Source organism: Dipteris shenzhenensis, chromosome 3, assembly GCF_047967505.1.
Source record: "Dipteris shenzhenensis isolate YYH24624 ecotype China chromosome 3, Dip_SZ_1.0, whole genome shotgun sequence".
In the NCBI taxonomy this organism is placed as follows: Eukaryota; Viridiplantae; Streptophyta; class Polypodiopsida; order Gleicheniales; family Dipteridaceae; genus Dipteris; species Dipteris shenzhenensis.
The window spans coordinates 28,252,459-28,324,547 of NC_141598.1; the positions used below are offsets into that span (position 1 = coordinate 28,252,459).

Below are 72,089 nucleotides of genomic sequence, written 5' to 3' on the forward strand. Positions count from 1 at the left end.
ATTGATAGCATCCAGGGATGTGAATCGTGATCGCATGGTAGCAAGACGCTCAACGCTCTGCAGAGCATTGATGAAGACAAAAGGGCGATGGAAACGGTTTGAAATTCAAAGGAGTTTCTTGGCATAAGAAATTAGAATCCATATTTTAAATTATGACACGTGGCTTAACGAGAACCCAGATTTTCATTTCATCCCACAATGCTACCTGCCTAAATATCATCACCTCAAAGAAATGTTATTATATTTCAATTCTAACCAATTCTAGCCAATGATGTCCACATGAACATTCCGTTTGAAGAACACTTCAAAGCAGACATATTGCGTCAACTCCAAATAAAAAGGAGGCAAATTCTTTAGAACATAGATACATTGTACAGCTTGATACTACATCGGCTTCAAAAGGATATAACAATTTAAAAGAAAACCCTGCAAGTGCAAAAAAATATTATTACTTGAAGCGCAACAATCTGATATAAATCATAAACAGATTCGTTTCACTTTGCATTTACTTAAATCCATTTCTCACTCTGTACATCGTCTTTGTAATTTATTTGTATCCTTAACGTTGAATGTCTACGTATCCTTACTTAAATCCATTTCTCACTCTGTACATCGTCTTTCTAATTTATTTGTATCCTTAACGTTGAATGTCTACGTATCAACTTGCATGTAACAATAATTGTGGCCAGTTTGCGTTGTACTGAAATTGAAAGTGCCAATAGCGTCCCCATAAGGGGTGACCAATGAGATGCAGCTCGGGCTTGATTTCACAAGTTTTTCGTCCTTATTAGGGTTTTAGGCAAGCGTCTCGATGGAAAACAGGCTTTGTACTTTTGGAAGGTACCTTTGACGTTTGGGGGGCGTAGAAGAAGTTTGTAGAAGTCGAGAGACAAGATGGCAATGAATTGGGATATTTCCCTTGTGAATTCTTTCGTGTGTGTGTTTTTTGCTGTAGGACAAGCATTCTCGTCTGTCTGGATGGAGAAGATCGTCCCTCCCGTTGGAGTTGCATCTGTAATTACACACAGCTCTCAAACTCAGTCAAAGCAAGGAACTTTAGCTGTTGGAAGACACCGTCAGCACATCGTCATGAGTATGCTCTTGCCTCTATCCTTGTACTTCAAGTTTTCATAATTTACCCAGGGCACCTGCCCGTTCCGTCACATTTTAGGACCTATTCAGGAGTCCATCATGCTCTTGAAAACGTTAACCCTCCTCACCAAGCTTCCCCACAGTCTCTCAAGCAGCAAGTCTTCTAATCTTGGACATCAAGTGATCAATGTCTCGTCTTCTTCTTGAGGCATTGAACCAGTTTATAGGTGTATTGGCGATGGGGGGAAGTAGAAACTCTTTGGGAGGTAGAAATTCCTTTGAAGGCAGAAGCTCAGTCATCCACATCTCCTCCTCTTATTCCTCTTTCTTGATACCCTTTGGAATTAAAGATGGCAATGCCCATGCAGATGGAAGCCACACACATGGAGATGCAGCAAGGCAGAAAAGCCAAAGATAGGGAACAATAAGAGTGTTTGGCAGTAGGAGCCCTACAATAGCGGACCCACCTTGTGCTTCGCACCATCTTGGGCCTCGTCTCAGGAGCAGGTTGGGGGAGGGCCTGATTAGATGTCCTGCTGGTAGAGTACCGCCTGCCAGCACTTGTTCTTCCTGCTTTCGCCTGGTTGGTTAGCCAGCTGGCCATACTTATGCCGAATAAACTACCCCCATGGCCTGCTACTTTAATGTCTGCTTCTCTTCACTGTGCAACAAATAGGCCCTTTGTCTCTTAAATGTAGGCTCACACGTGGAAATTCAAGTCAGCACTGCATCATGTAGGTGAAGCTGATAGTGTTCTTGGTTGTAGCGTTAGTATAGGAGGCCAACAAGCCTGTTCACCCTGCAGCTCTCACAGGAACTACTTGTTTGGTATACCCGAATCAACTTATCTGGTTTGACTGCATAACAGAAAGCGGCCTATCTTAATGCTTCATTTGTGCATGCACCATGAGTAACATGCAATAGTTGTCACAGATGGTAAACATAAAATGTTATCTATCAGATAAGCTGTGTTTGTGATGTGACAAAGGGCATCTGGTAAGAATAGATTGGTCAGTACCAATATTGGGTGTTGGGTTCTTTGGGCCTGGGTTTCGCAAGAGTGATTTTCACAATTTTAGCTCTAGTTTCTCATGTCTGAACTCAACTCATGCAACTAAATTAACACTTTTTCAGTTTTCCTCATCATGCAAGCAGTGTTTTTCTTGCTGAGCTTGTCTGGTCATGCTTTTGTTTCTGGCTACTTGAACTGTGCTGTCTGTTTTCACTTGAAATTAATGGAGACACTAGCTAGCCCTGTCTGTGAGAGTTTTGCATTCAGGGAAGTGAGGGAAAGGTTGAAGGTTCAAACAAAAAGTGACAGGTCTGGTCACTTTTGAGAGAGTGGTACCATCAGACAGCCTACGATGAAGTTGGATGTAGAACCTTTAACGTAGTATGTCCTCCCAATATATCTATTTGGTAGGCCTGCAAGCCACACATATCTTGTTGAGATTTGCTTAATATGAACAGAATCGAGATCAACTTAAAAATTGCCAAGTATACCACTTCCATTGCAAAGGCAAGTTATGCAGAAATTGTACAGGGTCTACAGGTGTATTCACTATCTAGTCATAGCGTTTTTTCTTTCCCTACTCTGGAGTTGAGTACACTGTGTGCTTCCTACGTCTAGTTTCTGACACACCTGTCATTTGTATCACATTCTGGGCGTAAGCCTGCCCAAGGGGTATTGAGACCTATCATGAATCAGGAGGGATTTGCTTACGATAATGTGCAGACTTTTTTCTCTCGTATTATTAGCCTATGGTTTGAATTATGCACCAGGAAATAATTTTATAGTTTTCAGTATCCTTTAGCGATGGTGTTTTTGAGGAAGTGTCTTTTTTCAGCATTTTACCCGCTTCCCTGGTCATATTGTGCAATTATTATATCTTTCACTGAGCGGATATATGCACATGAGGCTTTGTTTTTGTTTTTTGTGGCTGCCTGAACTATAGTCTGTTCTCATTTGTACATAATGCAAGCACCAGCTAGCCCCCTGTCTGTCAAAGCTTTACTTTCAGGGAAGTGCGAGAAGGTTGAAGGTGCAAAAGAAAAGTGACAGGTTTGGTCACCTCACCATGACCTTTTAAGTCATCAGTCATGGACTAAACCCTTGGACATCTAGGAATGAACAAAGCAGATCTCTCTTAGCTCAGTCAATGTTATTTGCTGTAGGATTATTCACTGTGTCTCAGAGATTGCTGCGAAATGTTTGAGATCATATCTAGTCCAAATAGAGTTATTCGAAAGGCCCCTAAACCATCCACAATTCATCAAGATTAGAGAATTGGGATCAAACTGGAAGTCCAAAAGTTGTTAAATGTTGTATATCACTACTATTGCAATGGAATCTGTGTACAAACCCTGGAAACAGATGCAGCAGAGGTTTAAAATTGTATTCAAAAGTCTCTATATCATGCCCCCTGCCCCCCTTCCCCAAAGGGGAAAAAAAGGTACTAGATATTGTGTAGAGGCACTTACAACGCCTGGCACACATCTCGTTTATGTGAAACTCAGCCAAGAAGTGTATACAAGAGCTACCATGGATCAAGGAAGCCCTGTTTGTTGTTGTGGTTTCCTCCTTTGTATTTTTCAGCAGGGATTGAATCACTGCTAGGGCTGCTGGTATGTATGTGATTGTAAAAAGTGCATATTCAAGTAGACAGTTTGGTATGCAACGATCGTTGAAAATTTGAGTTATGGCCCACATTTGGCAACTAGCGCAGGAGCTGCTGACTTACATGACCTATAGCAATTGTCATTTGTCTCTCAATCTCCCTCTGCTTGCAGAATGCTATGAACTTCTTACCAACATATTTTCCAGCTTTGTCAGTGCAAAGAGTCTTCAATTGGTGCCTGCTCTTCCGATACACCTTTGCCTGACTTTTCTCTTAGAAAGTACACCCACACCTTTCAGCTATAGTCATCTGTGAATACAGACAGCCACCATAGGTTCTTGTGGACATGTGCCCGCAAAGTCAGATTGAACCAGCCCTAAGGGTGCGGTGCTTCTCTTCTAGCTTTGTGGAAAGTGCTCCCGATGCTGCTTGCCCTCAAGGCAAGCTGTGTAGAGAGAAGAACGTGCCACAATGTGCTTGCTGAAACCTGATTACGAGCAAAGAATACATTTAACTGCCACAGACTAGCGTCCGTGATCCCTCGAGCCACTATGTCATTGCTCTGGCGATTTCTGACTCGAACCTGCTTATCATCAAAATCCACCTTCATGTTTTTTCTCGATCATGGCAGAAATTGAAGTAGATTCTTTCAAGAGTTGGCATGTAACAAAACATCAGATAAAGTTTTACACACCATCATGGTAGAGAAAGGAATAAAACCTCTCTCTTTTATTGATGGTAACAACCAACTCATTGAGGTATAAGTTTGAGTCACTGGAACCACTCCTTTTGTCAAGTTATACGGTGAGTAGTCCTGCTGTTGATGTACGATGGATCCTCCAAGGTAGATACAAAGTGCCAACCTCTGCGAAGCTCGTCTTTCAAGATGTTGATTTGACTCTTCCTTTGGTTTGTCGGAGTAGACTCAAACTTCTTTGCATTGTCTATTTGCTTCTGAAGTCCTTGACATAATGCCCAAGCTTATGATACCGCTTACTATTGGGAATCCACCTCATTGTCGACTGCAGCCAACTCTCTTCGACCTTTGTGATATGAGCTGACCTTGGATCTCTGCTAATATGACATAGAGAGAGACTATGAGGATGAATATTGACTATACGAGTCAGACTTTGGGTCTTGTATTGGTCTCGGAGGATATCCCATGCTTTTGCCTTTGCAGTTGTAGCCGTCTAGATAAGTGGTATCCCGCTGATCGCTTCTATCACCCTGATTAATAACTAATGATGTGCATCCTTCTACTCCTCGTCTGACATCTCACTATCATCATCTTCATAGTTGAGGATCTTCTTCTTTGGAGTAGTAGAAGTAGAGGCAAGAGCCTTCTCCTTGGCAATCGCCACCTTCCATAGTAGTTTCTTGGGTATAAACTGTATCTTGAACTTCCATAAAGGATAGTTCGTTTCATCAAGTTTTCTTGCTTCTCTGAAGTTCAAATCTTGAAGAGACAGTGCCATACCTACTTTGCATGGATCTTCAAGATAGAAGAATAGAGAAGAGAGGAGTTGGCTTTCAGAACTTGACTAGTTCATGGTGTGTGAGCTTTCTATCCTTCACAGTTCAATGTGTAAACAACGATCCAATGTAGGACTCCCACAAATTGTAGGAAACATTGCACCACGAGGCCTCTTGCTTTGTGTACCTCAAGGAGAGGTCTTAGATTAGGCTAAGGTAGGCAAGAACACAATGGTCATATGTTACAAAATTTACGGTTGGGAATTTGACAGCCATAACATCGTGGAGTATGGTGAGATCATTTTTGCCATACCTTCTTCCAATTGGGCATTGTGAGCTTTAGTTTCTTAATCTAATACCACATCTACTCCATATTCATCTATGATGGTAATGGTCTCTTCTTGGTCATTGTCCCATTCATCGCCCATCATGAAAATTTTTGCCCACAAGCCTTTAGACTCTTCATCCTAATTGGGTGGCGTTGGTTGTACAATTTTGGTACTTACCTTTGGCAGTAATGGGCTTTGAGTTTCACAATTATCAATTGTAGCAAGAGCTTGTATCCAATTTTTTAGATCATTGAATGCTATAGGTTGTGTAGGGTTTTGCAAGAGAGGTTTGCTAGAGGTAGTAGTGAAGATATGTGATACAAGTTTTGGGGATCCATTAGTTGGCCATTGAAGCTCCTCAAGGCCTGACAGACTCAAGGAGGGATATGACTCAAACCTATCCGTAGCAGTCGTCCTTGATTTAGTTTTACCCAACATCTTGTGTGAGAGATCGGTGTGAGTTTGAGAAGCGTACAGTTACAGGCAATTCTCTTCACAAAACACATATCCACTTGCTTGGCAATTCATTTAATTCATATGTTCATTTTTTGAAATTTCAAGCTCTTTAAATTAGGATGTTTGCCAAAAGAATGCATATGTTTTCCAATTGTTCAGTTAGTTGGCTAGGGTCTAGTATTTGAGGGTGGACCCCCATATGAAGGGGATAGAGGCATTAGTGTCCCAAAAGCTAAGACGTATCTTGTATGAGAAAACTCACTGCGAGAACTCAAGTCCCCATGTTGCCAACTAGTTCCAACGAAGCCACCTTCTCCATGCCATTTTGGGCACAAATTCCCACGTTTGAAGTAGGCTCCTCCTTCACCTGTAAAGAAACTTTTTCCTTTCATCCTTATTAATTTTCCCTCGTCAAATTGGTCACCTTTTCCTAAACCTTTAGTCCATTTTTGAACCCTACACTCTCCTTGTATTTGTACAACCTCATGGAATAGTTATCTTTGAATGCCCTTTGTAATGAGATCTCTTACAGATCCTCACTCATATACACTTGACTTCTCCCTTCAATGGAATATGTCTCGAGGTCTTATGCTTTTGCAAACATATTGGCTATTCTAGAGCTAACAAAATGCAAGAAAGGCGACTAGTACCTCAATATATGAAAGAGAAAGTAATCGAGAACATTTTGGCACTATTGTTAGGGAGAGTGTGACGAAGTAATGAGTGAAATGCAAGTGAAGAATTTATATTGCATGGAACTACTAGGAGTGCAATACTTTTTCCCATCTAACAAATCAAGGTAGTGCCAAATTCATGTTTCAAAGCTCATTTTCTAAAAAAATTGAGAGAGTATGAAAAGTTCAAAAACCTTATAAAAGTCAACAAAATTGACCTTGAATGTTTCGCTAACTTATGCCTACACTCTTCAGTGGTCACGTTGTTAAAATTTCTACTGTGAAAACTTGATATTTTTGCATCAAAGTGCCATGTAGTATTGTATGGATTGTGGTGATATGCAAGATAACAAACTAGAGTAAAATCAAAATCTAGAATTCCTATATGAAGCTTGGTTAGGTGAGTCTATTAAAAGTTATCAAGGGACCAAGTAGGCAGTTTGGTGCAAGTGCCATGCCTCCTTGGGAGATTCATCCCTTTGGCAAAAGTTGGGTTCACGAGATGAACTTGGGGTTTTTTGTGAAAGTGAGTGCATAGAATACTTGTCCAATGCTCATGTGTGGGTCAAATCCAAGAACACAAGAAATGTCAAACCCACATCCATGTCTATATATGGAAGCCATTGATCCCTCTTATGTATTTTACGCAGGCTAAAAGGGCAAAAAGGACTTGAAGGAGTATCTAAAGACTTGTTTGCGAGAAGAAGACTATAGTATAGTAAGATCTCTCCCTAGCCTTTTTTAAATGGATTATGAAGGGAAAATAGTGAAATGAGAGAAAGTTTCAGCGTTCAAATCATCTTTCGAAAAACCACTTTCCACCCAAGGTTTAATCTAAGGCCTATAAGTGCACAAAGGTACAAGGCAATGCAAGTGTGCATGCTTACACAATTTTTGGACAAAAAGTTTCCCAAATACTAGAGCTCAAGTCATGGACTTTTGAGCTAGAGTCCTTGACCTAATTTTCACCTAACCTTAAAATCCTACAGCTATGCATGCCTATGTTCTAATGTCATGCATTTATGCACCTAACACAAAATCAAAAGGTAGTATTGCAGAGCTCAAGTACTTGAATTTGAGCTTGAGTACCATTTGTAGTATTGAGCAGAATGAGCTAAGTGACATAAAAGGTTTTTGAGTGTTTAAGGCAGAGTGAGTGTGTAGAAAAACAAACCCCAACATCGGCAAGGGTACCAATCTTAAAAGCAATAAACTTAGATTGAGCCTTGATACTATTTACCAATAAGGTAAGAGCAAGGCAAAAAGGGACAATCTATGGCACAACTTCTACGATTGTCACTCCTAGACCTTTCAACTCGATTGCCTTCCAAGGCTTTGAAAAGCTAAGTAAAAGCAATACGAGAATTCATAACTCAATGAACATGATACAAAATGAGGAATCCATGACATTTTAGAATGGAGAGGATGCGAAAAGGAAAAGCAAAATGAATAATTTGGAAATAGATTTCATTGCTTTTATTTATAGAAGAGGGAGTATCCTTGATGTTCATAACAAATGTTGTACTCCTAGCTATTTGGTATCCATCTCTTTTTTCTCTTCACATAGACATGTCTTTTCGCTCACCCATAGGCTATTTGATGAGTCTCATGGCTTGGGATCCTTGACATACTGTATTGTGGGGTCTGTAATCCCTAGTAATGCTTAGTCATCCTCTATTAACAATAGTTTAGTAGCATAACAGGACATAAAAGTGACCTTTTGAGGTTTTGGAAAAAAAAGCACAACTTGTTGTAGATGTGTTTTTTGGTGATTTTCTCTCTTGAGCTTAAGGTAGACTCATACGACTATTTTCTAGAAATATAAGGAGCATCAAAAACTATAACAGATGATTTTAATGAGAGAATATTTTTTACAAAGTGTTAATAAGCATATCAAACACGCAAGAGTGAGAAAACTTTGTTAAAAAATCATTTTGTCAAGATTGATTTAGAAACTAACAGTAGTGGGTAGCCTAGCGGGTCGCATTGGATAGATAAGCATCTTTACACACTACACATGTCACATGCACCCTTGAGCTTGGGTGCAATGTCACACACTTGCTACATCGACAAGTGTGTAATAGCTCCCAAATAGGAGATTTTGTCGTATGTTGGGATTCCTTTGTGAGCCCTTGACCAGGGACAGTTAGACACAAGCTACATAAGTCAGTCTCTCAGTCTTAGGTTAAGTCAGACAGTCAGTCTTGTTCACTAGTACCAACTGTAGAACAATAGGTACTCAGTGTTTTCATCTTAGGTTAGGTTAGGTCTCAGTCATAGCCTAGGATAGGAGCCCTAGAGGTTCTCCCAAAGGCTGACCTAATGGACCAGAGGTAAGCAAGCAAGGCAGCCTGCAAAGGCTTTCCACAAAGCTCATTGGAAAATGAGCCAGGGAAGGGCTTTTTATACATTGTCAGTCTCAGTGCTAAGGTCTTAGTATTAGTCGGCGTCGCCTCTTAAGTCTTTGGGTCTGTAATACATATGCATAGGGTACTATTCAAAAGCTCATTTTTGTGCTCTCTCAAAGAGTGTTATTTGTATTTTTCAGTTCTCTAACTATAAAGCCAATTCTCCCCTGATTGGAAGAGGGGGCCCTTAGTGGATACAGGGACCCAATCGATTGTCGACTCGATTCTCTCTCTACCCTTATCTCTTTTCTCTCTCTTTGGTGCATAATGCTAATTCCTCGCTAAAGGTTTAAAGAAGGTCTTGCTGGGATTACACGGTCAGATTATCATTGCATATATTATATTAGTATTAAAGCTTCGGTTTGTATCCAGCTTGACTACCGCGAGTGCATGGTTGTGTTGAGATCCGAAAAGGACACACAATCAAGCGCCATGGAAGGCTCGGGAAAAGATGTCAACTTTGAAGACTATGAAGAGGAGAAAGACTACCAGAAAGATACGCTTCCATCAAGTGCTCAAGAAATGATGGCGAATCTATTGGAGTAGAATCGGGTCCTCTTATAGCAACTCGAAGAACATTCATCCCAGCTAGAAAAAAACAGAAGACGGTTGGATCAGACAAAATGACATCTTGAAGAAAAATAAGTAGAAAAGTCGTTGGAAGAAAGAGGAGCTGCGGATTTTGAAAAACTTCTCTTATTCATGCGTGAGGAGCGCAAGAATGAGGAGGCATTGCGACGCAAAGCTCACACAGATAGAGAGGCAACAAAATCTAGATCGAGAGGTGATGCTTCTCCAACACAAATAAATGTTAGTCACTATGCATGTAAGTTTGAGCGCAGCAGCAGTCACTGCCATAGCTTCATCATCAAGAAAGGTAACACCACTCACCGGGTCACACCAAGTTTTGTTAAGTATGATGGTAAGTGTGACCATTCAACTACTCTTCAGTTTATTCATTAGTTCGTTGCTCATTTTACGTTAGTGCGGATTCAAGATGAGAAAGATGAAGTCCACCTAGCAGCCTTCATCTTACCGATAAGGCAGTTACCTGGTGGCAACATTGGGCTAGTAAGCATACTGACCCAACAACTTTTAAGATGATTTTCGTTTGGTTAATGTTTGTTACCGATCTCAAAGCTTGTTCTCTACTGCCATAGTATATGCTTAACTTGGAGGATGAGTTTTCTTGTCTCTCCCAAAATGGTTCTTTTGTATTGTCTTACAGTAACAAAGTCATTAGACTAGCACAACGGTTGGGCGTGTTCCTGCGATAGCGTCAACCTCGTTAAGTAAAAGTCCAGAAACCTTAAGGAATCGAATGCATAAGGGACATTCGTGTTCAAGCACCTCCTCGACAGAAAATGGTGCTCTCCATGGGATTGAATAGACTAGATTGCCTTTATATCCAACAAAACATGAAAGAAGCAATTCATTCAGAGATTGGACATCAACATTCATTTTTTCATCCGAAACTTTGACTCGTCGGAGCGGGTGTTGACTCGCCTAGAATCAAGAAATGATGTTGAACGGGGGAAAGCCCAAGTAGGTCCAGAAGGATTCCAAAGCCCCTCAGTAGTCAATCAACACAGCGGGTAAGGATCAGAAGGAGAACCAATACCAAAGAAAGATAGCTAGGCTTTTGGTCAGAAGGAGTCCTGGCTCTAGTTGAGAAGGTTAAAGCGGGCATTACGAGAGGTTATCTGCAGCTCGATGAACAGAAGTTGTACTACCAAGAACATTGTTTCTTTCATTGCCACCACATCGTTGGGCACGGCAAGAAGGATTGTCCTAAGTGGCTTGCTCAAAAGGCTACAAAACCATCTACTTCGTCTGTTGCCGATATATTGGTTCTTCTAGCCCCATCTCTAGCCTCAGCTACAAATGCTATCTTTCCTGATTTGAACGCCATTCCCTTGGTCATCTTTTAAGATAAGAAGGAGAGCGACCTCTCAAATCAAAAGAAGGCTCTGATTTAAGCATATGGCACAACTAATATGCATAAGTTCATTGTCTTGTTTGATATGAAGAGTTCAGAAGATGCCATCTCCGCTCAACTTGCCAAAACAATGGGGTGCACTTTCGTGACTCATGAGCTTGCAATAGACGGGTTCACATTCGGCTTGCGCACATACATTACACATAAGGCCATGCATTTTACTTTTATAGTTCAGGTCCTTTTTACGCGGGATTTTATACTGACACCTTTGATGAGGTGCAACATGATCCTTGGGATTCAGTGGATTCGTGAGCATGTATTGACGCCCGATTGGCGGTAGGACACCTTCACGATTGTGGAAGGTGTACCTGAGCTCACAGTGATACGCTGTGATCGGAGCATACCAAGGATTTTGTTAATATCTCATATCCTAGCAGATTATGCCGTCCGCAAGGGTGCAATGTGTGCACTTGTTTATGCCCAGTGCTAGATGACTTTAGTTCAAGCCACTCCTTCCATGGGGCAAGCAATGGTGGATCTACTTTAGGAGTTTCACGACATTATGCTTCGAGATGATCTGCCACCTCAACTACCTCCACACAGACCAAAAGACCATTCCATCGATTTGATTCCGGACTCCACATCTCCAAGTAAGTTTCCTTACCAACTTTCCAAGTCTATGGAGGGGGAGCTAGAGCAGTAGTTGTCTCAGTTATTGCGCGTAGGGTTTATTAGACCGTCATCTTTACCATTCACAGCATGTATTTTGTTTGTGGCAAAGAAGGATAAGTTCGCACGGTTATGTGTAGACTACAGAGCACTCAATAAGCTTATAATAAGTAACAAGTTCCCAATGTCCGGCATCGAGTATATCTTGGAAAGACTCAATGGTGCAAAGTTTTTTTCAAAAAATCGATCTCAAGAGTGGCTATCCCCAAGTCCATATTTTTGAAGCTGACATCCCAAAGATGACTTTCCGCATAGAGTGAGCTCATCATGAGTTCATCGTCATGCAATTTGGTCTGAAGAATGCACCACCCATGTTTAACAAGATGATGTCTCGGGTACTACTTTGAGGCAATGAACCTACGGCCAAGTTAACAAGGAGGGAATGTCACATGGACCCGTGCACTTGGGTGCAATATGACACACTGACTACATCGACAAGTGCATAATAGCTCCCTAATAGGAGATTTTGTCGTATGATTTGTGAGCCTTGTCCAGGGACCACAGTCAGGCACAAGCTACATATAAGTCAGTCTCTCAGCCTTAGGTCAAGTCAGATAGTCAGTCTTGTTCAGTAGTATCCACTGGAGAACAATAGGTAGTTAGTGTTTCCATCTTAGGTTAGGTTAGGTTAGGCCTAGGTCATAGCCTAGGATAGGAGCCCCAGAGGGGTCCCCAAATGCTAACCAAATGGACCAGAGGTAAAGGACAAGAGGTAAGCAGGCAAGGTAGACTGCAAAGGCTGCCACAAAGCTCCTTGGCAAATGACCCAGGGAATGGATTTTTATTGGCTAAGGGGACAACAACCACTCAGTTGTAGCTGATTGCTCAGTCGGCCCAGCCAGACTGGTAGGCTGGCTCCTCAGCCCCTATAAATAGGGCTCTTGCTGCAGTCTCTTTTCTCATTTAGCAATGTAGCCTTCAGTCCTTTGATAGCCTTTCTCCAGCCACTTGTGTGTAGTCCCAATCACTTTCCAAGTTAGCCCTGATTAGCCTCAGTCTTTGGCCCTCAGTTTAGCCTATCTAGAAGGTGTATACGCAGCACCACAATTGAGGATTTGGACCAAGCGACAGACGGAGAAAGGTTAGGGTATTGTTTCATCATCTCTTTATAGTTCTATTTACAAATTTTCACAACTCACATCTTAGCTCTATATTTTAGTCATATCTCAACACTATTTTAGAATCTATTACTCTTAGCTTCCACTTTCTTACTCAAGCAGTTACCCTGGATGCCGGTAAACAGCACATGCCTCTTCCTTGGCTTACATAAGTGTCCTATATTGTCAGTGCGGACATCATTAAGGTCTTGGTATTAGTCGGCGTTGCCTCTCAGCTCTTTGGGTTTGCAATAGGTGTGCACAATGTACTCTTCAAAAGCATGTTTCCATTTTTTCTCAAAGAGTGTTATTTGTATCTTTCAGTTCTCCAAGTAAAAAACCAATTCTCCTCTGATTGTGGAAGGGAGCTCTCAGTGGGTACAAGGACCCAATAAGTTTTTGACTCCATCCTCTGTCTATCCTTATCTTTTTTCTTATAATGCTAATTCCTCGCTAAAGGTTTAAAGAAGGTCTTGCTGTGATTACAAGATCAGATTATCATTGCATGTTACAACACATAATAGCCACGAAGTATCATACCTTAAGTATAACAATATCATATCATAAGGGAAAGTCACCACATCAAAATAAAGGCTAAAACTAAAAGAGATTAAGTGCTTCTCATCTCAAGTACCAAAACAGGTTCTACATTAAATCTCGCTTTAATAGTTTTGAATTATCCCGTATATAAGTGGTCTGCATATAACTTTTCTTAATTGGTGTCATTCATCCATTATTGGAGGCACTCTATAAGTATAATTTAAACGTTTGAAGGCTCTTATGATATCATTTAGCCCCTGTATCTCAAATTTAGTATGAGTTACAACATACTGAACAATCAAAATACAGTTTGAATTTGTTGTTCTACATGATATTAGGTCCCCTAAAAACTCACCTACTTTCCATAATGTCCTATTAAAGCCATATAAAAAATATGGTTGATTTTGAAACTTTTTAAACATGTCAAAGAATTTATAAAAGATCAGATTTGGCCTCACTATCAGCATTCATTAAAATTACACTTGAGGCCATAGATCATAATGGTGTGATTATCTAGCTCCAAAGCAATCTAAACATATGTGTTTTAGTTATCCTTAGACTCTACACAAACTTTAAAAAAACTCATTCTAATTAAGCAATATGTCCATTTTAACTAAAACCTAAGAAAACAACTTTAAATTTTGGTGTACCTTACAACTTTAGGTAGAAATGAAAGTAATAGGTGCATTTTCCAATCCATAATGATTCCAAGTTTTTTTCAGCATATAATCTATTATGGCAAATAATCAAAACCCCAAAATACCTTATTAATTTTTTAAATAATTCTAAGAAGTGGGTAACTTAAAAGGACATAAAAGAGTCCTAGGACATTTTTATGTCCTTCTACCAAACTAGTGTTTATGGAAAAAATAGTGGATCTACTTGACACACGGAGGTACTCTAGCCATCAAATTCGACTACTAAATCCTGAAGATCGAGGTCTTGTGCACCCTCCAAGATCTAGCTTGATCTCTCCAATGGGTTCTAACTATTGTTGTTGACGAGGGAGTGCTAGGGTTGGCCTAGCCATTCTGTTAAAGTATCCTGGTAAACATGCTTGATCTCTCCAATGGGTTCTAACTATTGTTGTTGACGAGGGAGTGCTAGGGTTGGCCTAGCCATTCTGTTAAAGTATCCTGGTAAACATGTTAAGTGCTAGTTGACATCAAAGACGATATGAATAATTGATCATGCATCATTGTATTGCCTATCTTGTAGAAAGTGAAGCGAGACCATCGAGACCTAGCCTTCAGCACAAACATCCTCTAGGCACTATTTAGTAGAATAAGATCACCCATCTCATGCAATCTCTAAATAGATAGTTTAGGCATATGTTGGAATCAATATAGATATTCTAATGACAATACAATTTTGCTAGGCTATTGAAGAACTATGGGTCACCTTGAATCTTTCAATCCTTGAATAATTCGATGAATTGGGTGGTTGTCAAGGTCATGGTTCTAATTGAAACAAGGACACAATTTGATGAATTGGGCGGTGCTTAGGGTCACAATTAAAAAAGGATTCCCAATATGATTATCTCTTGTAAGGTTCAAACCTTGATGATCGTGTAAAAGCTGCCAGCAAGATCTTTTGGAAGGATGATCAGGGTCCCTAACTACATAGCTAAATTCATCATTTGCACACATACTATTATAGGGAAATTTCTTCACTGAATTCAGTTGTCGTCATTTTGTGAATTGGCCGCCTCTTTCTCCTTTGAGACTTCGATAAAATTTTAATTTCCATTCATCGTGTGCAATAGTGGATGCCTCAAGATGGCCCTTGATTACTTTCTAGGATTCCTCTTGTTGCTTCACCTCCTTATTAAGAAAATAAATGCTTTGATGTTTTATTTCACCATTGTCATTATGGCTTGGCAATAATACTTTTGGAGCAAGATGATGAGGTCCTCTATTGATTTGTTTTTTCCCTCAGGCTCTTGTAATCCCTTTTGCATTTTTACACCTCCTACTATAATCTAGTTGCTTGGCTCTCAAATAATCATCGCTTAGACATTTGGTCATGGTAAGCTTCATAGAGTAGATTGTCATATTATTGGAGGTCATCCTCTACTCAGGTTGCTTGTTGGTCTAATTCTTCTTCTACCTATTCTTGATATTAGGAGGCCTTTCGATCTTGCTTCAAGGATTCCTCTCAAAATACCAATTCTTCTTGGATGATTGCTCTTGCTACTTGTTGAGGTTGTTGGATACTTCCTAGCATCCTTTAGGCGTTCCATCGAAATGGTATTATTGAAACTTTGTCACCAAGGTAGTGGCTTTGGTGTGAGCATCTCAGTCTTGAGGATCTCTATCCTCCATGTCTCTTGAGAGTATGCTTTGGTAGTGCCCTTTGCTAACATGAGAATGTCCTTTTCTCTCATGCATGAGATTTCCTTGGTTGTTCAGGCAGAGGCTGAGGATGAACAACCAAGGGGGAAATAAGTTCTTGGCATGATCACTGTGTACAACATGAAATACAAGAGGTTCATTAATGGAAGAGGGTTTTTCAATTTGGAGGACTTATGGGCAATTTACATACAAAAGTATAATTTAAATATTGTATGTACATGTATAGATAGAAATTTTAAAATCAAAATTGCAACATGTATACATACATAAGAGGGAAATACAATTATACCAAAAAATGCAAAATCTTAAATATAGGGTATTTTAACTGTCTGTTTGCTCAGAGATATTACATGTTTTTTAACAGAGTGACAACCCTAGGGAGAAGCCATTGGAGATGAAGGCCGATGATCAAATAGGGAAAGATGGAGCTCTTGATGTGATAATGGAATTGCCCACAATCTTCTATAGCTCTCTTTCTTCATCTACAAGTGTCACAGGCCCTTTTGAAGGCTACTTCGCCCCTTTCGTCTGATGCATGAATTTCACTTGTTTGTTGAGGAAACTGCAAAGGCAAATGCAAAGGCAGAGGCTGGGATTGAGATAGAACAAGAGGAATAGAAGTCACTAGAGATAAAGTTTGAGAGGTTTAAATAGGGAAAGATGGAGGCTCCTATTTTGGTAATGGAGGGGGAGAAGGTGGTTGATTATCATCACCAAGCCTACCAATTGTGGCAATGCACTATCTCTGGGGGGTCACTTAATACAAAATGTAAGATAATAGGTTTGTTACCGAAAGGGGAGTTTTTAACTTGGGGGACTTACGACCATTTATGGACAGGAAGGGGTTCAAAAATTACATATCTAACATAATGTGGTGTGTATACGTAGGGTATAGAGGGGGCTTTTAAATTCTAAATAACAACTTGTATATGCACGAAAAAGGGATAAAAAATTATACAAAAAAATGTAACCCTTTAAATTCAAGGTATTTTAAATATACGCTAGCTCACATGAGCTTTTGAGGATTCACGTCTCTTCAGCCTTTCATCTTCCCTTGAGCAAGTTTGACTGGTTCTTTATCATCTTCTACCTAGATTATCTCAGGTTCCTTCCTCCTTTGGCTCTTGCTAGCTTCTGTAGTCTACTGATTGGTTTCTATAGCCACCATTGTTGAGATTAAAAATACCTTAGTTTCTTTAAGTGTGGTCATTTTCTTCTCCAAGACCTGTGATAGATTAGTGCATCCATAATCTATGACTCAATTAAAAATGCTGCATGGATGGAGTTTGCGCTGACATAGATGAGGCCTTGTCGAGATCCAATAACTAATGGCTGATGAATTAGATGAGCTCACATGTAAATGGGTTAGGGATGGTATTGGCATTTAGCTTTTATGTTTTCCATCATTATTGTATGTCCCCCAACTCCTCCAATTCTTCCATTAGTTGCAAATGCTCATTGACAAGTTGCATTACTTGCACATTGTATATGTATAGAACATGAAACTAGAAGATAGAGCGGCATCATGTATTGCAAAGCAGATTAAATGTGAAGCTATGCAAAGACACATAAATCTCATGAGAATTAGAAAATATTTCGAGTAAAGTATCCATGGGGGGCTCAAAGGCATGAAGACATTTGTCCTATCATGGTGGCAAGGATCGATTAAACATGCAATGGAATTATTGGAAAGACTTGTGCGAGTGCACTACTAATTTGGAAGCTGAGCCTACTTTGAGAAACTTGAGAGAACGTGTTTGAAAAGCACTGGATATTCATATTTAGAAACCCTTCCATAGAGGATGGGGATGTGCAACTATATGAAGTTGCATTGAAAGAGTTCATCAAAGCCATGGTGGATGGTGGGGGTGAATCACACATTACTCATAATATGGTAAGTTTGGTCTCCACAAATTTTTATTTTAATTGCAATTAAATTAATTTCTTTGGTATTTACGTCAAAAACCTTTCCTATGAATGCATCACATTATTTATGCTCACACTCCGTGGTACCTTCAACAATATGGTTCATTGGAACGTTTGGACTGCGAAAAGTCGCATTACAGAGCTCAAGGTGCATATGGAGGTAGGGTTAATGGAAGTAGCGCTCTTAGCAAAATGTTGGAGTGGTTTTATCGTGGAATAATTGGGTCCTTGAATGTGAGAGAGAAAGCATTGCAAACAGAGTTAGCCTAAGAGTTTGTCGAATTCAAATAAGTATAAGAAGGCGTTCATGGAAAATTTTGAAGCATCCCAAAAGCACAAAGGGTGGTTAGCAACTAGAAGCCAGTTAGGAAAGCATTGGGTCGTTGAAAAAGATGTACATTGATGTCATTAGTTTGGACCATCTTATAGATATCAATATTCCTGGTGGCTGTTTTCTTTTTACAGCTTTGGGAGTGTTTATATTTGGGGGTCACATTTAGCCAAAGTTTTCAATGTCACCTATAAAAGTGACTTCAAAATGTGAAAGCCCCTTCATTATCATAGTGTACTTTCTCCTTCACCAAAACTTACCTCTCTTGCTTGGAATCCTAAACTCTCATCTCTCTTGTGCAACCTTAGATCCAATCCTTTGTCTGAATCTCCTCCACTCTCTTCTACACGATGAGAACAAAGAAAATTGTCTTCATAGTGGACAACAAGATAGGGAGAAAGATACAACAACCAGCATACGAGAGAGTTTGCGAGGAGCATCAAAAACACTTTGAGGAAAGGTGGGAAGACAACACCAACAGAGATACGGATTCTAAAGCCGACGGGGAACATAAAAAAGAACAAAAAGTTGAAGATACATAGCAAGAGCAAGAAGAGAGAAAAGACGAAGAAGACGAACATGAACATGAAAGATTGAGAAATATTTGTAGATTGTCTTAATGAGTCCGATTATGGACTGACGCCCATGTTTTGAGGCATCTTAGGTCCTATTTTCAGTAGTGGTCATTACCGTGGGGCCATGATTTTTGGGACATATCTTATGCAGATCACTCTGGTTGCAGTTTGAGCCATGTGCACTCATTTGTGGTTTGCGTTGAGTTACAATGGATGCTTTATTAGACATTTGGATGCATTGGGGTCCTTTTTGGATGTGTTGATAGGCCCAGATTGTCTTGTGATGTACGCTTTACATATGGATGCTATTTTATGTTGAGGGATAGCTTTGACACATTGTAGTTGATCATCAAGGATGATTTTTTCATGTTATTTTCATTAAGAAGTAAAACTTTTATATTGGTGTCGAAAGTTTATATGCTCTAATAAAAATAAATGTTTGAAATATTCGCCAGGATTTGAAACTTTTATGTGAAAAAAAGTTAAAGTTTTGCTAGGATTTACATTTTTAACTTCAAAATTCAAAAAAAAAAAAGAAAATGTACTACATTCTATCAATATTGTGAAACTAAAAAAACTCTCTTGGTAAACTTTCACCAAGATTTATATTAAAATATAAATATACCTTTGATAAAAACATCCATGTAGTTGATGGAGTGATTGTGCTATGCTTTCTTGGATGAGACATTTATGATGCTTATGCCCATGGATAATGTTTATGCTTGAGACATTTGGCTTTTATTGGCATTGGTTTTATTATTGTTTTATCATTGTAGGTTGACATTTTTCTTTTGGGCCATATTTGCTTATATGGATGCATAGTATATGCACATGAGTCAGATGCATTTTGATGATTTTCTTTGAGTTTTTATGTGATACTACCTTCCATTGTGGCATACATATTTAAGTGCACCTGGTATATGGTGTGATTTCTTTCTTGCAGGCACTAGCTTTTAGGATTTAGCTTTATTTGCATCATGACGTCCTCTTCCATGTGTCTAAAGGAGTTTTTCAGCATTAAAAAGTTTGATGGGATAACTTTTCTCTGTGGAAAGAATAGATAAGGGATGTTCTTATTCAAAAGAAGCAAATTAAACCCTTGGAATGAATTGCAGAGCTAAGTCTGCAGCTATGTCTGAGAATGATTGGAATGAGTTGGATGCATTAGCAAAGTCTATTGTTAGACTTCATCTTATAGAGTCATTTTATTTCACAGTAGTAAATGAGCAGACTATGGAAGATTTATCAAAGAAATTAAATATCACATATGAGAAGGAATTCAAGTTTATTTTCAGTCAGATTTAGGTTCAGAAGATAAATTTTGATGCGGAGACTAAGGCAATATTCCTCTTGTGTTCATTTCCATCCTCATGGGATACCTTTCGTATAGTTGTTAGTAACTCTACACTTAGTGGAGTATTGAAGTTTGATGATATTGTGGGTAGCTTGTTGGCCGAGGAGATTAGATGGAAGTCTATGGATGGAAACAAGAAGGATGTAGCCTTAAATGTGCAAAGGGAAAGATCATAGTTCATGGGAAAGTCCCAAGAAACAAAAAAGTCTCGTAGAAAATCTGAGACACAGAACATTAAGTGTTACCATTGTGGCAAGAAGGGCCATATGAAAAAGGATTACTACAAGCTCAAAATGATAAGAAAAATAATACAAATTGGGGTGCAAATAATAAGAAAGAGAGTCCAAGGGAGAACAAAGGAAAATTGAAGATCGAGGAGATCAATGCAGCCATCACTGATAATAGTGACAATGATATTCCCTTCATGTCTAGTCTACCTGCACAGGTTCTTACCATTTCACATGATGCATATTCCCAGAATTGGATTTTGGATTCTGGTTTTTCATTCCATGGTACACCTCATAGGGAATGGTTCTCCACTAATGATAGTGGAAAGACAGGTTGTGTGCATCTTGGAAATAACTATGCATATGACATAGTGGGAGCATGTGACATAAAGTTTTCTTTTACAAATGGGTTTGTTTTTAAAAAATGTGACATGTGCCTAAGCTGACCAAGAGTCTCATTTTAGCGAGTTAGCTAGCTGATGCTAGTTTTCAGACCACCGTTGGCTTTAAGAGTGAAAAATTTAGAAGGCTCTATGGTTTTGGCAAGGGGTGCCAAGACTTGTGGGACATTGTATCCGCCGTTACATGTATCAGGGGTGTTTGATCATCTTGTTGCAATAACCGAGTAGCTAAGTACTTCTTTTTGGCATTGTCAGTTGGGCACATGAGCTAGAATGGAATGAAACTCTTATGTTGTTTGGGTTATGTACCGCATTTGAGTTTTTTTTATTTTGAATTTTGTGAGCACTGTCTCTATGGGAAGAAAACTAAATCAGCTCATAAAATAAGGGAAAAGAAAGAATTTGAAAGGCTTGATTTGGTGCATTTAGACATACGTGGTCCCATGCCTACATGGTCATTAGGTGGGGCTGAATACTATGTGATATTCATTGATGATGCAACTAGGAAAGTGTGGGCTTATGCTATAGCTCGGAAGAGCGACATATTTCAGGTATTTTAAAAATGGTTGGCTTTGGTTGAAAATCAGTTAGATAGAACACTTAAATGCCTATGAACTGACAATGGTGGAGAGTATCTCTCTCCTGACTTGTAGCATTTTTGTGATACACGTGAGATCAAGAGGGAGCTCACATACCCTCGTACTCTAGAGCAAAACCCAGTTGTTTTTGCAGAACATATGAACCACACCATTCAGGAAAGGTTGCAATTCATGCTTTCCAATACAAGTCTTTCTGGTGGTTTTTAAGTTGAGGCAATGAAGATTGCAGTGCATGTGATCAATAGACCTAGCAAGAGTTTGGATGGTGGTATTTCTAAAGAGAAATGGAGTCGAAAGAAGCCCTCTTACTCTCATTTTCATATATTGGGTGTGAGGCATATGCACATGTGCCAAAAGAGCTTTGAAAGAAGTTAGATCCTAAGTCTAGGAAATGCATCTTTCTAGGTTATGGTAAAAGTAAAGAGATGGGCTATTGTCTCTTGGATCCAAAAGCAAAAAAGATCGCACGAAGCCATGATGTTTTCTTCAATGAGAAGAAGATGCATAAAACACCCATGAGGATGTGGAAATGAGGAGAATCACTTTCCAAGATATGAATCCACCCGCATATGTTGATAGACAACAAGTTATCCATGCACTGAATGTGCAAGAAATGGTTCCACTAGGTACTCCCATAGGTACACAATCAAGGGAAGATGATGGATCATCTATTGGTGGAAATGATGAGCCAAATGTGGCTAATGTGCAAGCGGGACAGCAAGCTGAAATGGTCTTGAGAAGATCAACTAGAGTGTCTAGACCACCTAAGAGATTTGTTCTAAGGGCAGACTATGTGATGCTTTACTGACCGTGGGGAGCCTTCTTGCTACAGAGAGGCTATGATGCATGAGGATCAATGCAAGTGGGAGTATGCTATGAAATTAGATATGAGTTCTCTCATGAATAATAAGACTTGGGACTTGATTTCTTTACCACATGGAAAGAAAGCATTGCCATGTAAATGGGTCTACAAGATGAAGGTCACACGTGATAATGTGCCTAAGTAGGAACTAAGTACAAGGCCCATTTGGTGTCTAAAGGGTTCAAGCAAGAGAAGTAGTATGTCCATTAGTTGTTCTTATTTAAAGGCACATTGGCCTTTAGGTGGGAGGTTGTGGGGGTTAAAGGCCACTGTTCCTTAACTCTAGTTATGTACAATACTCAAATACACAAACACACACACACATATATATAAATGACACAGAAGATTAGGGTGTTCTGCATCCACCAAAACTTACGTGGGTCTCTTTTGTCTCTCCCTCTCTCTTCAATTTATTCCATTATGCTTCCATTGAGTGCACTCCTAGGCTCCACATAGATAGATTATCCCCCTTCCAATACATCATTGAGTCCCCCTCCATCCCACTTACATACCATGAGGTGAACTTGGTCATCTGTCGTGAGAATCTCCTATAGTTACATACTTTCAGGATGTGGTTGGCATCCAATACTTTGTGAAGCTCATTTTCTATAGAGGCCATTGTTTGCATATTTTAGTAGAGGGCTTCTTTGATTCACCAGGATACACATGTATCCACCTCCCCAACTCCCTGAGGATATCTATCAAACAGTTTGCATCTCTTCTCATCGGATTCTCATTGAGAGTGGACGAGCAAAGGGCATTCCTAGAGAGGGGCATATCTACACCCTGTATGACCATCAGAAGATCGATTAAAATGATCACTTTGCCTTTAGATTCCTTGCGTACTATGAGATTAGAGGTCGCTACTACTACCTCTTTAGGGATGATGGTTTCGGACCCGTATCTAGTCTCTTGTCCTACCCAAATCAGAGATGCTTGGTGGGTTTCATCTAGGAGGCCATTCAACATAGGAAGTATCTACTCAGGACACGTAAGTGAGACAAGATGCATGGCTAGACCCCACCCAAAGCATGATCACTACATTTTTCCAGTCAAACAAAACCTGCCACTAGGGGTCTGAGAGAAGACATCCCGAGGACCATTGCGAAAGATGCATTAGACTCACCATCGAGTCGATGCATAGATCAAACTAAGGGGCCTTCCCTCTATGATCACCAAACCAGAGATACGATCGACAGGAGTGATAGTGGAACTTGTCCATCATAGGTCCATTTCCAGGAGACCACAACGGACCTATGATGTGACAGAGCCATCTAAATATCCATTTGTGGAAGAGACATCCAAGGATCTTTCGAGGTCCACCAACAATAGCCATTCAATGAGTATTCAAACCTGGTCAAGTGAAGAGAGTTGGAGAAAATAAGGGATGAAATTTAGATATACCTCCATAGCACCATCATGCTAGGGCATAATTTTGTCCAGGCCTTGCGGGGCCATCGTTGTGGAATTTAATGGAATCAAGAATGTTGTCATTATTATGGGATTCAAGTCCCTTTTTAGCCTCCTAATGGTGGGTTGTCTTTCTCCCTTTATCTTGTATGCCCCTTTTCACTTTTTCTCTTGGATATTCTCTCTTTCTTTGCTTGCTCAAGATTCTTTCCTTTCCTTTTGTTCTTTTCTGAGATTTTCTTGCTCTTCTTGTTTCTCCTTGCTTTTATGTGGCTTGTTGTTTGCACACATAACAATGCCTTTCCTCCTTGTGATCAACCATAATTCTCAAACTTTGGATATTAGATACTAAACTGGAATGTGTGAGGTTTCCATGTTGCAACTGCAATGTTACTTTGGTCTACAAGGTGGCGACATTGTCTTGTAGGAGGAGTTGGGACTAGAGGATGTTGGGATCATTCATTGATCCCTTGAGCTAGAGATGTAGAACTTAGATTCAATTAGGAGCCTAAATCTTGTTCAGTGTTCTCAATTGTTGTTATTGCAAAGGATCCTACACCCTTTCCTAAAGCACGTGATATGGTGAGTGTGAACATCTTGCTTGAAAGACTCCCACTTAATAGTACTTTACATGTAGCTTTCTTGAATGTTGAAAATGTAGAGAAACTGTTGGAATTGACAAGAAATTATAATTGCTACACTAGTGTTGCTTTGAGCTTCCATCCTCTCCTTCTGGGTCTGCAATGTTTTGGATAGATCAAAAGTTTGCTGGATATGTGTGGATGCTGTACTGTACAAGCTCGCAGGGCTCTCTCAAAGGAATTGTCTAAATAAGGAGGTGTATCGGGGTACTTGAGATGCTGAAATTTGGATTGTCCTTACATGGAACAAACAAGGTTATGCAATGAGACACACTGGAAGGGAAAACTCAGGATGACATGTCCATTAGGTCTAATTGATAGAGAATGTGGTACCTTGGTTTGCATTCATTGTGGTAAGATACCAGCCTGTGTTGCTCAATGTAATTGTTACATTTTCTATTGTGTCTACATGATCAAAAACACACTACAAGGTGTGTTGTGCATGTAGGAGTTCATGATCATCCATTTGATGAGGGTTGTAGTCGAGGAAAAAAAAAACAATTGGAAGATATGATATTAGAACTTGCTAAGAAGAACCTTTCTGCATCTTGCAAAAATATCAAGGTTGTTGTTACCAAAGGCATTGCCATGGAAATGTTGATTGCTAGAAAAGAGGAGGCCGCAAAAGATTTGGAGGATATTGGTCTCCAAGAGGTTCTTCAAAGTATTACACCATTGTCACAAAGAAGGAGGGTTCAAAGAGCTATGCCATCAAGCAAACATCAAATAAAAGGCTCGGATGGTGGACTTGATGCATTGTTGGATTTGAAAAGACATTGCTGGTATCCATTTCTTCAAAGGATCATTTTTCCTGGGAAGCTCTTAGATGATTAGAAACCTCATGTCTTCAAGACTTCCTTTATAGGTCCTAGTTTAGGCTAAGACTTGGTAAAACAAATGAGACCAGGGGGTATCCTGGGTCAGCAATGGTTGCGCTTTGATCATTTCCATCTGGTAAAAGGATGGTCGACCATGGGTCCCATGTGTATGAACCATTCATTATGATTCATGGGTGCCCATGTGTATGACCCATTCATTAGAGATCTACTTATGATTGCCACATGTAAATTCAAGATTGAAGACAATGGGGCATAGATAAAGTTTTGGTAGCTCCTTAATGACCAATTGATAAAGAATGGGTTTCCTCTGCCAAAATTTAGAGGCTTCATGGTAGATGGGGTAGGCAAATTGGCTCCAGTTAGAACTATATACAATGGTGGGCCTGAAAATGTAATGAAAGGTAAAGAAAGGACATGTGGATTCCATTGGGAAATTAGCATGGTAGAGCATACAAGGAGATGCCTTAGGCCCCCATTTCAAGAAGAGAACAAGCAACTATGTAGGAATTGGAGGAAGGCAACATCCAATGCTAGTGCAGAGATCTATAAGGAGGCATTGAAAAGCTGGTGGACACACATGCATGTGAAAGATGGTGAGTTGCCTGACCTAGAGAATTGGTTGTCATGGTGGGATATAAGGGTCTCCCAATGGGGGGGTGCAATTTTTGGAAGATCTTAATGATAGTGGGTTTGTCCCTCCTGCTGTTAATTGATCAGAGACCAAGCATTTTGGTATGAGGGCTGCTCATGGGTATGTCAAATACATAAGCTTGTACGAGGCCAATGCTTCAGACTTGGCAATGTCTATACTGCAAAGTGTACACTACAATGCCTACATGTTTGGCAAACATTCAGGAACAAGACCTAGCCTGGATAAACTGAGGGAGAGGATGATAAGTGGAAATTCTAGCAATGTCTCAACAAAAAGACTTGTTGATGTAGCCCATAGTATAATAGAAGAAGTTGGCCTTTAAACACCAGAAATGCAAAGCTGTCAATGGAGAAAATCCAGATTAGAAGGAGAAGAGGTTTTGCCCCTCCTATTGCAATGATGGAGAATGATAGTCATAGGCCAGAGTATATCTATGTTATAAGCAAGCAATCGATTGGTGGGAGGAGGCTAGCCGCTTTTAGTGTTCAAGGATATGTATGCAAGGAGACCATTGTGCATGATGTTAATTGGGCTATCAGAAGAACATAGCCACTTAGTGTGGTATCATGCTTTAGATTCATTCTTGAGATAAAGGCTAGATATGGGAGCAATCCTTATTGAGACAAAGGCTAGATATGGGAGCAATCATAAATGAATTAGGTCAAAGTGCAACTAAGGGTGTGGGCTACTCCTTTATTCAAGGGAGAAGACAATATCCTAATGGTATTAAAGAACGGTTTGTGTGGTTTTTTGATACCTCAGTAGCCCATACATGGAGTGTTGATCTCTCTATTTTGGGTATGCTTGGTCATTCACCTGGGGTATGGAACGTTTCCATTGGGACTTCCATAAAGAGCATGAAATGAAGCAATTGCAACAAGAAGTATTTATGCTCGAGAAGGATGGAATTTTGCATGTACAGGGAGCACAAGTGCCAAGGAGTGCAGCAACAATTAGTAATGTTTGTGCAGGTTAAAGGGATAATACAATAGTGAAGTGGAGATCCAAGCTGAGTAAAGATTTTCAAGAGAGGATTGACAAGTCTCAGTGTTTGCATGCTGAGGCAGTGCAAGAGAAAATAATTTGTACAAATGAAATGCATCACTTCCATGTGCGGACAGAGAGTTCCATTGCAAAGGGCTTGATGCACACAGTGATGATAATATCAGAGTTTCCATGATGCTCTGGGAAGGACTTCATGCAATGAGATGCAAAGAAAGGTATGGATATTCCTTGCAAACACATCTACTTTGTCTTCATTGGTGTTTTGGGATTGAGTGACAAAGTGCATGAGTTCATGCACCAGGATGCTCTTAAAAAGGTTGAATTGTTCCAAGCCTTGGCTTCTCATTGAAACTAGCCAAGTATTGCTAGTGGACTTGGTTAAATTTTGAGATTGCATACGATAGCTTTTGGCCAGGATTATGTATATGGAATAACTATGAAAATGTTTCAAGATGTTTTTGGAGAAGCTTCATGGAAAGATAATACTACAGTTTTGATTAATCTGCAAAGTAATTTTGTGAAGTTATCATGGAATCAAATTCTCCATTGATAAATAATGAGAGTCTATGCTTCAATTTGATCATACATGGATGCAATTTGTTTTGGACTTTGAATCTTCGAGATACTATTCTTTTTTTGATATGGAGAAACCAGAATTGCTAGCATTTCTATCCTTGACTTCTTTGACATTACAAATATCAACGGGCTATATTTTTAGTAGATTCAATTGTACTCAATTGATTTGTGTATATACATTCAATTGCAATCAATTGATTTGTGTATTTTTAGTAGATTCAATTGAATCAATTGATTTGTGTATATACAATCCCATTAATCTGGTTTCTTGTTTGAGTTAGCTAAATATCTATGGTGCATTATTGTTCTTTTTCTATGGGAGCAATGATTTATGAAGAAGTAATAGGTAGGACATTGATCATTAAAGCGCTCCCTTAATCTTTACAAACAATTCTTTGTACTTAAGAGGGTGATTTTTGAAGATGGTAGAACAACTATAGTCACCCAAGAAAGCTGTTGAAAAAGAAGATAGACATGAATAATTAAACTAGCTCAAGCATCCTACACAGCATAGAAACTCCATTGTTGTTTTCATGCAAGAGAAAATGGTTTTACATCGACTAAAAAAGTCAAAAATTCTTACTATGGGTGCAATGTCAATCAATGAAGTAGAGTGTGAAAACCAAGGAAAGCTCTCATGCAAATTGCAAGTTCACTCAAATGCAATCACTCGAATTGTGGTAATCCTGTAGAAAAGGATAAGCCTTGGAAACCAACCTTAGGACAATTGAGATGCTTGTTCATTTGTATATCATTGATGCATATAACTTGAATCCAACAGCGGAGAGTCAAAACATGGTTGAAAGAATTGAGAAAGTATTTTCAAATATGGCATTGCACTTTGGCCAACTAAAGATTTAAAAATTGGAAAAAAAAAGAAAAATTAGGCAATATTCCACGCAAACCAAGGTTTGGTGGTACAAAAGCTTTAATATTTATATATAGGATGAAACTAAAAGAGATGCAAGTGTGCCAATGAGTTTGATGTATGGACAAAGTTGCACAATGCTTATTGTGAATGAGGGAGAAACGGTTAACAAAGATTGGAAAAGTGTGGTTAGCACTTGATACTTTGGTACCTTCATTACAAAAGAAAACCTTTAAGGAAGATGATGTCGAGAATTTTGTGGGTGCTATGAATCAATTTTCCATCAATATGGATATTGGGTGATATCGAACCACCTCACACAATACGTGGTAAATTCATATATGTGGCCTTTTCACAATTCATTTCTATTGTGAGTTTTCATATATTCTATTCAAGTCTATAAATTGTGAGTTTTCTAATCTAGTTTATACATCGCCATCACATTTTATATGCTCGTGCACCATACATGGCATGGCTCTATGGAAGCCATGGAGTCTAGTCAACTCAAGGCATGAAGAGATGTCATTTTGGCAAGCATGATGTACATATAATCGAGCCACTCAACATGAGGTGGTAGGACTTAAAGTAATCCAATGCCACAGTTCACTCGATGGTGGTACATGAAAGTTGACATAAGGGCAGCTGCAACTTTAGCAATAAAGAATCCATGGTGTTTCAATTGTGTGAGAGGTAAATACAAAGCGAATAAGGAGAAACTATAATTCCTCACAAGAAATCCAACACCATGCAAGATGGCATACAAATTGTCAAGGAAATTCCATGAATGGAGACAAACAAAATGAGCCATGTCAATAGAAGGATTGATAAATTTCAAGTTTTATTGATCGTTTTTTATTTTATTGATAGTTTGTGAAATTCTAATAAGTTTTCAAAATTTTAAGGTTTTCAAATTTTATTTAAAAAGCCCAATTTTTTAAAAGCTAGGGTTTTGGGCCCTTTATAAAGGAAATAGACTTTATTTGCAATGCGTTCTCATTTGTGGTTCTCTCTATCTCCAATTGTCAACCCCCGTTTCCAAGTATCTATTGATCTAGGCATAGCCGAGAGCCGAGCCGAGCCAACCTAGTGGCAGTTAAAAATTCAAGATCATGGCCAAGTGGTTAGGTAGCTGACAATTTGAGACCATGGGCGAGTGTCAAGGCAAGTTGATGGATGCCAAGAAAATCATGGAGCCAAGTCAACGACCGACATTCCCCTTTGTGTTTAATTGTCCAACCCGATGCAAAAGGGGTTAACTTTTGCTCCCGATTGTCAATGCATCCAACATAATTGAGCTACTACTTGGATTTTGGGAGATAGGATAGTGTCTTGAGTTGAGGCGAGGAAGAGAAACTGAAGCACCAACAATATTGTTGCTGGAGCACCTTTGCAGTTATAATGAGGCTATTGGCTGAGGTTGTAGGAATGGGCTATGAGGCTATTGTCTGAGGTTGTTGTAATGAGATATGAGGCCCTTGTTTTGAAGTATTAGAATTGCTTTTATTCATTACTTCTCTCCACACTATATATGACCATTCCCTTGTCTACATATGGTTTTGTCGATGCTTGCAACGAACTCAAGTAGAATATGCTTGATTTCCTACATCCAAGCATTGATAGGATGTTGGATGTTAGGAAACCAAAGTAGTGCAAAGAGGGCATCTTCACAATACGTGCACCATTGTGAGCACTAGGCACAAAGTAGTCACCAAGCACCAAGATTTCATGGGTCAACTAAGGGGTGAGGATAAAAGATCGTCAACGTCGGTGACCACGGTGGGGTGTGTAGTAGAAACAAGTGAAAGAAATGAGTGGAATGAGCAGGAGTGAAACAATCCTTGATTTGTCAAGATATGCCAAAGGTTAGGAAAAAGAAGGACCCCCTAGGTTGTCGCTTAGTGAATACTCCAAGCATTATTCTATGGAGACCCAAGATTCAGAGTACTTCCAAGAACCTGCCTATGAGCTGAGCTATGAGAACACAGTAGATGACTTTAAATTTGTAAGGAATCCTAGTAAATTAGGACCATTAGTTGACTAAGGAGCAGAGACAAGAATATATGATAGTAGAGAATCAGAATATCTGTATTACTTAGAATGTTTGAACTATATGATTCATACAAAGAGGCCTCTCTTATATAAAGAGTGAAGAGCCATACATGACAACATGTGTGCATGAAGAGGTGTACCTCTTGTGAAAGGTGTGAACTTCATGAGAGGGACTTGTTACAATGTTACAGATAGAAGTGTCCTCTTCATACGTGTATGCCTCTTTGGAAGAGTTGTAGCTCTTCTTTGTAGCCCTTTCACAAGTGTCCACTCCTCCAGCCATTCATGAGTATAAGGTTCTTTGTAACCCTTCCACAAGTGTCCACTCCTCCAACCATTCATGAAGTGAAAAGTAATGGATACCCCTTCCTTCATCTACCAGCAGCTGAAACAATCTCTTCATGAGGTAAACTTTATTAGAGAGGATGAATCATGGTAGTTGCTAAAAATATTGCTACAAGATGTAAGAGGAATAGTAATGTTATGACGAAATACTCGGAGAGAGAATTCCAAATGTGACTAGTAAATTCGAGATCTTTGTCTGATAGGATGTTCTTTGAGTGTACATGGATGCAATTTGTTTTGGATTTTGAATCTTTAAGATACTTTTCTTTTTTTGATATGGAGAAACCAAAATTGCTAGCATTTCTATCTTTGAATTTTTTGACATTACACTTATCAAAGGACTATATTTTTAGTAGTATCAATTGCAATCAATTGATTTGTGTATATACAATCCCATTGATTTGGTTTCTTGTTTGAGTTAGCTAAATATCTATGGTGCAATATTGTTCTTTTTCTATGGGAGAGGAGATTGATAATGAAAGATCTCCCTTAATATTTACTAACAACTCTTTGTACTAAAGAGGTCAATTTTTGAAGATGATTAAACAACTGTAGTCACCCAAGAAAGCTTTTGAAAAAGAAGATAGACATGAATAATTAAACTAGCTCTACCGTCCTACGCAACATGATCCATACAAAGAGGCCTCTCTTGTATAGAGAGTGAAGAGCCACACATGACAACGTGTGTGCATGAAGGGGTGTACCTCTTATGAAGGGTGTGACCTTCGTGAGAGGGCACTATTACAATGTTACAGATAGAAGTGCCCTCTTCATAAGTGTATGCCTCTTTGGAAGAGTTGTAGCTCTTGTGTAGGTATGTGCCTCATTTGAAGTGCCCTAGATAAAGGGCATGCCATTCTATAAGTGTCCACTCCTCCAACCATTCATGAGTATAAGGTTCTAGGAAAGGAATACGCCACAAATTATGACATCCCTTCCCATTCAAAAACAAGGAACCAATGGAAAAGATGAACCGGTGTAGCATGAATCATGGTACATGGTGAAAATACTACTACAAGATGTCAAGGCACTGCTGCATAACTTCATTGATTGATGGCCTAGAATATTAAGATCATGCCATTGAAGAAGGAATTCCATGATACATTGATGTCATGTCTCTCATGATCGATGGTCTAGAATGAGCATAACGTAGTCGTCTTCAATTTTTGAAACATAATTTCTTGGAGGGTGCACATCTACATCATTTGGAATAGAAATTTTTAACCATGAAATTGAAATGTAGGTCTAATTTTACCCCAAGGTGGTGGTAAATCCAACTTATGACTTAATGTTGTGTAAATATTTGGTTTATAGTATCATGGCCACAGTTTAGGAAACGTAGACTTTACTCTCTTGTAACGGTGGGGACCTACAAATAACAGAACCATTTCACTATTATTGAATTCAAGATGATGCCTGCATTTATTGGTGGGACATTGAAAATACTCTTGCACTTTGCTCATTTGGTCCTTGAATTGCAGTGAAATATCTTGCATTTCTTGAATAATTTGACCAGCTAAGGCCACTTGATGTTGAAATATAAAATAAGTTGATACTATCGAAGTGTGTCCAGTGGCTACTTAAAAAGGATTCATGCTGATAGCACTGTGCGAACTTGATGAGTGGAAAATACTCTTCCCAAGAAGATAATCTAGTGTTGTAACATTTATTCCAAGACTTCATTGACTCTTTCAGTCAGTCCATCTGATTCTACATGATAAGCTAAGAGGAATAGTAATGCTATGCCCAAAGACTCAAAGATAGAATTCCAAAAGTGACTAGTAAATTCAGGATCTTTGTCTAATTGGATTTCTTTGGCAAACCATCGAATCAAAAAATATGTTGCATGAATATCCATGCAATGTCTATAGATTTGAGCACTCTTGTTGCAAAAAATAAAATGTGCCATTGAGACAACTGATTAACGATTACCATAATTGATGCGTTACCTTAGAGGAACGAGGTAGTGCAATTCATTAGTTTTCTTTCATTTGTTGGCAAGATAAACAAGATGTAGCCGTCTTCATGACATCACTTTTGATCTAAGGCTAGTAGTAAGTTGCATTGAGTGACTTGTAAGTTTTGTCAATGTGGAGGTGTGCAGCATTGGGAACTCAATAATGCTCTTTCAACAAAATACATTCAACATCCTTGTCATGTAGAACACAAATACGATATTGGTAATATAGAAGGCCATTTACATAAGAATAGGATGAGAAAATCTTCTATTTTGAAGAGAAAGTTGATCTTTGAGAAGAATCTATACTGTTGTGCCAAAGTATCTATCTTACATATTTTTTCCTTTAAAAGATTGTGAGATATCAATAGAAAGAGTATGACTTACCATAGTAGAGGCTAGACATAATGCACTAAGAGTATCCCCAACCACATTGCATAATCTTGGAATGTACTCAACGGTCATATGAAAGTTGGCTAGAAACTCTACCCAGCGTGCTTGATGAGCATGCATAACCGGATGACTAAAAATATATCTCAATGAGTTATGATTTATCTCCACTACGTTGTCGGCTCCCATGAGATGATGTTTCCATGTGCAGTAGGCATGAGCAATAGCAAGAAACTCTTTATAATAAACTAGGTATTTGATTTGGACGTTAGAACGTTTATGGATATCAAAAGCAATAACTTTTCCTACCTCCATCAAGACTGGTCTAGTAGCTATGTTGGAAGCCTCGGTGATGACCTCAAATGGAAGTTTTGGGTTAGCAATAGCCATAACGGCTGTTGTAGTGAGTGCTTGATTAAGCTATTGGAAACTATACTCGGTTTCCGGAAGCCACCAAAAAATTATGCCACTTTTCAAAAGCTCGAACATAGGGGCTGCAATCTCTAAGAAGAACTGATAAATCTTGGTGTTGTAGAAATTTACCCAGAACCAGAAAAGATCGTACAACATGAACATTCCTTGGATTTTTTCTTGGTTGTTTGAGACAATCAACCCATTTGTGGTCACCAGTAGAGATGGCGCAAAGTCCTTTGGATGATGTAGCACCCTTGGAATATTGAGCACAATCATTGCTACGTTAAGATCGAGTAGAGGAACCTACATAGGGTTGTTGGGACTTATTGGAGTGTTGAGTCTGTCGAGAGTCTTAATTTCTAAAATGTTTTTTGCATTTGGACACATCTTGACAGTGAGAATTGCTAGCTGCTACTAACAGTGGAGTTCTGGGATTGTGTAGAACCTTACTTTCCTGATCCTCGAAAGTCGTTGACATGCTCTGCATAAGCAAAAACGTTTGATGTGGTGGAAAGAGTTGCTTTTAAGACGTCTATATGTAATGTGGGATTGAGCCGTGAGATGAAGGCATGAAGCCAAAACTAGGAGATATAGGAAGACATGGAGCTAGTTTGCTCAGCATGCTTAGAAGTCCGCATTGGCAGGTACAAACTGCTTGCAGAGTACATGTTCAAAACATTTCAATGTGATTATGCTTTTATCGTCCTCCTTAAGGTGTCTCTGGCACCATCAGAAAGTGTTGTCCTTCAAGAGGGAGGCAACAAGCAAAATTTTCTTGCTTTTAGTTAATTCACTTGTGCCAAAATATAAGTGCATTTAACGAGGCACTAGTAAATAGTTCGGTGACTTCACTCTACAATATAGGCTTTCGACAGTTTCATGTCAATTGTTTTTTAATTACAAGCTTGAAGAGATGATAGAGAGTGAGAAGTTTTGCATTTTTTTACCTCTAGGGAATTGATCCACATGATTGCATTAGTAGGAGGAAAATAATCCTCATGTATTTCATGATTAGCAAAAGGTAGAAAGTAATCCTCATGTACTGGTTGGTGTAGACTAGAACGGTTGTTGCTTAGGGAAACAAGGGTATTGAGCAACGTGTTGCAAGATTGTCTGGCCAGTTTACCCCAGACCAGAATCTCGCCTCTACGCTTCTTCAAGCCCTAGTGAGTTCTCTACCAGCGACTTCAACCGCCTCTAACACAGAGCAAAGCTGCCTCTATGACTAAGCTCCATGATGCAAAGCAAACTTCTGCAGTGCCTCCCACGATTCCATCGAGCCCATGTCCTCTCCAACGCAACGTCGTCTCGACCTTGATTCACGGACAAAATCTCCGAAGGATTCCAGAGCATCTCAAAAGATTTCGCCAAAACCTATGAGATTTCAAAGAACCTCATCACTCCAAGGGTTGGCCCAGAAGTCACCACGTGGCCATCTCATTTGCCAACATCACCAACTAGTTAGTGCCATGTGGCATGCTACCCTAGTGCCACGCCACATCACTACCACATGGACTGCTCCACCATGTCACTGTCAATTAGGCTGACATGACACATCATCATGCCTTCACCCTGGTCACCTTACCACATCATCATTGCAGTGCCACATTAGCAACATACCAACTCAGCATGCCATGTGACAGAGTTCTAGCAAGGCACACATCCTCTCCACAGGCACATCTAGCCACTCCATGTGACACACACTGCCATGTCATCATCAATCTAGTCAACATGCACAATCACCATGTGACTTCTAAGCATTGAGTGCCACACTGGCACAATTTTGTAAACATGTGATCCATAGTGCCACATCATCAATGGGCTCACCTCATCATTTTGCCCTCTTTTGTGTTTAAATCCTTCTAGGGGCCGTATCTTTTGATCTAGGCAGAATTTTGCGGCACTCCAAAAAGCAAAGATGCTCGCCAACTCACGCCCTACGTGCTGAGCACCTTAGATTTCAAATCTGACATTTCCACAAGGCATCATCATCAAAACCTCATCATCGAAACCACCTCTTGATTCACTACAAGGCATCTAGTACATAAAACGAATTAAGATAAATATCATTTACTGCATTTGATGCTTCGACATGTAGTCTAGCTCCACCATAGAGGAGATCCAACCTCACCAAGCCAAGTCAGCCATTGCCACATTACCCAATTAGTTCCCACTGACGTCAGTCCATGCGGTTCTATCATAGGTGTACACATGCACACACTGACACCGATTCAATTCTCTTGGCATTTGGCACTTCAGCACCTCAATGTGACACTTGGCAGAGTTCTCCTTCTCGGATTCAAGATTGTTGCACACATCTTACACACACACATGCCACCCATGTACCGTCACTTTGTTGACTTTTGGCATTGGTTCCCGTACACATACATCAACCTTGTACAGCCTCTTGGCTATGCCCGACACACAGTTGTCATCATTCGATTACATGCTTGATCCTTGACACACAATAGCTACTCTCTCTCTCTCTCTCTCTCTCTCTCTCTCTCTCTCATTCATGCGCTCAAGATACAAATGCTTGCATGCCATGATACCGCACATCGCACACATACACGCAAAGATTAGCTTGTTTGATCTAACTCTCCAAGTTTACATTAAATACCAATAGGAACCAAAATCAAGCACACATTTTAACTTAACTAAGTAGGCTCTATTACGTTAGTGAGTTTAATTTGACATAATAGTAAGTGGAATAAGCCCATAAAGGACAAAATTTAGATCATGCTAAAGTAGATATCCATTTCTTTTATCCAAACACCATCAAGGAAGGATTGAAAACTCAACCAACTATCCAAATATCTATACAAGTAAACACTTGTTTTATCACAAATATTACTAGACAATAATCCATATTCAATCAATCAAGAAGACCATTGATGCGGAGCGCATCTATCCGAGCTTTGCCATCGAGTTCCTTGCTCAAATAGTCGGCTACGTAATCTCCCAATCTAATTGAACGATAGCGAGGAACATCATCCGATGAAGTAATTGGATGGAGCATTGTGTCGATGGGGGGAGAATAGAAGACAACAATAGACAACCTGTCCTGATCCTTGTTGACCACAGCTCGATGCTCATTACTCAAGTACTTCCCGTTGCTGACTAGCTGTGGTGTGGAATTCGCAAGAGTGGTCAAAATTGAGTTCATGTTCATTTTTGCTTTGCAATTTATACTAAATGATGATTTGGATAAATGAAGGTAACCAAAACAAGTAAATTTGTGTGTGTGTTTGCGCATGCACGAGAGAGAAGAAGAATAATTTTTTAACGTTGGGCCACAAGGTAGGGTTTTCACGGGGTCATCAAACCTTGATCTGGAGAGAGAGAGAGAGAGAGAGAGAGAGAGAGTTGAACCTTATCACTTGCCCTCATCATGTCAACAATCAAGACACCTTCCAAGTGTGTGTGTGTGTGTATGTGTGTGTGTGAGAGAGAGAGAGAAAGAGAGAGAGAGAGAGAGGGAGGGGCACGGGACAAAAGGGTTTTCACCCCTCCCAAAGAAGTGTGTGTGTGTGAGAGAGAGAGAGAGAGGTGCGAGATTACACGAGAGGTTTTTACTTGGTAGAAGGAGAGCACTTGCCTGCATCATATCGCCCATATTAACAATCAGGGAACCTTCCAAGGGTTTGACAGTCCACCATCGTCCATCCTTCTTCACCTGTAAACCCTCCACCTCGTCTTGCAGAAGCACAGTGATTGCTGATCCATCAGAGTGAGGACTCAGACCCATCACAAGATTTGCCTGTGGACATCGAGGATAGTAATTCACTCGCAAGACCATTTGAGCATCTTCACCCCCAAATGTATTCTCCAGATGATGGGCATTCAAACCAAGGTTGCCAGATAAAATCCCCAGAATCCTCCCGATAAGTCTCCGTATTTCTATTCCGTAAGCTTCAAGCGTTTCCCTGCATAAGTGCGATGTCAATATTTGTGCTGTAGAAACGGATATAGACGCATTCGAAGCGCTGTTACAGAGCAATCCGACATACCTATATTCAACGGGACTCGCAGGCCAGTATTCTTCGTCCTTGAGCTCAGGGGGGGCCAAGAAGTGTATCAGGGCATCTACCCAATCCAGAATTGTGTCCTTCGAGAAGGCAAAGATGCGACCGTAACCTGTGGGATGCCAAGACTCGTATTTCATAGGTCGTCGTTGCTTCTCTTCCATGGGCAAATCGAGAAAAGCCTTCGCTACTTTCTTTACTTTTTCAAGCAGCGTCAAAGAGATGCCGTGATTTACAACCTGCATAGGGGCGACCACAGAGCATCGCCCGAGCTTTCCAATCTCAGGATACGGTCACATTTGCTGGACACCGAATGATTGCCACCAAAAACAGAAGCTAACCTGGAAAAATCCCCATTCCTGACAAGCGAGAGCGATGGCTTCCGAGACGGAGCGCCCATCTCCGTCTTGCAGCGTGTTAAGGTCGATAAGGGGGATGCTCTCCGGCTGATCCGAGATATCTAGGGAGGCTGCTCTCTTGGCGGGAGGTTGAACAAATTGGCGAGGCAAATCAAGGCCATTCTGAGAGACGATTTGAGCAAGGTCGACAGGACGCGCAGCCATAGCAACCAAAGGGGAGGCTCAACCGATAGCGAAGGCACCGATTTTATGACTCCCACACGACTCTCTTCAACACGCTCACATAATCATGCTCATCAGAGGACTCTCCTCAACATGCTCATCATACTTCACGATACACTCTTTGCGAGGAAGTCAATAATCCGAGTTCCAAGAAGCCAGCAAAATGAAAATCGAGCGAGAACACCAATCAAATATTTGTCGACTGATGCGACGCACGCCCATGTTCACCAAACATCTCCCACCTTTGCCAGTAGGTGCTACTGGCCTAGGGCCTAGTCCCCATGTTCCCTGGACATCTCCCACCTTTGCCAGCCTTGGACTAGCTACTCCTCACCTAGTCCCAGTAGCTACTGGCCTTGGACTAGCTACTGGCCTAGTCCCCATGTTCACCAAACATCTCCCGCCTTGGATTGGCAATTGCTAGTCCATGTGAAAAGCTACATTGAGGAGGACCGTGTGCACCGTTAGGTGCTATCCTTTTTTCTAGCGAGCTCACCATACGGTTGACAAAGCAGGCTTCTAGGGGGTGCCCCCACGATTACCTCTTTTGAGGGTACATATCGGTGGTTCTCGCCCCTAAATTGGTAGAGTAGTCTAGTGCAAGTCTAGTGCATGGGGACTGCCAATCCTAGACAAATCGTTGTTCCATGGGGACCTCCTCTAAGCAATAGCAATGAAGCATCTTTTATATCTACGAGTACTCAAACCCGTCTACAATGGGTTTCATTTCCAATTTTATGATGTTGCAAGCGTGCAATTGAAAACTTTGCTATGGTAATGTTTTTATTCCACGTTTTTTAAACCAAGTAAGTTTGTTTTTAAACTTTGCCATGTGGCAAAGAAGTTTATGAAGAAGTGATGATAAGAGATTATCATACAAACATAATTTTCAAATTTTATTATTAACTTGTATTTACTTTTTTATATAATTTCTATAATTCAGAAAATATAAAACATTAAAAGGGTGCATATTGTATAACTTTGTTCAAGCCATAGAATATATAAGATAGTGTTTTTTTTCACAATATCTTGAATTACTTTTTTTTTTCTTTATGTATTTATTTTTCCATTGGTATTTAAGAAACACATAACAATTCATTATGCAACTTTATGGTAAATTTCTAAATTTTTTTCATTGCATTTAGTTTCTATTCATTTTTGTATAAGATGGTCATGCTTGTCACATCGATATTGTTTGAAATATGCATCCAACCAACTGGTATTAAATTTGACTTAACTACATGTAAGTCAAATCATTTTGAGTAGTTATGGATGTGATATGAAAATTTTCTCATTTTACTATATTTTATGATGACATATATGCTAACATGATTACAAATTGAATCATTTTGACATATTGTTTTAAGAGCATGCACTGACAAAAATTGGATAAAGTTTCAAAAATTATATTTTTGGTATATCTTACTTTGGACATTATTGTTTTAGTCAAGTATGACTATGGCAAAGTACTCCATAGGAGTGCACTGGATGCGACGGGGGTCCTAGTGGATACTTTGTCTAGTTAGTTGGGGATGCCTAACTGGATTGTGTTTTTGCCATGCTAGATGGTCAGTATTGTGGCTGATTCCATGTTCATAATGATGTCGCTAGTATTATTAGTTTTGTATGACGCTCCATATTTTGTGTATAAATTTCTTTTTAGTTTTAGTAGTAGTAGTTATTTGTGAAATTTATTTTCATGTCAATTTTGTGTTTTGAAAATACTAATAAGTAATTTGAGATTTAACAAATTCAAGAATATATATATATATATGCATGAGAGTTGTATCCGGAGTTTGTAGGTTTAAAGGAAGGTCCAGCTTTGCGGATTCTAAAGGAGAACTTGGAAAGGAGTGATTGATTTAAATAGAACTAAAGTTATTGCTAGAACGGTCTAGGAATGGAGCAAATTGGTCGTGAAGGGCAAGAAAAGTAGGATAAAGTGGAAAAGCCAGCTAAAAGTGGAGAAAAGCAGGTCGCACCTTTCTTGGATAAAAAAAGCAGTCACTATTTTGACCATAACTTTTGATTTCAAACTCAGATTGAGGAGATCTTTTTTTGGTTGAAAAGCTGGGATTGTGATCTACAACTTTCCGGAAGAGGTCAAGATCTAATTCCATGATTTATTAAGTCAAAAACTCAGAATACACAGAGGCAGCAAGGCAGCATATTTCAAAAGCTTCGAGATTGAGAGTGAGTGAGGAGTGAGTGCGAGTGAGAGTGAGATTCTTCTTTGGTCAGGTGGTTCGAGCTCCGTACATGGAGTATTGTGATTCTCCTTCTATTGTATTTCAGTTTTCTCCTTCTCTCTATAGAATCAATCTTGATTTCAAGCTTGTCAAGGATAGAAACATAAAAAGGATCCTATTCAATTTCAGCCTTAATGTTTTCCATTAAATCCATACGAACAATGGTTAGGGCATTCACAAGAGGACGTCTACTCAAAGCATCAGCCACCTTATTCTCTTTGCCCTCAATGTATTAAATCTCAAAATCATATTCGGAAAGAAGATCCATCCATGACCTCTGTCTAGTATTCAACAAAGTTTGAGTAAGAATATATTTCAAACTTTGATGATCTAGTCGAATTTCAAACTTCAGACCAAGTAGAAAATGTCTCTAATGTTTCAATGCATAAACAATAGCAAGCAATTCACGATCATGAATGGGGAATTTCTCTTCATGTTTTCTAAGTTTTCTAGACTCGTATTCCACTACTCTAACATCTTGAGAAAGAACACATCCAATTTGTGTCTCACTCACATCACAAGTCACAATAAAAGGTTTTCCCAGCTCAGGTATCTTCAAGATACACTTTTTTGCCACCTTTGGAATTGTTTGTTGTTGTTCATGCATTGAAACATTGGAGACATTTCCTACTTGGTGTGAAGTTTGAAATTCGAATGGATCATCAAAGTTTGAAATATATTCTTACTCAACCTTTGTTGAATACTAGACAGAGGTGATGGATGGATCTTCTTTTTGAATATGATTTTGAGATTAAATACGTTGAGGGCAAAGAGAATAAGGTGGTTGATGCTTTGAGTAGACGTCCTCTTGTGAATGCCCTAACCATTGTTCGTTCTGATTTAATGGAAAACATTAAGGCTGAAATTGAACAGCATCCTTATTATGTTTATGTCCTTGACAAGCTTGAAATCAAAATTGATTCTATAGAGAGAAGGAGAAAATTGAAATACAATAAAAGGAGACTTTCTATTGAATCAAAATCGTTTACAATCAATCCTGGAGTCACAATACTTCATGTACAGAGCTCGAACTGCCGACCACCCCCGAGCTATTCTCACTCTCACTCTCACCCTCACTTGCGTCAGATTTCTCACTCTCACTCACACCAAGGTGTTTCAATGAATCTCACTCTCACTTAAGATGATACAACTATAGATGAAAGAAGAATCTTACTCTCATTGTCACTCTCAATCTCGGAGCTTCTGAAATATGATGCCTTGCTGCCTCTGCGTATTCTAAGTTTTCGACTTAATAGATCATGGAACTAGATCTCGAGCTCTTCTGAAAAGTTGTAGATCACAATCCTAGATTTCCAACAAAAAAAAAATCTCCTTAATTCGAGTTTGGAATCAAAAGTTATGTTTGAAATAGTGACTATTGTGTTTATCCAAGAAAGGTGCGACCTGCTTTTCCCCACTTTTAGCTGGCTTTTCCACTTTATCCTGCTTTTCTTGCCCTTCATGACCAATTTGCTCCATTCTTGGACCATTCTAGCAATAACTTTAGTTCTTTTTAAATCAATCACTCCTTTCCAAGTTCTCCTTTAGAATCTGCAAAGCTGGACCTTTCTTTAAACCTGCAAACTCCAGATACAACTCCCATGCATATATATATATATTCTTGGATTTGTTAGATCTCAAATCACTTATTAGTATTTTCAAAACACAAAATTGACATGAAAATAAAATTTGCAAATAACTACTACTACTAAAACTAAAAAGAAATTTATATACAAAATATGGAGTGTCACACAAAAATGTGGAGCATCACATTTTGTGCTTGATTATTGTACTTTGAGCACGGTTATGTTGGGATCGGTTGATTCAATGATTTGTTCAATTGATTGTTAATAACTAATGTAATTGGCGGCTTGAGCACATGTGATGGAACTCACAGCGAGGATTGGAGTTAGTACAAGGGTACCAATCGAGGTATCGCACAGTGCATCTTTTATGGCCATGGGCCAATTTTATATTTCTTTAATATTGTGAGTTTGAGCAATATATTTTGGAGAGGATATAATTCAATTTTGGGCCCAAAGAGGCTATGTAAAGCAAATCCCTTATTTTAGAAGAGAAGGATAATTTTGGCTCCTTGTGCTTTTATGAAATATCATAAATACTCTAGATGAAGAAGCGTCGAGCCACTCATTTAGGGGAGAGATTGTACCCAGTCTGCTTGTCGCTTTTGTGGTGTGATTTGTCTTCTTTTTCTCCAATTGATTAAGTGGTGAATTTTGTGTGGAAGAGTCTACTTTTTGGTTTCAGTGGGATCAGAGCTTTGGTGACACTCTTGGGGAGGAAGAGAAGAGAAGCTCCCTCATGTGGAAAATTGAAAGAGAGAGTAGTCTTGTCGAGGATTCTAGAGGACTACTTGTCCAATCACCTGTGTGCTGTGGCTCTGACTCTACCTCTTCATCTACCCCATAGTCCTAGCTTTAATATTTTGTGCACCCTACCCACACCTTGGTCTGTGAGATGTCCACGACAAGAAACAAACCAATGTGCAAGAGAAATGCTTATTAAATAAACACAATTAAAATGATGGAGAAAATATATCATCAACGACAAGTAAACAAAATACAATGGAATTCATGAAGAGCAATGATAAATTAAAACAAATAATAAAAGACATGTAGTCTTGCATCCATTGAAATATCCATTTAAATATATGTTTAAATATACAAAAGGCCTCACAAGCTATCTTTCTTCTTGGCTAGTTCGAGTACATCAAGAATAGGGGTCTTTGAATCCCCTAGTGGATTCCTAGATATAAATCTAGCTGCAACATCACTAACATCCTCCTCTCCTGCTGCCAAAGACATAGCTGTTGCCGTCAATTCCTTGCCATGAATGTTCGATCCCAAGGCATTGATAGCAGCCAGGCGGTGTACCAAAATGACTTTGTCAGTATTCCAAGTAATGTTGGAGTATCCGATAGCGCGCGACAATGCCTTGCACTTCAATAGCTCCGAAGGACCTCGAGGAGAAAATTTGATGTGAAAGACCATGATATGCTCTGCGACTTTGCCAAGGTAATGGGCCAAACAATGATCTGACCCAAATGTGCTGCGAACATTACCCCATCGAGATGAGAATTCATCAAGCTCAAACGCATCCTGTGACAATTCAACAAATATTAGAAGACCAACAAAACAAATTATACTAAAAGAACATCAAAATAAAAAATATTGTTTGAACTTACCACTACAGCGTCGTCGGCTTCCATCCCTTTCTCATTTGGAATGTTGATAGAATCAGGTGCTGTGTGATGTTCCATTTGGGAGGTGGACGATTTCTCCTAACCTGTGTTGGAGGTGGAAGCTTCTACATGAGAGGGTTGTGCATCATATACGAACATGTCTACATCCCTCATTGAAACCAGCGTCATCAAGAGAAAGTCTTCCATTGTCTAGTCTTCGGTACCTAAAACCCTGGGATCTTTGACACTTGTGTCAACATCAAACCCCGATAGGACTCCGAGTGCCTCATCCTCTTGTAGTCCAAAAAGAATCTCTATGTCATGGAGGAATATGTACTCTTCTCCATCGATGCTGAGGGGGGACAAGGACCATAATTTTGAGTCTGGGTCAACGGTCTTCGATGTAGATTCTTGCTCTATTGGGGGCTCTTGAAGTAGGCTCAATGGTTGAGCTGCTTCCATCTCCTCTGTTGGATCATCAAGACTTTCTTCCATGTAGATGTCTAAGTCTAGCCTAGGGATGACCAGATCAACAGTTCTAATAGAGGGGGTGCTAGACGATGAGGCTTCTTCCTCTAAATTTCCTTCTTGGAGAAGGAAGATGAATGTCATCTCCCATGAAAGGAATTTGGTGCCTGTATTTCCTGTGATCCTTGTGTCTAAGATGTCTTGAACTTCGACTATCCTAAACCCTTCTTTTGTAAGGTTGTCACAAAAGTGGGCCAAGCGCTTTACAAACTTGGGTTCCTCTACGAACGAATACTTTATGTAATCTATGGGAACCCATCTCTTTGAAGTGTGGTCAAGTGTACAGGCAAAATTTGAGAAATTATCTTGCATGTAAAGGATGAGTTCTAAGAAGTCATCCTTGGCTCGCATATATGTGCCTAGGACATCTAAAGTCCTATCAAACACTAAAAATAGCTCTTCCTCATGATTTGCAAATGCAGTTCATGAGATGAAGTCATGGAACACAGTTCTAGCTGTGAATCCATGGCAAATAGCAGTTGATGGAGGGAGTAGCTTCTGAGGACAGGAGTTTCTATGGCTCTCTAAATGTGAAAGTGAGAATGTGATGTAAAAAGGACTCTTACCCCTTAATATATATCAAAACCCTAAAAATTAAAATTAATCATAAAATCCCCAAATTTTTTGAAAAACATTTACCACCATGAATTGAAAGGAGAAAACATTAAAAGAAATAACATTTTAATTTAATTGTCCATCATCTTTTGAAGCAATAACTATGATTTGACAGACAAAAAATTAAATGCTACACTAGTCAAACACATTGTTAGCAATCTGTTGTAAGAGGAATGAAATTGGCACTATGCATGCACTTCTCCACACGGCGGTTGATCTTACCACCATTTAAGGTAAAGTAGAAGGACTCTGACATGCCGTCCTCCATGACCAATAGGTGTTCTTGCACATCCCTTAGAGTGCATTGCGATGTGACATTCACATTCTTGACATCTCCCTCTTCAACATCAATAGAAAAACTTACCCTTGTATTGTCTTCATCATTAGAGTCTAGGGGAAGCCACCAGACATTTGTTTTCTTCTAGCGCCTGTACTGAAAAGCTAAATACAACATTTGGCATGACAAATGGTATCTAATAACCACATTGTCTTTACATGCGTGACATTGAAACACATCACCCTTTTGGTCACCTGACTTGGTTCCCCAATTCATCCCAAGTAAATCTTCAAGAGCATTTTCATCTACATGCTTGCAAGACCACATAGTTTTTGTACTATGCATATGTATATTCTGAAATAAAGAAGCAAAAATGTGCAAAGGCATAAAACAAGATAACCTTGCCCATTTGGATCCAAATGTAAACTTCATGGCCATGCCCACATCCTTTGCAATCTTGTCCTTATACGATTGCAATGTCCTCGAGTCCACATTGCTGCAATCCATGTCTTGAAGTTGTAATGGCACAATGGTTTGCAGACGGCCATAGCTTGATAATGTCGTTGGAATGATGTATGCTGCATTATACCAATACACATTCTTTATTCGCAAGGAGGCCAACTTCTCCCTGGCATGCATTTGCTTACCTAAATCCTCATGAATTGCAGTGAACTTGCCTATGAATGATTCAACTGGTTCCCCCTCCTCGAGGTCCGAAGGGAAAACATCTGCCACCATAAATAAGAGCTCTTGGAAACCAAACAAAATTTCCAAATGGACTCATTACACTTACATGTGAAAAAGGTACATAGATAGAAAGGCTCACACTGTGATGGTATCCTAAATTGATTGAATGATGGAGGAAGCCGCATATCTTTTCCCATGTAAACATGTTGCACTTTTGCGAGCCATCCTTTTTTCCCAAACTTAAACTTCAAGATGCGCCTCTTTCACTCATGCAAGATGTTACCTCTCTTGCTCTTAGGAAGCTTATAAGGACTTTTGGCTGATCGTTTCATCAATATCTAGTCATTTAAGCTATAGGTGCAAGGGATCCACTCATCCAATGCATTTTTGGTGTTGTGGAAGCCATAAGACATCACAACATTGCGTGGTCTTGTAGCCTTTCTCCTCACCATGCTTGCAGAGGTTGCAATAGCAAGAATGGGACTCCTACATAAGGCGATACAGCTCCAATAGAGGCACAAAAGAGGGAGAAGGAGAGGGATAGAGTAGCAACAACAGAGGCACAGGAGAGGGAGAAGGAGAGGGACAGAGCAACAGCAACAGAGGCACAGGAGAGGGAGAAGAAGAGGGACAGAGCAGCTCCAACAGAGGCACAGGAGAGGGAGAGAGAGAGAGAGAGAGAGAGGAGCTACTGCAAGCAGGCAAGAGTAGGAGGGAGCAGAGAAAGAGGGGGAAGAGGGAAAATGCGTGGGATTTGGTTCAAATCTGAGTGATTTGGTAGGTTGGACCAGAACAGTGGGGGGCAGAGGCCCTAGAAAGAGGGAGGGGGAAGAAAAATTTGCCACAAGGGCCCTACCATCCCATTGAAGGCAGTTTTGGGCTCATGTGGGGGAGGTGCACCTGGCAGGAGGGTCAAACATGGGTTAAGAGGGGGAGGGGATGGTTTGGGTGGGTCCCTAGTGTAAGGGGAGCAACCAATAGGGGCTCTCTGCAGGCCTGCCCACCCTCCAGCTCAACATACCATTGCCCCACACCTTCTAGCATTCTCATTGGTACACCTCAAATCACTCTTTAATCCCTTGAAATTAGGAAACACTAATTGGAGGTCCTTTTGAGACCCCAATTCTCCCCTAATGCATTTTAGATTCAAGCAATACATTGTTTTGGTATTGTGGTTGATATCAGTTCTGCTTTGAGTTATGACAATCTAGAGGTTGCTTGTAGACAATGACCTCTTGCACTTACATGAATGCATAGATGAATTCTTTATGTAAAACACTTATTTCATTGATTTTGGACTCATATGTCTACTCTTGGACTAATCCCAAAAATCCTTCCCAAATGAAAAGTTTACTTTATGAAAATCTCATTTGAGAATCAAAAGTTCACTTTTTGGCACTGTCATTTCCACATAATAAATTTCACAATCTGTCTCTATAATGGTGCACTACTAATGCAAAAACTTTGATTAAATCCTACTTTTGTACTTCTTTCTTTTAACAATCCTATTCACGTTTAAAAAAATCATGAATGATTAATTTAAATCCATAAAAAATCACTTTCAAAATAAAGACTTATTAATATATTTTAATCCAAAAGAATGCATTTAAAATTTGATGTAGAAAACTATAACACTCTTGAAGTCCCAAAAAAGTTAAAGGTTAAAATAGACAAGAGACATGGAAGATTCTTTAAATGTGCTCCAAAAATAGTAATAGCTATGCTTGTAATTTTACATTGTCATATGTTTACAAGAAATATTGCTCTCCATGAGTCTTTGTACAAAGGAGTCTCACACATAGCCTTTTCAATAACTCAATTCTGCCTTGAAAAATGTGTTAAGTACAAATGGGCAATCCTGACACTTGTTTGTTTGAATGTCCAATTCATTGTCACTTGTTGCTTGGATGCCATCCTCATTCAATCTCGTCAGAACACCATCATCTGGAGTCTTTATTGATGCTTGAATGATATTGTCATGGGCATTCTTCATTTGCACTATCTCCTTCTACTTCCTCCTTAACGAGCATCTTCAAAAACTCTATAATGTGCAAAATAATCGGTAGCGGTATTCTTATTTTTTCTTCTAATCACCCATGTGCTTCCTTGTTTTCTTTGTCCTTGATTTTAAAGATACTATGACTGTCTCTGTGGAAAGCTCTGAAACTGCTTCATGGTTTGGGACCCATTCCTTTTTCAAACAGCCAATATATAGTGTATTGTTATGCGGTTCTCCTTCAACCCCTTGACTCATACCATAGTGTTGTAAATGTTGTAACTTTTCCCATCATCCATGTTCACGTCCACCACTTTTGCAACCCAGAACTTAACATTCTCATGCTCATCATCCGATGGTCGAACTGCAACAAAACAATGGATGTCTATGTCTACTTTTTCCATTTATACGAGGCTTTATCTGTTGTTTAAAGTTTTTCTTTTTTATGTCACTTACTAGAAAGCAAGAGAGCCTCGTGAGTAGGTATTCATTTCTTTTTCTCCCTCTTCTTTCCCATGCCTGCTCTCTACATCCCTTGATGTTAAGTAAGTTAATGGAATGCATACAACTTCACTTGCAACATGTAGATTGCATTGCTTTTAGCCTAACATCCTCATTCATTACTCTTATTGTCTTTGGTTGCTATAGTCCTTTATTGGTTTCCTTTGTACATCCTTTTTTGAATTTGTTCACTTCTCCTCATTGAATTTATTTGTCACCGTGTTTTCATGGGATGTTTCATCGTTGATCTTATCACTATCAAAGTCAAATACCGAATAGTCCTTTGTTGATTTCATTCTTGTCTTTGAAGTAACCTTCGGACATTTGAGTCAATATCCATGTCGTCCATGTTTGATAAGCCAACACTTTCAAACTCTTTGTGCTCCTTAACAATGTGTATGAATTCATCCACTCCAGATGAGACATCACTTTTGAAACCTTTTGCTTTTAAATTAGTACCAATGAACTCATCCGCTCCCGACAAGATATCACTTCTATAGTTAAGTGCATTGAAATCATCCAAGTTTGAGGAGACAACACCGATGATATCTTTATCTTTGTTGACGTGCGTGAATTCATCAACTCCAGATAAGCCATTGCTTTTGAAATCTTTTGCCTTCACACTACCATTGAACTCATCCACTCCTGATAAGATGTCACTTCTATAAATGATTGCATTGAAATCATCTAATTCTGAAGAGACAACACTCTTGATGTCTTTGCCTTTCTCAATATGCATGAATTCATCCACTCCAGAGCAAGCATTGCTTTTGAATTCTTTATCTTTCTCGGTATCAGTGAACTCATCCACTCCTAATAAGATGTCACTTCTATACTTGAGTCCATTGAAATAATCCACGTCTGAAGGGACAAATCTTGGCTTGTTGGCATATTCTTTAAGTCCTTTGAAATTGTAGTATACCTTATCTTTATCATTGAAAACCGCATGTCCCTTTTTAATCTTCAAAAATTGCATGCTCCATCTCAAATATTTTCCTTCCTCATAATAAGGACCATTCAATGACGTTGTGTTATCATCCATACCATAATTAGTAACTTTCACAATCCTTATCTCTACAAATGGCCATTGATCCTAGTGTTCAAACCCCAAAACTTGACCTTCCGCTATGTTCTTATTTGCAAATGATATCATTTGCAAAATATCTCCCACACTCAAATCCAAAAAAGTGAACTTTGTATTCCCGATGATATGTGTTGGTTGATAAGTCTCATCTCTATCCCATGCAATAAATGATTTATTGAAAATACTATAAGGCATAACATCTCCAAGTACTTCCATATCTCCACACTTATGCTTTAGCTCAACATGTGCACTAAGAATCTTTGATACAATAACTGTAACCTTATCTTCACCAAGTCTTTGAAAGTGACAAAGAATTTGTATCACTATCATGGATTGTAGCAAATGCAACTACTTCTCTTTGGCAACATAATATCACCTCCATCTCAGGAATGAAATCTATCGCCATCTTCTTGTGGAACAATTATAAAAAATATTAGTCTCTTTTGAATACTTTTCCTAGTAGTTGTAACTTTTTATTAAATTACTCTTTTATTTTACTTTTACTTTATTTATTTAATTTTGATGGTGATACAAGAATATGGATTTTCAATAATGGATTCATGTTTAGCATTTAGCTAATAGAATCTCTAATTTAAAATTATGATTATGTGTTTTAGAATTATAAATAATAGTATCAATAATTTAGTATTGAACTACATACAATGTGGCACGTCCATCCGATAAGTACAAGTGTTCGAATGACACACCTAGGAGCGTGTTTTTTGATGTATGTGCATCACATTGAGGCAAAAACAGTGTTTAATATTTGATCGACAATGCAAAGCATATCGGATGAGAACAATACTTTGTATGTAGCTCAAACTAGGTCATAATGAGTTGCATGAAAGCTGGAGTGGCCATCCCATAAGTACTTGTTTAGATAACACACCTAGGAGCGCGCTTTTTTATTGTTGTGCATAATACTAGGGGGAAAACAGTGTATAATGCGTGATTGACATGCAAACCATATCTGATGGGCACAATACTTTGCAAGTGCCTCAAAATAGGTGGTATTGACTTGTGTGCAAAGTGGCACCCCAATCTGATGAGTACTTGTTTGGATAACAAAACTAGGACCGTGTTTTTTGATGCTTGTGCATGACACTAACACAAAAATAGTATTTAATGCTTGGTTGACAATGCAAAGCATATCCAATGGGCACAATACTTTGCATGCACCTCAACTCAAGTGTTATTGACATGGAATCAAAGTGGCCCACCCATCCCATAAGTACTTGTTCGAATAGTTAACGCACCTGGGAGCACGTTTTTTGATGATGGTGTAAAACAGTAGGGGGAAAACAGTGTATAATGCATGACTGAAACACAGATTGATCCAAACTATGTTGAGGTGAGTGCAAAGTATCGTGCCCATCGGATATGCTTTGGATGGTCAAAGCCGGCACAAACCCAAATTTTCATCAAGTATTATGCACAAACCTCGGGGGGGTCACTATGTATAAACCCTCTATATCACGTGTGTTCAAGGCCTATATTTAAAGTCCCTTATCTATAAAAAATTTCATTAATAAAATGTACCCCTTTTCTGTACAAATCTGTAAATTTTTTCCAAAACTATTTTAAATAGTCCCTTATGTATATTTATTTCTGTAAATTTTAAAAATAAAAAAAATCCTTCTGTTGAACTCACGTGATAGGGTTACATATGATGAGTGACCCCCCCGAGGCATAAACACCAAAAAATAGTATTTGAGGTGTGTTATTTAAGTGCGCACATATTGGATGGACACAATACCTTGCAATCATGTCAATTTCACCTTTTTTGAGTCTTGTGCAAGTATCGTGCCCATCGAATATGCTTTGGATGGTCAAACTCGACACAAATCCTATTTTTCACTAAGTGTCATGCACAACCGTCGCCAAAAAACACGATCTGAGGTCTATTTTTCGAGTGCGCACATACCCAATGGACATGATACTATGTGTAGGCATCAATCCTCTATATTTTTATGCATGTAAAAATTATCATGCCCATCGGAATATGCTTGGGATGGTCAATGCTACCACAAACCCCATTTTTCACCAAGTAATATGCACAACCACGAAAAGAAACTATCTGAGGTGTAAAGCATAATTTCATATATATAATTGACGACATTTGGCACCCATCTTCAATATAGGTGTATCATAAGAATGTGCTCATACTTGATGGACATAATACTTTAAACATGTGAATCCAACCTATGTTGAGGCTTGTGTAAATTATCGTGCCCATTGTATATGCTTTAGATTGTCAAACTTACCACAAATGCCATTTTTCACCAGGTGTTATGAGGATCTGAGGTGCGTCATTCAAATGTGCTCATACTTGATGGGCACGATACTTTACACTCGTATTCTATAAGCTAGAATTTGAAAATTATAACCATATAGATGACTCTATATAGCTTTATGACGATTGATTTGCGTACTTGGAGGGCTAAATTTAGGTCTCATATGAGGAAGTTATGTTAATTTTTGGGTGAATTTATCAAATTTCAAGTTTGAAATATTAGCTAAACTAGAAGGGGAAAGGGGGGGGTGGGGGAAGGTAAAAAGGGGGGGGAGGGGGAAAAAGGAGAAAGGTGGGAGGGGAAGGGAGGGAGGGGAAAGGGTGGAAAGGGGGGAGGGGAATCGGGGAATGGGGGGAGAGGAAGGGGGAAGGGCAAAAAGGGGGGGAATGAAGGAAAGGAGGGAATGGGGAATGGGGGGGGGAGGGGAAGGAGGAAAGGGGAGAAATGGGGAATGGGGGAAGGGGGGAAGAGGACAAAAGGGGGGGAAAGGGGGGAAGGGGGATTGGAAAGGGGGGGGAAAGGGGGGAGAGGGAGAGGGGAAAGGGGGAGGGCAAAGGGGGGAGAGGGAGAGGGGAAAGAGGAGAAAGGGAAAAGGGGAAAGGGGAGAGGGGGGGGAGGGGAAGGGGAAGGGGGGGGACGAGAGAGAGAGAGAGAGAGAGAGAGAGGTGGAGGTGAGAGAAGGAGCAGGAAGTTTGAATTCCTTGAGGGAAGTATATTGACTCTCACCTCTCCCGTAACTCATTTTCAATCACACCCTCCCTCTTGTCATGTTCCCCTCCCTTCCTCTCTCCCTCTCCCTCTCCCTCTCCCTCTCCCTCTCCCTCTTCCTTATGTTGTGCTCCCTTTCCCCTCTCCCTCGTGTTTTATAATTTTGATTTCATCTCCTTTAAAAATCTCTAAAAGATTGCTTGTTTTTATATTTTCATCTATGCTTTAAAGAGTGGGTTTTTTGTTAAAATTTATCCAAAAACTAGTCCAAAAGTATCTGTAAAAATGAATTCATACATTGACAAGTCCAAAATTAATGAAATAAGTGTTGTAAGTCCTTCCGACAATTTGAATTTTTCCATTTAACATCCTCCTAAAGAAACAAAAAAATTAGAGCAAGAGTTAAGGCATTACATATGGTCTATATTTATTACATGTCACAACATTAATGGGCAATTTAGTTTTTACTAAATCTTCAAAACAATATGCCTTTATAACTTCTATTGTTAGCATCGATGAAGAGGTCCTCATGTGCCCTATAAATTAAAAGTAGCTTTCAGCAATAGAGTAAATTGTTAGACACATTCTGTTGTAGATCGTTCCCAAAAAGGAAATTTTATACTCACTTTATATGTTATGCATAGTGGTATAATAAAATTAATTTGACAGGCTCCTACTAAATTTTTAATTATCCATATGTACACCCACATATGAGTTCACACTTAAACCTAGGGGCACCAAAATTGAAAATATTGATACTTTGTCAATATTATGTACACCCTACATTGCAGAGCCCACAATGTAGAGTGTGGTGAGATATTTGAAGGTAATAATATTTAAAATATGAAATAAACTTTTGGTTGTTCTTGGTTTTTTCAGTTGAGAACTTGTACATATTGAAGAGTCCTGGAGCTTATTACTCTTTACATTAGTGTTATTTATTGTAATGTAAGCACTTGATCACGTGCAAGCATGACTTTTAAGTTTCATAAGGATTGGGTAGTGGATTTTTTTGATATTTGGATATTGTGGAAGGGTCATATGAGGCATATTCCATCGTCCCTAATGGTTTCGGATTTGTAGATCCGTCTTCTATTTAAGTGTTGGATGGGCCATGCATTAGGCATATGCAAAGCTTAGTAATAGTTACTGATTTGAGGCATCCCATAAATAGTGACACAGTGACAGGACTCATGCAGACCATTAGTAGCAATGACGCTAGAGACAGGTGGCTCGAAATTTCAATCACAAAAACAGAACAGAACGTACTAATCCAATTTCTCCAAGTTTATGCAGTTCTTCTCTATAGTGCAATTGACGTAAGATTTGCAATCTTTCGGCATGCAAGGCTTCGATCATCTATTTTGCTCAAACACAGAGGTTGCGATTAACAATTGAAAGAAAATGGGTCAATAATATGTGCATGTTCAATACCTTCTTCATGATAATCCACGAAACCTCCTCGGTGCAAGGAGGGATAGTGAGGGACCCTGTATAATGATAGTAGCCATTGACCAAGTCCATGCTATACTAGTCACAAAACTGAAGGCTTGGAGAATTTTCTATGATTAGCTCCAGGATATAAACGCCGACAGCCTCTTTGAGTGGATCGAGGAATGTCAGAAATCCTTCAAAACCCTCAAACTAGCCCTGGCCACTTCACCGGTGTTGAGAGCACCGGACTGGGATCTAATATTCCACGTTCACATAGAGGCCTGTGTTCCAACCAAGGGAGCATAACTTGGACTACCCAGTGTACTTTGCGAGTCGGCAACTGAATGAGGCTGAGGTCAACTACACAATAACCGAGCAGGAGGGTCTCGCCATGGTCTATGCAGTCAAGAAGTTCAGGCATTACTTGTTGGCCAACAAGTTCGTCTTCTTTGTGGACCACCAAGCAGTGCTATACTTGGTCAACAAGCCATGCATGGCAGGATGCATCACAAGGTGGATGCTAATCCTCTTGAACTTTGTCTCTCCAGTCTCAAGAAGCTAGGGAAGCTTTTCGATGATCTGTTGACAGGTAACAAGTTACGCGATTGTGTTGGTTGTTCTCTCCCCTGGAACAATTGCATGACAAATTAAAGACAGCGCGTTGCATTGGATGCCGGACTCAAATTATATTTTACCTGCGCCAGAAAGTCATCCTCTTCTCCGTCCACGTATAGCACAGCGACTACCGCTAGCCTGCTGTTAAGACTTTTATGTACCATATGCATTTCGAGGGGCAATCTTAAGGGTAAAGAATTTTTTTAGTATGGATCTTGTGTTGATGCAGAAGAGAAAAGGAGGGAGAGAGCGGAGGATGAATGAGGGTACCTGACACCGTCTATAGTGTGCTCACTTGGGGAATGCAGGTGGAAATGATCGAGCTTGTACTCATCTCCCGCGAAATAAAGCCCTCCTCCGTCTTCCGTCCACTGAACCTGTCATTGATCATACTAATTCTGTCAAAAATGAGGAGCTAGCAGCTTCAGGGAGCTGTAAAAAGCTCCGCAGTCCAAACTCGAGTCTGCGTTGGGAAAGTTTGGTCGATCGTAGGGAGAAGTACCGCAACGTCGTGCTTCCTTATTCGAAGCACAGCGTTACCGCTGGAGGAGCTAAACTTCACGCCTGGGATAACGTCGCTGAAGACGCGTTCTACGACAATGTGAATAGGAGACTGGGATACTCCGATGCTGAACAAGATCCAGTCAGAGATCGCCCCAGTGGGCTGGGGAGAGGGGACCGAGGCCGTAGTCGAAGTGGCCATCGGAGGCACCATCTGGAAGGGCGGCAAAGGTGAAGGAAAAGCGAGTACGTAAAACGAATGTAATGGGAGTGGGAAAACGAAGTATAGGGTGATGTGTTGTAGATACCTGCGGCTACGACTATGGAGCAAAGGAGGAGCAGGAACGGAACAACACACATTGTAAGACATCGAGCAAAGGAGGAGGAAGGCGACAACACCCAATATACCCAATATTGTAAAATATCGAGGAAGAGGAGTAAAGGGCTTGAGATACAAGGAAGGCTCACTCCCTTTAACTCGCAGTTGCATGGGATGTTGAGAGCACAAATGGTGTTCCAAGTTAGAGAATTTTTTAGGCAGATAGCATTGTGCAAAATACTTCTTTCTCCTTGAAACACTTTTCATTATAGCATTGTACCATCAAAGGAAATACTTCTTTCTCCTTGTCATGAATATTTAAAACAATATTTTTGATTTTTTAAATTCTTTTTTTTATGGCATGCAAATGTGTCTCCTTCGAGGAGAGCAAAACGGAGGTTTCCCACCGCCTCCATCTTATATCGTTGTGCCGCTTTGTAGTTCTTTCTCTTACATTGCATCTCGCTACAACTAGTCTCAATCTAGTATCACTATGCAGCTATTTCTCTCCATTGTATTAAGCTAAGGCTCTTTTTTCCTTTGCGAACTCTTGTCTACCTGCTCTCATGGTCATCTTGAGTCTCGGTGTCAATGGCTCCTCTTCACGCTCTCATCACCAATGTTCTCGTTGCTACTTTGCTCCTCCATATTCCTCTCCGCCAGTCAGTTGTCTTCCGATTTCTTATTTTTCCTTGCAAATTTTCTATCAAGAGACAGAGCAAGCAAGAGAAAGACAAAGATCAAAATGCTATTTTAGTCTCATGGCCAAGAAAAACGTTGCGACAAGGGGTCAACTTGCAACTATGTATGGATTGTGCCACAATCAGAGAGAGAGAGAGAGAGAGAGAGAGAGAGAGAGAGAGAGAGAGAGAGAGAGAGAAAGAGAGAGAGAGAGATCGATACATTTGATTTTGCCTGAAATTTTGATCGAAACATTTGATTTAACCTACAGCACAAGATGATGTAAAATCGACCAAATGGAAATAATTGCAAAACAATTTATTAAAAACTTCACATGGAGAGATTGTCCAGTTGAATGTGCAATTTGATCCGCAATTTTTGCTATTATCTTTACTGTGAAACAAATACTAGAAGGGTTCACCTCATAAAATTTTAATGTATCACATGCATTCAAAAGGAGGGGTATTTTAGTTTAACTTTTTGGAAAATTTTAACAGGTTTACAATAATGGGAGGGGTTTTTGAATTCAACTTTAGAAAAAAATCACTTAGTTCATAAGTAGTGAGGGGTTTTTTTATTGAGGGGAGAATTTTAGTTGAAGGGTTTTTTAAATACCCCTTGAACGCACGTGATACATAGGGTTTCTAATTAGTGCATCCCCCGAGAACAAATGCAAAATACATTCTTCTATAAGACAAAGAGTTTAAAGTTTGAGTTAAAAAGATATGTTCCTCTATAAGACCAAGAGTTTGATTAAATTTGGAATAAAAACATATAAATTCAATATAGTCCTCCTATTAGTTTATCTTTCTTATTGTTTGATAATTATAACAAAGTATTTGTTATGAATGTAAATAGCTATTTGCCAAAAGATCATCTTTTCATATCTTTAATAAATTTATAAAATTCAAATAAAGGTTTACATGAGGCTTTAATCGAATCAGAAGATTCATCTAAAACATATTCTTCCTCAATACAACTACTTGCCCGGATCTAGTTTTCCTTGCCCTTAAGTAAGACCTTAGTATTGGCATGGGATTTTTTCTCTTCTATTAAAATCAATTTGGGTTTCGGAGGTATTTTTCACTTGGAAAAACTAGAATAAACACACTATTTCAAAAGTTTGGACTTTTCTCTTCGTTTGGACTTTCTTTTTTAGCATATCCCATCCACTTAACATCACTCGATGAACTCTAAAATTGGGTTTTTTAGAGCAGTAAATGGGTCACTTCTACACAAATATGGCCTAATGCAAAAAAATGGGTCACCTTCACACAAATATAGCCCAATATGATATGATATGATGGTGAAAGTATGACAACATATGGAAAGCATTTGTTGAATTCAACATATAGGTGGTATATAGATACACCATTTGTTTGAAAGAACAAGGCATACAATACATTATCTTATGCATTTGAATCTCATTCAGAGTCATCAAATTCTTGTACAACATTTGCACCTAAGTCTAGCCAAGTGATATTTAATATGGACATGGCTAGGATCTTGGATTGTCAACATCGATAGCCATGCTTCTTTTGAAAACTTTGCAACTCATTTCCATCTCTATTAGGCCTTCTTTATTGGAACTCGTCCTATGTATCTTATGCAAGAACCCCTATAGAGTTGCTTTATTGTACATCTTTTGGGAGACTTTTCAACGGTTTGGCTAATAAACACCATATTAGTAATTTTGGGAAAATGAAATTGGGAGAGAGAACCTTACACTCTGCCATTTTAGGATCCCTTCCTCGTACTCTTCTCATCTTTCTGGCCTTGCACTCTCCCATCTTAGGATCCCTTTTTCATACTCTTCTCATCTTCGCTCTAGCAGAGTGGTTCTCTTGTTTCATACATAGTCACTGTGGATCTTTGGTTTGTTGCTCTGTAAATTGTTTCATTAATTTTGGGAATCTCTTGCTGCATTTATAGACGTGCTTATACTAAGAATGTAAAACTCATTAATTTTGGTTTTGTTGTTTTAGACAACTTAATTTAGAGTGTTTCATTAATTTTGGGAATGATGCATATGATATTTATTCATGTCTTTGATGTCATATTAATAAAATAAATTTGATGTTTCATCAACTTTGGGAATGAGCTATTTGTTGTGTAAACTCCAAAATTTGGCTCGATTGCAACATTGCACAAGCCACCTACTCACCTTAAATTATTTAGTATTTGACAATGAAAACCTAAAAATTATTGCAATTCCATAGAAAAAAGTTACTTTTGTTGAATTATCAACACATTTATATAATAGATGGAGAGAAAGTATAATGCCATTTGTTTAAAGCAGTGCCCTGAGTTAAGCTATCCTTGTTATTCATCATGACATTGCCAATGACAATTGTTACACATTCAACCAATCGAAAGTCAATGGGTGTTAAAGACAACAACACCTTAAGACTATTGAGTGTTATCTCAATCTACACTCTTGTCAATTACTTCATCAATCCCAACTAGGCCCACTTCTTCTTTCTCATGCATAGTCGATGGAATTTTGATCTTCTTAGGATTCTTCCCCCCTTTCGGTGTCCAGCTCCATACTATTGAGTCTGCTTGCTCCCAATGTGTAGGATCCTTATCATTGCAAATCCAAAACTTCTCCCAATAGTTTGCATACACTTCTTCCTCACTTGCATTCTTCTTATGGGAACATGGGGCCCAATATTGTATCAATACCATATTGTATTCTTTAGAGGAAGTGTTGGATTCAATGTCCGACTTGGCTACACCCAACTAAAAAGGATATATATTGTCACTTGGCGCAAGAACAAAATCACCCTTTTTTACATGTATAAGAGGTTGAAATGCATGTTTGGGCTTGTTACGTTGTGAACCATGGTAGTGGTCTTCTAGCACCTTTAAACCCATGACACCTTCTTTGTCGATGTTGGCGTTCTACTCTACTACATGTGTTGTCTTAGGCCAAAAGCCTATACATATATTTTGACTTTGCATAGTTGATGAAGGTATGGACAATGCCTTGATCATGTTTTCCTAATATTGTCTCATTGGTGTTATGTATATCAAATAAGGATCTAGTGAGCCTTTGTCAAAGCGATGCTTGTCCCAATATTTTCTACAGTCCTTTATGCCATTCACCACTTGAGCACTATCTTTTAAGTACTCACACATTGGGAGCATTATTGGTTCCCCATCTGGCAACAAAGGTTTTCCAAGAGTATCCCTTTTTCACAAATCTATGCCACCACCCTTTGGCATCCAATGATCTTGTGTGTAATTCATTTTGTACTGCATTACTTGAATGTCATCTTGCATGAAGAAACGAAAATGCAGTGGCTGTGAATGCCCAATAAGTTTATCCTGGCCTTCACATAAGTAATCATCAATAAACCCTTTGAAGTTTGGAGCCTCTGTCATCATAAAAGGGGTAGGCCTTGAGCTTGTGGACTTGTTGAAGGTTTTCATAAGATGTGCTAGAGTGAGAGAATGACTTGTCCTCAATTGCTCTGAAAAATGACTAAAGAATGCATCAATATCTTCATGGGTATGACCAACCATTAAGAAAACCATCTCTATCATTAAGAAAACCTGCCTAGCCACCAATAAAGATAGGTATGCAAAAACATATATGTTTTTGTTCTCTGATCCATAGTTGTCTAATTGCAACAAGAGGCAAGGTGGAAGATTTTTAAAAGCTGAAGTGGATGTGTTATGCATACTTGTAAGAATATGAACATTGAGCATAAGGATTTGACTTTTTATCCATCGATAGATGAGTATTCATGGTTGTCCTCTAGGTTACACAATTTAGGAGTTGGCTCAAAGTATTTAAAGCACTGTGTACAAGATCACCATACTTATGCATATCTTCTCTTTCCAAGTTTCAAAGGCACAATGCTAATAATCCCATGGTAAAGACCAAGGGAAAAATGTTCGTATTCTTCTTGTCCATGTCCATGTGTTAGCATTCGAGTCAGTGATATTGGCAATTGATATGACTTATCAATATCTTTTTCTCTCACTTTGAGCCTTTGTATGGCTATCTTCTGCTGATCCATCTTATCATGTATGATGTGTTGAGAGTTCACGCTCAACATCATGTGATCACAGGTGCATAGCGCCATCATGTGATCATACGTGCATAGCACTAACATTATAGAGTGCTATAAAGGAAAGGGTTAGATCCCCTAACCCTAACCCTAAATGGGTTTGTATATATTCTATTTTTTTAACTAAATCTAGTGTACAGTTAGTCATTTGTGGTGTGCTCTCTAGTTGTGCCCTCTCTACTCATCTCCACTCTTCTCCTCTTACCTCTTCATATTTTGTCAGAGTATCAGAGCATGGTTCTACCTTCCACTGAGGCGCCATCCTTCTTGTGAGAGCAAGAGAGATCGATTGAGAGTTCGAGCGAGTGATTGTTTCATCTTTCATTCCGATGATGAAAGATTTCCTTTGAGAGGAATTTTTTGTTCATTGGAGAAATTTCTGTCCATACAGATTCTCCATTCTTGAGAGACTTGGTGAGAATTCATTTCAACTTATTCCATTGAGTGAGAGAGAGATTTGTGAGTTCTTCTTCATTCATTTCAGTTGTGAGAAATTCGAGAGAAAAAGACTAGTCTATGCCTTTGCTTTTTGGTGATGTTCCTTGAGGCATCTCAGGTCCCTTGTACAGTGGCTCAGCTGAATTTGGGAGGCAATTCAAAGAGAAGCCAGCTCTTTCTCTACAAGCTCAAGGTCGATCCGGCTCGACCTCCTTTGTCTACAGTGAGCTCCTCTGTAGCCTGCTACAAAGTGGCTTCAGCAAAGTGCTAGGTGGAGGCAACTTGGATCTTTCTCTAACGGTACCCCTTAGTAGCAAAAAGCTTCACGGCAAAGCAGGGCGTCCATCAACTATGAGCTACGGGTGACCTCTCTACAACAACACTTGCATCACCACCAATAGCTCCTATCCTCAACATCGACTTCCATCAACGCAGATAAGATTAGTGCCATCAGCTCCTAAGAACGATGACTTAGCACAGCAGCTTTCAATAGCCTTTACCTCTACGACAGTTAGTGCAGCAACACATCTCCTTCATCTCTTACAGCAGCGTAAGTGGGCTATCACCACAATAGATCCTTCAATGACAGACCCATACAATAGAGAGCTCCAAATGCTTTGCCATCAGCCCATCATCCCACAAGATGCAACGTCCATGCTAGCACCTCTTACATGCCCATAGCTAGCTTCACGGATCTACAGGAGCTCCATGGCTCAAGGAGACTAAAGTTCACGGGCCGGCTTCCAACGACCTGCAACAAAGCATCTCCACCGAGCGGTTGACTATCAAGCGACTCTCTCCATCAAAGCCCAGGCAACCCTACAACACCGACTACAAAATACTCCAAGCCTCAAGCTTCTTGAAGAGCTTTGATCTCAAAGCCAACAACAGTGCTTCACGGCTCTGACTGCCCACTTCACGGCTCTGACTATGCCAAACGCCCGCTTCACAGCTCTTCTGTCAACTCGGATCTGCAAGCAGCCTCTTCTGTGGGAAGCCCATGGCCACTCAGCACGCAGCGCTCCATATAGCTAGCTCTTTGCCATACCCTCGCCATCGCTATTCAGAGTGCCGTGCCATATCCATTTCTCTACAGTTCCAAGGTCTCCGTCGACGACGTCATTCTCCATTTCTCTGCAGTTTCAAGGTCTCAAACCTTTGTAAAAAGCCACGTGGTAGGTAAGGTTTCAGCTAACCCAATCTTGGTTAGCCAAGGTGTGGTCAGCAGTACAAGTGGTAGAGATGGTTGGTTGAGGTAACCTTGGTCAGCTGTTTGGATAGGGTTTGGTCGACTGAGAGATACGTGGCACCTCATCTTATCCTCAAGGTCACCCCACCCAAGGGCTTGTTCAAGGACCAACCACGTGGCACCTGATTTGCCACATTATCCTTTTGCCATGTCAGCATCCCCGTCAACAAAGACACATCAGCACAACTATGTCATCAATGCCATGCCATCCTACCACATCACCCATGACATGTCATCAGTTGACTCATCACAAACACATCATCTATTGAATAGAAAAGTGCCACATCATCCTTTGACCAGTTAATGTGTCCCCTCAGTAGTGCCACGTGGTAGTCTCTTGCAAGCACATAGTCACTCTGTAGGCACACTGTGCACTGCATGTGAATCCTCTTGCCACCTCACTAGTGCTCTGCAGGCACATCTCTCCATAGGCATTGTTATTGCATTCGACCTTGAGTGCCACATCATCATTGAGCGATCTAGGAAGAACTTGAGGGCGGTCCAAAAAGGAAAGTCGCTTGTTTTTTTGTGCTCTACGCGATCGTCACATCACACGCAATTTTGACACAAGTTACACTCACATTTGATCCTCGCAGACAAAACCACTTCCTACATGCTCATCAACCTCTACATCAATGCCTCTGACCCAACACTTAAAAAGAACAAAAGAAAAGGAATTATTTGCTGTTTTTTCTTCGATCGATGGTTGCTATAGATTCAGATCAGAGTAGACCAGATCGCCATAGAGGGGACGCTTTGAATTTCCCCAAGTTGCCAATCTAAGCCATGCCCAAAATTCCCAACTAGTACCTACTTGGAGTTAGTCCATACGCTAACATATGGTTTCACATCATTACATTACTTGAAACCTGACGTTCATCAGTTCAGTGAGCAGAATTCAGAGTTCAGAGGCATTGCCTATTGTTCAATGGGTAGATAGCATTTGAGTTCACACACACATGCCACCATTCTAAAGCCTACATGGCTATTTCACGGCATTGTGCACATCATTTCAGCCTTGTAAAGCCTCTTGGCTATTCCCGACATCAATGCCACAAGCCTTGTAATATAGATCAGATTTTATATATTATAGATCTATCTTCACCGCAACAGTTCAGAGGTTTCACTTGCCATAGTCAGTGTATTTGCAGTTGATTCACATAGAGATTTTCACGACACTTTCAGTACATTTCTTGCACCATGTCTACGACTAGCAACCTCAATCTGGAGGCATCTGCTAAGCTAGACAACACCAATTATGGGACATGGAAATACCGAATGGAGATTATTCTTGTACTTTAGGACAAATGGGAGTATGTCGATGGGTCTACACCTAGACCATTGGATGATCTAGCCAGCGGTAGCTCTACTCCACCTGTTATCACAGCATCAGTAGCGGGATCTACAATGGGATCTACAACTACATAAACAATTTTTGCACCTGTAGCAGATTCTGCCATTGCTCGAGCTCAAGCATAATAGGATAAGAAAGACAAGTATGCCTATCATTTGATCAAGCAGAATGTGCAAGATGTCATGCTAGGATAGCTCAACATAGTCAAGACATCCAAAGAAGCATGGGATACGTTCGTAGCTCTCTACAAGTCCAAGAACACATCCAGGACTCTCACACTAAGAAACCAGGTCAACCAAAGTTCCCGCAACAACAGTGAAATCGGTCATGCTTATGTACTCCGGATAAAAGACTACAACAATCAACTTGCAGTAGCAGGAGAGACTATGAACCCTACAGAAATGGTTCAAGTAATTTTGAATGGACTAAGAGAGGGATAGGAGAATCTAGTCCAGAGGATTTCCATCCAACGGCAAATTCTGACACTGGAAGAACTTCAGTCAGTCCTACTTGGTGAAGAACTCAGGACGCAGGCAATTCAAGCACATAAAGGTCATTTTAATGATCATGCATTCATGGCTTTAGACAAAAGCAGAGGCAGAGGCAGAGGTAGATCATATCGAAAATGTGGTCATCATTAGCAACAACATCATCAACAAAGTCAACATCAGCATCAACATCATCCTCAGCAACATCAAAATCAACAAAGAGGAAATCATTTCAATTGAGGAAAATTTCAAGGACGACGGAATGCATCCACCAACGTGTCAAACATCTAGTGCAACTACTGTCACAAGTTTGGACACTATGAAAGAGATTGCCACAAAAAGTAGTACGACCAAGGCGATCAATCCAGTAGTAATCGAGGGAATTTTCGAGGCAAAGGAAATCATTGTGGTGGACACTCTAGTCATAGTCATTTTGCAAATGAACATGTGAATATGTTTCTTGCAAATGAGGAAATGCAGCAAACTTATACAGTGTACCCAGACAGTGTACCCAGACACTGATTACAATCCCAAAGAGGATTTCAACTCTATCAAGTTGACCAAGCGGAACAAGATCCTTGGTATATTGATAGCAGTGCATCATCTCACATGACAAATCATCAGGAATGGTTCACAGAGATGAAACCATTAAAAGGTCAGAAAAATGTCATCTACACAACAGACAATACATCAAATCTAGTTCAAGGGATGGGCATTATCCCTATGAACAATTTCAATGGTACGAAAGGATTGGTGAAAGATGTGCTCTATGTTTAGAAGCTCAGCATGTTTCTCTTGTCAGAAGGTCAAATGATGGAACACAACTACAGAGCCATCTTTGACGGTGATGAATGCACTATTAAAGATAAATCCAAAAGATGTCAGCTTAGTAGCAAAAGGTGTCAAGGAAGGACACTTATACAGAATGCTAGCTATAGTGCCAGATAAGCATGCCATGTCAACTCAACCACAACAGATGCCACTATCTACAAAATGGTACAAGAGATATGGTCATGTCAATTTCAAGTACTTGTTAGATCTCAGGAATCAGAATATGGCGATTGGGATTCCTAAGCTACAGTTTCTTGGAAAAGTTTGCGAAGCATGCTGCTTTGGTAAACAAAAATGAACCAATTTCGGTAGAAGTACCTCTCATGCATGAGGTATTCTTGATTTAATACATACAGATGTATGGGGTTATGCCAAGACCCACAGCATCAATGGTTCACTTAACTACTTGACCTTCATCGATGACTCCAGTAGATATTGTTGGGTCTACTTTCTGAAAGAGAAATCTAAAGTGTTTTCTAGATTTCAAGAATTCAAAGCCATGGTAAAAAACTAGACTGGCAGAAAGATCAAGGTCATGAGATCAGATAGAGGAGGCAAATACATGTCTTTAGCATTCATGAACTTTTGCAAAAATCATGTCATTCGAAGACAATTCACTTTTCCAAATAATCCTCAGTAGAATGCAAGAGCTGAAAGGAAGAATGGGGGGACTTTAGCAAACAATGCTAGAGCAATGCTTAGTGAAAAGCATCTTCTGAATTAGTATTGGGCAGAAGCAATAGCTACAACAAACTACTTGCTTAATCAGCTTCCTACCGAACCGATACAGGGTATGACTCCTTATGAAGCATTCACTGGACATAAGCTACACATTGGGCATCTCTGCATATTTGGTTGCATAGCATATGCCCACATACATGATGATCATCACAAGAAATTGGATGCGAAGTCATGCAAATGCATTATGGTTGGCTACAGTGAAGAAAGCAAAGCATATAAATTGTATGATCCCATCAATCGCAAAGTCATTATCTCCAAAGATGTAATCTTTGATGAGGAATCAGAATGGAAAACCTCACCTACATAGGAGATGGAAGCATCGACTTCATAGTTGCCACTAGCAACACCCCAAGAAGAGCCACATTAGCTCAAACGATCTACTAGGGAAAGTAGACCTCCAGCCAGATTGACATATTCTCAAAAAGGCAAAGCAATTCAGGTGGAAACCACCAAGTATGCTCTTATGACTAGCATCATGGCTAAAGAAGAGCTAGTGTACTTCGAAGACATAGTAGACAAGCCAGAATGGCAAACTGCTATGAATGAAGAAATGGATGCTTTGTATAAGAATAATACTTGGGAATTATGCGACCTTCCACCAGGAAAGAAGGCCATAGCAAACAAATGGACATAAAGTGAAGTACAATCCAGATGGTAGTATTCAAAGATACAAAGCCAGACTAGTTGCAAAAGGATTTGCACAACAATATGGTCAAGACTATGATGAGACTTATGCTCTAGTAGCAAAGATGGATTCCATATGGTTCTTGATATCACTAGCGACACTCAATAGATGGAATGTGTATCAGCTCAATGTCAAGAATGCATTTCTCAATGGTTATCTAGATGAGGAAGTCTACATGCAACAACCAGCAAGTTATGTTGAACCAGGAAAGGAGAATAAGGTTTGCCATCTCAAGAAAAGTTTCTACAGCTTAAAGCAAGCACCCAAAAGTTGGCACAATAGAATTGACAAGTATTTTGCTAATCTGGAATACATGAAATCCAATGCAGATCACACTCTCTACTACAAGGTTCAAGGGGAAGACATTACTATTGCACTTTTATATGTAGATGATCTGATTGTGATAGGAAGCTAGGATAGCTTCATCAAAAAACTAAAACAAGACTTATATGTAGATTTTGACATGAAAGATCTTGGACTTATGCACTATTGTCTTGGAATTGAGTTCTGGAGAGATTCAGATAGCACATTCATGAGTCAACTCAAGTATGTTGAAAGTCTTCTGAAGAAGTTTGATATGGCAGATTGCAAGATTGCATTCACTCCCATGGAACAGAGTTTGAAACTTACTAAAGATTCAAAAAAGCCTATAGTCAATGATAGGTACTACAGGCAGCTCATCGGATCTCTTATATATCTGACTATCACTCGGCCAGATATTTGTTATGTACTAAGCTCACTAGCACAATTTATGGCAAATCCAAAATAGTCTCACTAGAATGCAACCAAAAGAGTCTTGAGATACATCAAAGGTACAAGACAATTTGGAATAGAATACAAAGGAAGTCATCCACAGTTGCATGGATACTGTGACAGTGACTATTGTGGAGATCATGAGACCAAGAGATCGACATAGGGATATGAATTTTTCCTTGGTCAAGGTGCTATATCATGGTTGTCAAACAAACAACCAACTTTTTCTTTGTCTTTGACTGGAGCACAATATAGAGCACTCACTACAGGTGCATGTGAGGCTATATGGCTCACAAGACTATTATCAGAAACAGATTACTTTGATGAGTCAAAGCCAACAACAGTATACTATGATAACCTTAAAATCGTCTCAAGCATTGGCCAAGAATCTAGTATATCACTCCAAGACAAAGCACATTGATGTCAGAGAGTACTTCATCAAAGAAAGAGTGTTACTTGGTGACATTATACTGTAGCCTTGTGATAGCAAAGAGAATGTTGTAGACATCTTTACCAAACCACTTGGTAAAGAGCTATTCAAGAAACACCGACTAGGGTTTGACATAGAGGAAGAACATTCCCATTAAAGGGGTGTGATGGAATATAATGCTCAGTCCTTCTTCGATTCCCCAGAATTATCATCTTGAGGGAAGGCCTACTTCATGATGTTGATCTTGAGGGAAGGTGTTGAGAGTTCACGCTCAACATCATGTGATCACGCGTGCATAGCACCATCATGTGATTATATGTGCATAGCACTAACCTTATAGAGTGCTATAAAGGAAAGGGTTAGATCCCCTAACCCTATTCCTAAATGGGTTTGTATATATTCTATTTTTCCAACTAAATCTAGTGTACAGTTAGTCATTTGTGGTCTGCTCTCTAGTTGTGCCCTCTCTACTCATCTCCACTCTTCTTCTCTCACCTCTTCATATTTTGTCATGATGCATAAGACTTGCTACAGGTCCTTCTCTGATTTGTAATGCCATGAATAATATATGTGTCAATAACTCATTTGTTGTTTCATATTCTCTCTCCTCTCTTGAAATAGCTTTTCATGTTCTACTAGTATCTTAGTTGCACCCAATTTCTATTAGATATCAATGCTCCACTTCTCGTGTAACTATGTGGGAACTAGCTAACTCTACTTGTAAGCCCCCCATATGAGGAGAAGGCATTTGAGTAGCTCGGTTATCCGGTAGGACCTAGTTTGGACACCAGATGGGGGCCATGTGTGGCCTGATGGCTGGATGGCTTCAGATAGAGTTGGCACACTGCCAACTAGGCTACATGCAAGTGCAAGAAGGTATCCCTTGATTGACCGCACTGAGGGTAGACGGAGCATTTCTCGAGGCAGCCCACTCTCGAGTTGCGGGGCCCGTTTGGAGCCTCAGATGATCCCGGATGGCTCTGGGCCGAACACCGTAGGTTAGTTGCTATGTTTTGCACACACCGGTTCTATCGTATGGTCGGTGGCCTATTTTGGGACCGCCGACTATTTTGGGCGGACTGGGTCAGTCACCCAATTGAGCCTAACTGACTACGACTGGTGGCTATATAAGAGCAAGCCCGTGAAGCCCATTTCATCACTGGCTACAGCAACCCTGATTCCTTAGCATCCAGCCTCCATCTTCTACTGTTTCCAACACACCATCGAAGCTTCTTTCACAGGAGCACACAGTTGGGAGGCAGCGCCATCTATTGTATCAGTTCTATAGTAATCAAATTTTTGATTCTCCATACTATCTTGTTTTCTCTCTTGCATACGAGATCCTGTTATATCTGTTGAGCACAGACGTTGTATTATTTTCTTACATGGTATCAAAGCCTAGACTCTAGCAAGAAGATTTGGTTGTGTGTTTCTGTTTGTGAGCAGATTTGTGAGAGATGGCCCAGCCTGCAAGACTGCGAATCCCACTGTTTAGCGAAAGCGAAAAGTTAGATGGCTCTAACTATCCTCTCTGGAAGTTCAAGATGAAGACCATCCTAAGCGCATATTGGGACACTGCGACTAGGGTGGACGTGAGGCTAGTTCCGAGACCGGATCTAGCCAATGCAGGACAATAGATAGTACCAACTGCGAATGATCTATTGTCTGCAGTGTTAGTGATTCCGTCATGGCATTAATTCAACATGTCACCACAGCGGAGGAGGCATGGACGGTCTTGAAAAATTAGTACGAGACCATGAATCAGACGCGGATTTAAAATCTAGAGACTCAACTCGCGAATGAGAAGTTGTCTGAGTTTGAAGCGGCAGAGAAGTTCATCACCAGGGTGAAGAATCTACGCGATCAGATGACTACGATTGGCATCACCATCACTAGCGAGAATCTAGCATGAAGGTGCATATCTATGGTAACCCATCTTCTTCTTATGATAAAAAGAGAAAGAAGAAGATCAAGTGCTTCTATTGCAACAAGGTAGGGCACAAGCAGAATGAGTGCCACAAGAAGATTGTAGATGAGAAGAACGGAGTAAAGAAAGAGTCTAGCAATAGCGCGCAGGCAGTACCAATAGAGTTGTTCACATCGCAATTGAGGAGATTTGCATGGAGGCAGTTCATGTACCTGTAGATGAACTGTGGATCATTGACAGTGGTGCATCGTGCCACATGACCAGTCGGAAGGATTGGTATACCTCTCTACAGCCGGTAGGGAATGACATCATGGTAGCAGTCGGCAATGATGCAAAATGTCCAGCGAAAGGAAAAGGTATGATTTCTCTCAAGTCAGATGGAGTTGTAAAATAGTTGTCTGATGTTCTTTATGTGCCAAATATCAAGAGGAACTTCTTGTCCATTTCTACGATCATGGATTGGGACCTCAAAGTTCAATTCAATAAGAATGGTACACAGATCCTGGATCTTCAAGGACAGGTCATTGGTAAAGGTACACGGTGCAACAACATTTACGAACTCTCAGCTTTCAGTGCTCAAGTGGATGTGAAGAACACTAAGCTGTGGCATGAGAGGTTTGGTCATCTAAACCTTAGTTCTTTGAAGGAGATGCATAAAAGTGGAATGATTGTAGACCTACCAAAAATTTCAGATCTGCCCGATGTATGTGAAGCTTGCATGATGGGCAAGTAGCATCAGCAGCCCTTTCCTAAAGAGGCCAGCAGGGCAAAGGCTCCTCTAGAGCTCATTTACACAGACCTCTGCGGAAAGATGGAGAGGGAAGCTTTAGGTGGTTCCTTCTACTTCATGACGCTGATTGATGACTACAGTAGAAGGATATGGATATACTTCCTAAAGACGAAAGATGAGGCTTTCAGTAGGTTCAAGGAATGGCATTTAATGGTCAAGAAAGAATCGGGAAGGAAGGTGAAGAAGCTGTGATCAGATAGAGGTGGAGAGTTCACATTGATTGAATTCAAAAGTTACTACAAAAGTCACGAAATCAAGAGGTAGAAACCCCCGCCACATACATCACAACGAAATGGAGTAGCAGAACGCAAGATGCGTGTCATCTATGAAATGGGCCGGAGTATGATGAAAGGGAAAGATTTGCCAAAGACTTTCTGGGCTGAAGCATGTAACACTGAAGTTTACATTCTCAATTGTAGCTACACAAAGGCTGTGAATGGGATGACTCCACTGCAGGCCTTTTCTGGTAAGAAACCTTTAGCTGCACATTTTAGAGTTTTTGGATGTGATTGTTTTGTGCATGTCCCTGATGCTACCAGGACCAAATGGGAACCAAAGAGCCAGAAGTGTATTTTCTTGGGCTACAGTGAAGAGGCGAAGGGTTACTGTCTCTATAACCCTGTTACCAAGAAGGTAATTGTAAGTCGCAATGTGGTCTTCTCAGAATAGCTGCATCAATTGGAGGAGGATGCTTCCTTCCCAGACAACTAGGACCAGGATATCCATCCTGTACCGCCACCAACAGTAGACCGAACTCCCCCAATGGTGCTTGGGAGGATTCAAGACAAAGAAGATGAAGAAGAGCCTGTAGAACCACAACGGCAACGGCCATTCCCGAAGTGGGTAAAGCAGCTTTTGGGTAGCAGAGAACCTCTAACCATTGAGGAGGAACCATCCGAACACCACCGGTCCAAGAGATTAGAGGAGCAAAGAAGGGTGCAAGAACACTTGGTCACAACTATGGTTTGATGACAGAAGTGATCCGTGCTGATGAACCCATGTCTTGAAGAGGCACAGGGCGATGATAGGTGGATGGAGACTATGCAATCGGAGTATGGCTCCATAATGAAGAACAACACTTGGGACCTTGTGGATCGACCACCAAAATGCAAGGTAATCGGAACCAAGTGGGTGTACAAAACCAAGTACAAGTCCGACGGCACGTTGGATAACAGCTCATGGCAAAAGGATTTGCACAGGTACATGGTTTTGATTATTAAGATACTTTTGCTCCCATAGCTCGACTAACCACAATTTGCAGTGTTTTGGCTTTAGCCTGCCCAGGGAAGTTGGCCCATGTTTCAGATGGATGTGAAATACGCCTTTCTGAATGAAGATCTCAAGGAGGAGGTATACGTGGAACAACCACCAGGTTTTGAGATCCCTGGTTCAGAAGGTAAAGTTTGCAAATTGAAGAAGGCACTTTATGGACTAAAACAGGCCCCACGAGCATGGTACCAATGAATTGATGCCTACTTTCTGCAAAACGGGTTCAGGAGGAGCCCATTTGATGCAAATTTGTATATCTTTAGAGAAGGAGGCAGGTGTACGATCGTGGTCCTTTATGTGGATGACCTTGTCATAATAGGGAACCATGAAGAGAAGATTTCACAGATGAAGCATTTGCTAGGAAGAGAGTTTGAAATGATGCATTTTTGTTTGGGGATTTAAGTTTGGCAGGAGCCGAAATAGATCTTCATTTTAGAGCTGAAGTATGCTGGAGAGATACTAAAGGCATTTGGCATGGCTGAGTGCAAGACTATTGGTACCCCTATGGAGGTTGATGCGAAGCTCTCAAATGAGGATTCATCACCACTGGTGGACAAAGCAAAGTACAGAAGGCTTGTGGGCAGCTTGATCTACCTGTGCAACACACGGTTGGACATCAGCTTTGTGACTGGTGTACTAAGTAGGTTTTCCAATAAGCCCCAGGAGAACCATCGGAGGGCAGAGATGCAGGTGCTGAAATACATCAAAGGCACACTTGATTATGGCATCACTTATACCAAGGGCAACATCTTGACCAGATTCTGTGACTTGGATTGGGCAGGAGACGTGGACAGCAGGAGATCAGTGACAAGGTATTGTTTCTCACTTAGATCTGGAGTTGTGTCATGGGTCAGCAAGAAGCAACCCACAGTTGCTCTTTCTTCTACCGAGGCCGAGTACAAATCTACATGGTTTGCTTCTTGTGAGGCAGTGTGGTTGAGGAGGATTTTGGGGGACATGGGTGTAGTGCAGAACAAGCCTACGCAGTTATCATGTGACAATCAGAGTTGCATGGCGATTGCAAAGAACCCAATGTTCCACACTCGCAAAAAACACATTGAGATTCAATATCACTTTGTACATGAGCTCATCATGGATGGAGAGGTCGACTTGGTGTACTGTCCGACTATAGAGAATGCTATGGACATCTTCACAAAGGCTCTTGGAAGAGACTTGCTGGAGAGGCATCTTCATCGACTTGGCATTGGGTTGAAAAAGTAAGTTCACTTGCAGGTGGACATTGAGGGGGGGTGTTAAATATCAATGCTCCACTCTCATGTAACTACGCGGGAACTAGCTAACTCTACTTGTAAACCCCCCATATGAGGAGAAGGAATTTGAGTAGCTTGGTTATCCGGTAGGACCTGATTTGGACACTAGATGGGGGCCATGTGTGGCATGATGGTTGGATAGCTTCAGATAGAGTTGGCACACTGCCAACTAGGCTACATGCAAGTGCGGGAAGGCATCCCTTGACTGACCGCATTGAGGGTAGATAGAGCATTTCCCGGGGTAGCCACTCTCGAGTTGTGGGGCCCGTTTGGAGCCTCAGATGATCTTGGATGGCTCTGGGCCGAATGGAGACTGTAGGTTAGTTGCTCTGTTTTTTTGCACACCGGTTCTATTGT

The 72,089-nt window shown here is 40.0% G+C and overlaps 1 protein-coding gene and 1 pseudogene across 2 annotated transcripts; both read right to left on the minus strand.

Moving 5' to 3' along the window:
- Window positions 1–35,860: 35,860 nt before the first annotated feature.
- On the minus strand, window positions 35,861–37,946 carry LOC147903607 (protein LATERAL BRANCHING OXIDOREDUCTASE 1-like). Of its 2 annotated transcripts, none has more exons than XM_087400178.1 (4): window positions 37,497–37,946; window positions 37,141–37,394; window positions 36,729–37,056; window positions 35,861–36,254 (listed from the first exon to the last, which is right to left on the minus strand). In XM_087400178.1, the coding sequence occupies exons 1-4, from the start codon at window positions 37,716–37,718 to the stop codon at window positions 36,006–36,008; spliced, it is 1,053 nt and encodes a 350-aa protein (XP_087256304.1). In that variant the 5' UTR covers window positions 37,719–37,946; the 3' UTR covers window positions 35,861–36,005. The 2 variants fall into 2 exon arrangements, with proteins under 2 accessions (XP_087256304.1, XP_087256295.1); XM_087400169.1 differs by having other exon boundaries at window positions 35,861–36,250; window positions 36,725–37,056.
- Window positions 37,947–53,245: 15,299 nt separating this feature from the next.
- Window positions 53,246–54,629, minus strand: LOC147903608 (alpha carbonic anhydrase 3-like; annotated as a pseudogene).
- Between the last annotated feature and the right edge of the window lie 17,460 nt (window positions 54,630–72,089).

Coding starts and splice junctions, on each gene's coding strand:
- LOC147903607 (XM_087400178.1), bottom strand. CDS start 37,718: ATGGCTGCGCGTCCTGTCGACCTTGCTCAAATCGTCTCTCAGAATGGC. Junction 37,395..37,496: donor AGGAATGGGGATTTTTCCAG/GTTAGCTTCTGT, acceptor GCCCCTATGCAG/GTTGTAAATCACGGCATCTC. Junction 36,255..36,728: donor ATATGGGCGATATGATGCAG/GCAAGTGCTCTC, acceptor TCCACACCACAG/CTAGTCAGCAACGGGAAGTA.